We start from the raw sequence: 72,089 nt of genomic DNA, 5'->3' as shown, positions 1-72,089 counted from the left end.
TGGAGGGAAATACTCATGAAAGTTGAGTGCTAATGTAATGTTCTTACATCCATCAAATCATACGAATGTACTCAAGCCTGCTTTTGATAAAATGTCAAAATGAGGTGTTGTTTTTTTTTTCCCTAAAGTGAATTCTTCTACACCATGAATAACGCCTCACTTTTTGCACAGGCTTTCATATGCTGGTTGTATGGCAGTACATCTTTACTTATTTTTCATGTGGGAAGCATTGTCCTGGAATATTCGAAGGCACTGACATTACTTTGAGGGGTTATTTGGGTTTCTAGGTTCAGTATCAGGTCAGCACGGAGTGGTGCAAATGACTGGAAGGGTGATGTTGTTATAAGTAAGTGGAATCGGGACCAGTAAAAATGTCACAGGTCAAGAAAGCATCTTGCTCATTGACCGAAGCGCCTGCATTAAGTTCCAAAAATCAACTGCAGGTCACAATAGAGGATATGTGTTGACAATGGTTAGTGCCGACTAACGCCCCCACATTCTTTGGCAGTAAGGTCGGCAACGCTCCTCAGAAGTTGATGCCATCTTGGAATACAGTCGTAGATACATCGTTCCCGAGTCGTGAGAAAAGGTCATGCCCTCTGTTTCACTTAGGCCAATTCTGCAGTAAAGACTAATTAGAAAATCAAAGCGGGGAGAATTCTAGAAACCCGCCACTGGGGAAAGGTGGATGAAACGGGCTCCATTGTGAACTCAGGAGGAGAAGGCGATTGGGAATGGGGCTGTTGGCTTCAAGTTCAGACAGGGTTATTTCGGGATAAAATACTGGCGATGTGCTTCTGTGATGCTGCATCTCAAAAGTATATTGCCAGAAGATGGAAATTCCCAGGCGAAGGAACTTGTGGGTGGGAGGAGAGCCACGGGGGGCCCGAGCTCTATCTGAGCAGTCATGTTACAACCAACACTTTTCACTCCTACAACACTCCTGTGAGGATACACACACACACAGTAACAGAGCCGCCCCATAAGGAGGTGTCTGAGTTTTACAGATAGCAGCACCGGGAATCCTCTCAGTGTCTCTGTTTTGAGCTGTTCCTTGAAGATGCAACTCCATGGGACGCCTGGCGGGCTCGGTCAGTTAAGCATCGACTCTTGAATTTGGCTCAGTTCATGATCTCGCGGCTCGTAGGATCGAGGCCCACGCAGGGCTCTGTGCTGACAGCACGGAGCCTGCTTGGGATTCTCTCTCTCCCTCTCTCTCTCTCTCTGCTCCTCCCCCTGCTCACACTTGCTCTCTCTCTCTCTTTCAAAATAAATAAATAAATATTTAATTCAAAAAAAGGCGGAACCCAAGAGAAACACGGGGTCACCCCGCTGTTAAGAATTCTGAGGGCAGATTCAGCAAAGGCTGAACTCATAACCACTGGGCAAGGGAGACTAGCCAGGATTTAACTAAGGAAACATGCAGGCTGGCTCAAAAGCAAAGCTATTTCCTATGTATCCCATAACTTAGCTCTCAAACCTAGTTTTTGAGAAGATGAATGTTTTACCTTTAATAATGTGGTCTCAGCAAGATTTTAAGCCGACATCGAAAATATATGCAGACAAACTTGCACTGACAAGATTAACAGATTCTGAAGACCTGATGGACAGCAGGGTGATTCCAGCTGATAATACTGCATCATATGCTCTTATGTTGCTAAGAGAGTACATTTCAAAGGTCCTCACTGTGAAAAATAAATGATAATTATGTGACATGATGGAGGTGTTAGCTGCGCTGTGGTGATAATCATTTTGCAAAATATAAATGTATCAAATCAATGCCCTAAACTGTGCAATGTGATGAGTCAACTATAACTCAAAAAGGCTGGGGAAAATAAATAAAAATTTTAAAATTAAATATATAAATAAATATATAAAAACATATATTGGGGTGCCTGGCTGGCTCAGTCGGTTAGGCGTCTGACTTCGGCTCAGGTCATGATCTCGCGGTCTGCGGGTTCGAGCCCCACGTCGGGCTCTGTGCTGACAGCTCGGAGCTTGGAGCCCACTTCGGATTCTGTGTCTCCCTCTCTCTCTGCCCCTTTCCTGCTTATGCTCTGTCTCTCTCTGTCTCAAAAGTAAATAAAACATTTTTTAAAATTAAAAAAAAAACATGTATTAATTATATACATACATACATATGTATGCATATTCTCTCCCTCTCTCTCTGCTCCTCCCCCACTTGCTCTCTCTCTCTCTCTCTCAAAATAATTAAATAAATAAATAAATAAACATTAAAAAAAAATCAAGCTCCTTGGTTGTTTGGCAACATATTCTCTGGTCACAGCTGCATGCCCATATGTAAATTTTGTGCAGTGAGAACCCATGACAAAAAGCGGGCTTAAAAAACATACCTCATTGTTCTAGTTCTTCTGCACATTTTCCCCAGAAGAGGTCCATGCCAACAATTCGTAAGAATATTGGCTCCATTTTGCCTTTATCGTAGATCCAATTAGTTGCTATTAATTTTTAAAAAGAAAGAAATTAACCTCTCACTTTTTGAAATACAAGAAACGGGAAGGAACTTGAAGACTGAAAATGACCTCAGCGGAATTCATTAAATAGGCTACGGAAAGGCTGGGCTTTAACAAACGTAATTTACAGAAAACCCCTCACCAACGCGTGTCATTTCTCTCTGTCGATTTCTTCCTTTCTTGAGCCCTTGCTTAGGAAAAGGAGGGAACACTGGAAGAGGAGAAAACTGAGGAGAAACAGAAAGGGAGAGCTAACCTCAAGCCAGGTTAACTGATGGTTTGTTATGACCGCAGTCAACAGCGAGAGCCGCTCTGAAGGGACAGCCGGAGAAGCCCCCGTAGTTCTGGCGTCCAGAGCTGGCGACCTTGCTGCTGGAGCACAGTCCAGCCCACTGCGCTACCCATCACCGGAGAGGCTCCAGCCCTGCCTCCGGGGCCGGGAAGACCTGGGCGCAGGATCCCCTGTCCTGCGGTCAAGCGCTCGGCACCTCGAGTCCTGTTCCGTGACCTACTGTTGTTCCTCCCCGCATCGGTGAGGGTCCTGTCTGCATGTTTCTTCTGCAGCAGATCGAGCGCGGCGCCCAGCACAGCAGGAGCTTGGTGAACATTTGTGGAATGAGTTACGGAAAGTAAGATGTGTCTGTCATCTGTACTGTTTGCCTGGACACTTACCACTAAGGGTGGAGGAATAAAGTCATGACCGAGACCGAGTTTCTGCCCTTGCAGCCCATCAGTATCACCTCCTCCCCTCCTGGCCTTACTGCTACTCCAGCTCTGAGCCTTCGTGATCTTGGGAATGAGGACATGGGGGAGCTGCAGCTCTAGCAGGCACTGAGCCCGCGCCATGCTTGACAATTGCTTCAGGAATTTGTAGCTCCCTGATGATGTTTAAACATAATGAGAATGTATGTAGAGTATATGGAAAAAAAAAAAAAAAAAACAGAAGAAGAAGAGATATCCTGCCATTTCCTCCAGTTGGTTGTATGTCAAAGAGATAAAAACTAGGCTGGGGGCACATGGGTGGCCCAGGTGGTTGAGCGTCTGACTTCGGATCAGGTCACAAGCTCATGGTTCATGAGTTCAAGCCCAGCATCGGGCTAGGGCTCTGTCATCAGCGTAGAGCCTGCTTCGGATCCTTTGTCCCCACCCCCGCCCCCACCTCTCTCTTGGCTCTTCCCCCACTCATTCTCTCTCCCTCTCTCAAAAATAAGTAAAATGGTTTTTAAAAAAAAATTTTTTTTTAACGTTTATTTATTTTTGAGACAGAGAGAGACAGAGCATGAACAGGGGAGGGGCAGAGAGAGAGGGAGACACAGAATCTGAAACAGGCTCCAGGCTCTGAGCTGTCAGCACAGAGCCCGACACGGGGCTCGAACCCACGGACCATGAGATCATGACCTGAGCCGAAGTCGGACGCTTAACTGACCAAGCCACCCAGGCGCCCCTAAAATGGTTTTTTTTTTTAATTAGGCTAAAATCCTAATCTACCCTATGTCTCTCAGTTCCTTATCTATGGATCCATTATAAACCTAAGTAGACATCTTGGAGGAGTTTTTACTTACCTTGGAAAGGAGCTATCACAGAAAGAGCATGAAGAAAACACACAAAAATCAGGCACAAACAGATTCTGAGCTTTCTTTTTAAAGTCATTGCATTTTTTTTTCCTGAATCCCTTGGCATTAGAGGTACACTTGTGATTAACACGTTAGAATGTGCAATTAGCTGGAGAAGACTGGAAAACGGTGTTCCTAAACCCAGCGTATTAAGTTTCACATTTTCTATCTAGTTATTGCAGAAAGAGATATTAGTTCTAGCAACCTACATGGTATCAGATTAGTGGATCCCACCACAGCTCCAAGTAGGAGAAAAACCTCCTTTCGGGAGAAAGTGGAGGTCTAAAAGTGTGAAGGAGAAGCCACCATGACTAGGGGAAAAACGTTTCCAGGAGAAAACATTTCACTGTCTTCAGGTCGACAGAAGCAAGATTATGCATTTCTGGGAGTAATGAATCTCTTTTCCATCTGCCAGATGGCTCGCCTAAAAGGGTAAATCTTCTTTATTACCTTAAGCTCACAGTGACACGGCCGCATAATTAGGCCAGGAAAATGCCCCAGTGGTTGAGGCACCGCAGAGTCCCTGGCCCCCCAATGCTAGCCGGCTTGGCTGCTCTGCCTTGCCTTCACCCGAACTTTTACAATCTTATCTTTGCCCTGCCCACCGTTCCTATGTTAACCTTTATTTTCCAAGTTCGGTATTATTCCTTATCACCTTGGTCCTGAGCCCACGGCTGCCTTCTCCAGCATCCTTGAACATGGCTACAAGGGACCATTTGTACAGGACGTCTTTTAATTCCATAAGATTCCACAATACCAACATCATTCCTCGGCCTCCGCCATTCCCGGCTCCCTTTAAGAAAAGTTGGCAAGTCCTCTCTTTTGTTGAGGCAAAATTGATCTCCGTGAACTTGTAACATTCCGGCCGGGTCGCCACGTTGCCCAGGCAGCTTGCGGGGCATGAACTCCCTGTAACAGGAACTACTCAAGTTGAGGTCCAACTGCTGTCTTTCAGGGATGTCTCAGAAAGCTTCCAAGAATGGAAGGCACTTTCTCGTGCACACCTCCAGAGATGGTCTACTTCTCATGCTACGGTCCTAATTGTCTGTTAGGAATCCACGGTTTGATTTAAATTCTATGTGTATATCTACTGCATAGCTATGCTTAGGAAGTACGATATCCACAATATTCTGTGGTCTGAGACAAAAGTAATGACTCTTCAAGCTGAGCAAGGAATTATTCACCTCTCAGAGGATACCATGTGGAGAAGCGACCTCCTGACCTCCCCTACATTGCACAGACCACCCTCATCTCCGAGCTTAGAGCAGAGAAGTTGAAGGAAGCAACCAGCAAGATGTCTAGCTTCAAGCAAGCAGCCTCTCCTCCCTGGGTCTCAGAGATGTTTTTTGCATCGGATTATAGATCAGGAAATTAAGTCCCTCTCCAGCCCCCAGCACCTTGACCAGAGGATGGGGAGGTCTCCTGGCTGGGACTGTTCAAGTCCAAGATTTGAGTGGTCTTACTAAACGTGTATCTCTGGGAGACTCTTAGCATCATTATCTTGGGTCATTAATTCCTGCAACTGTTTTGGTGAATCAAGTTTCTCTTCATTAGCATTATCCTTCTTTAACCTATAATTTCAATTGACATGTGAATGGTAGCTCATTCCGATCTGTTTCTGGCTACTGATGCACAAACCTGCAGCAGAGAGATACGAGGACCCGCCGCCCCGGGGAACCTGTGCCCAGTCTTACATGCCCTCCCCTGTGCTCCATCCTGAGGGCGACATCTGTGGTGCCGTCACACAGAACGATGTGAGTGAGGCTTGGTCCCCACTTCCCAGGACCTCACAGCGTGTGAGGGAGGTGGGGAGGCAAGTCACTTAGAAAGAACAGGATAACACCATAAATATTAAACGCCGTGATTGTGGGATGTGAAAGAATTAACAACCTGGTCGCTCTTGCATGAAACCAAGAGCTGCTTGTTAGGATTGTAGAGCACGAGACGGAATTACTGTTTTACTTTCAAATGAGAATTTGAGTCCCAATCTACTGCCTAGCTTCATTTCCTGTGACGGGTTATTACCCTCAAACAATACACCTCACTTCGCTTACTCTGTTCCCTAGAAACCTGGCATCTCTCCCATCCCATCAAATAGACTCTAGTCTTCTTTGGAAGCCTCGTTCAATATATTCTATAAATAACTAGAAGTTTCGTCATTATTACTTCAGTGCGTAGTGTTTTTCCCTCCCTTCAAGCAAGGTACATAGCACTTAGTAAATGAAATATAATTACATTATATTGCACTTTGTATACATGTGAAATTTGGATTCAAGAGCCTGGGATAAGGTCCCTTTTGATTATGAAGCTAAATTGTTTAACATCTGAACTTGAGCTTTCCCATTTTTAACACAGGGAAGGCGAACAGCCATTTCAAATGTGTATTTAATTTATTTAATCAATCATTATTGAATCTTTCTAGTCAGCATCCTAGATCCTGAGGATGTAGTCTCTTCCTTCAATGAATATAAGTAAATGACAAGGAAAACATAGCGTGAAAAATTTCCAGACTCAGTTCCACCATGTAAAGAGCTTGGAAGTCACTGCGTTTGTCCTTACAACAAGGGAAAACTGAACCACTGAAAATCAGTGATTTTTACTGGACCCACTAGAGAACTGGAACGGCAGGGAAAACTCACCTCCCAGCAATTCTGGAGAGAAAGGTACACACGGACAGACACAGCTGAGGTCCACTGCCTGGAACAGAAGTCACTGGAGCCATAAACCAGCAGGAACAACCAAGGGGTAATTTTGATGAATTACTGAGGGCTGAGTATTATTAATCAGTGTAAGAAACTCCCCTGGGCTACAGTATGGAGGGAGATGCAGCCACATTTCCACTGGCTCTGCCTCCAGGAACATCACCAGGTTCTCATGGGGAAGATCTGAGAAAGTTGCTCTCATAGCTCTGACCGGGGAGATGGGGGTCAACGCTACAAAATATGTCTAGAGTAGTTTCCACAGCAAAAGCCTACTCTCCAGGGGAAAAGACTTTGTTAAAGCTCTACCCCAGTAGGTGGAGGGCAATTCTTCCCATTCCGACTCCCTCCTGACTTCTTCCTTACTTAATACAAAAAACAAAAACACAAATGTAATTGGAATACCAGAAGAGACAAGTGAGCAGAAGAAATACTTGATGTAATATGGCAGAACACTTTCCAAAATTAATGGTAGACACCAAAGCACAGTTCCTGGAAACTCATAAAACACAACCCAGGATAAACACATTCAAACTGGTACAAAGCTGATTCTAATATATAAGGCAAAGCCTAAAGCAGCCACTAAACACCTGTGCAAACAGATACATTCAAGAACATTACAGAGAAGTCAAAATGAAACTCTAAAAAGCACTCAAGTAACCGACAGGAAGACAGGAAAGTTAAAAAGATAAATGAAAAGCAAAGAGAACAGAGAACAAAAGGGCAAGCTTAAGCCTTAACATTAATAATTATTTAAATGTAAATAGTCTAACTACACCAATCAAAAGAAAGAAGTTAGGGAGATTTTTGAGGGCATTATGCTCAGTGAAGCAAGTCCAATTGAGAAAGACTAATATCTTATGATATCACTTATATGTGGGATTTAAAAGAAAAACAGGGGCACCTGGGTGGCTCAGTCAGTTAAGTGCCATCCAATTTTGGCTCAGGTCACAATCTAGTGGTTCTTGGGTTCAAGACCCGTGTCAGGCTCTGTGCTGACAGCTCAGAGCCTAAAGCCTGCTTCAGGTTCTCTCTCTCTCTCTCTCTCTCTCTCTCTCTCTCTCCCTCTCTCCCTCCCCCATTCACACTGTGTGTCTCTCTTTCAAAAATAAATAAACATTTTTTAAAAGTAAGTAAAAGATGGGGGGAAAATATACCACGCAAGCATTGATCAAAGGAAATCATGAGTGGCCATATTAATATCAGACATTGGTAGACTTAAGAGATAATAGAATTAACAGAGCAAGAGAAAGACATTATGCAAAGGGTCACTCCACCAAGAAGACATAGCAGTTCTAAATATGTATGCACCAAACAACAGAGCTGCAAAATATGTGAAGCAAAAACTGATAGAACTTAAAAGGAGAAAGAGACCAATCCACAAGGGCAGTTGAAGACTCCAAGACCCATGTCTCAACAATTGGCATAACTAGACAGAGTCAGGAAGGACATAGAACTAACACCGTCAACCAAAATCTAATCAACAATCCGTCCAATAACAGTAGAATACACATTCTTTTTCAAGTGTCCACGAGAAACAAACACCAAAACAGACCTTAACCTGAGCCATAAAACAAATCTCAACAAAATTAAAAGTGAAATAATAGAGTGCATATTCTGACCACGATGAAATCAACTAGAGGGAAGATAACGGGTAGATAAGAGGAAAACCTCCAAATACTTGGAAACTACACAACACACTTCTAAATAATCCATGGGTAGAAAGGAAGTCTCAAGAAAGTTCTCTAACGAAAATGGAACAAATCAAAATCTGTGGGCCGGAACCAAAGCACTGCCACAGGGGCCATTCCTGGCACAGACAGCTCCATCAGGAAAGGGTAAATAAAGTCTCAGGTCAATAACATAACCCCTCACTTCAAAAAGCTGGAAAAAGGAGAGTAAAATAGACCCAAAGCAAAGGAAGGAATATAATAACTATAAGAGCAAAACCCAATGCAACTTAAAACAGAAAGAAATACAGAAAACAAAAGAAACAAAAAGGCAGCAAGAATGCAAGCAACTTCTCCATTGCTGGTGAGAATACGAAGCTGTGCAGCCACTTTGGAAGATGATTTGGCAGCTGCAAATGCAGCTAAATATAGTCTTGCTGTGTGATTCGGCAGTGGCTCTCCAAGGCTTTTACCCAACTGGCTTGAAAACGTATGTCCACACAAAAACCCGTGCATGATGTTTGTAGTAGATGTTTAGCCATAATTACCAAACTGGAAGCAGCCAAGAGACCCTTCGATACACGAATTGATAAACAAACATTGGCACCTCCACACTATGGGACTTATTCGCTGACAAAATAACTGAGCTAGCAAGCTAGTGAAATACATGGATGAGATTTAAATGCATATGCTAAGCATTAGAAGCCAGTCTGAAAGGGCTAAATAGTATAAGGGCTCCATCTATATGACGTTTTGGAAAAGACAAAGACACTGACAATGTAGACGGGTGACTGTCAGGGGCTCAGAGGGGAGGCTTGAAAAAGTGAGGCACAGAGGGCTTTTTTTAATTTTTATTTAAAAAAATTTTTTTTAACGTTTATTTATTTTTGAGACAGAGAGAGAGCGAGCATGAACGGGGAGGGACAGCGAGAGAGGGAGACACAGAATCTGAAGCACATTCCAGGCTCTGAGCCGTCAGCACAGAGCCCGACGCGGGGCTCGAACTCACGGACCGCGAGATCATGACCTGAGCCGAAGTCGGCCGCCCAACCGACTGAGCCACCCAGGCGCCCCCAGAGGGCTTTTTAGGAAGGTGAAACTCTCCTGGATGATGCTGTAAGAGTGGGTTTAATATGCAATTGTCAAAACCTCCAGGCAAAACAGAGTTTTTAAGAAAATCTCTTAAGAGGTTTCCCTGGATGGAATGAAGAATATGACAAAGCAACATAACTGTATTACAAATGTCTGAATCAATCTCATGGAGGAACTGGGGGAAAACATAGCCTTGGGTAGCTCTGGAAATAAATGCCCGGAGTCTATAAGACTAAAGGCCACATGGCACAGACGTAAGCACTGATCGAGGCCCTTCCCATAGTGCTGCAGGCCAATTCCAATGTCACTACCCACCTGTGCTGGTACGGGGCCCTTAAGGAAACAGACGGTGGATGGTGTGAATCAGTTGGGAGAGGCAGGTACTGATCAGTTATAACGAGAAGACGGTAAATCTATCCACATGGCGAAGGATCAGAACTGGAGACATCAGTATGAACCCACGCTTAGTATGGATGCGGATGGTTACGTGGGGAAATGTCTGTAGATACGTGTACATTCAGAGGTTGGCACGAACACTGTTTTTTGTGGTTTTTTTGCTGCGTGAGGAGGGTCGCTGGTGATACGTGTGGCTGTATTCCGCGTGTGCAAGCCCAGCAAGCCGGCCATCCGTGACATGTGTACATGGACACACGCCTACATACAAATATATCTATGTTATTTCCAGAACAATTAAAGGAAAATATTTTAAAGCCTCTTGATTGCATTATTCAAAATATATTGTTATTCTTCAGTGAAAACCATAGAATCTACATGTTTAAGATGAAACTCTCTTAACCATGCAGAAATTCAAAAGCGTGGACACCAGCTTTAAAACCTTGAATGACTGACCACTGCCCTTATATAAAGTGTCTTGTAGATGCCCTTTCTGATCTGGCCCCTTGCTCCCCACACCCCAGACCCTCTGCTCCCCCACTGCAGCTCTACTGTGGGGAAACGATGCTTCCCCCAGCCCTGCTCAGCTTCCGGGGTACAGCTTAGTGACCCCCGCCCCGTACCTCCCTCTCCCCCGCCTCTGGATGTCCCCATCCATCTTCCACCCACACCTCTCTGTCCCCTTGGAGGGTCCGCCTCTCTCCGCCACCCCCCTACTCATCTGGTGAGCTCCCCCTGCCCCAGGTCTCCTTCCCGCATTTCCCCGTTCGGTACCTAATAGCTGTCCACCTCCTCGTTCTGTTTACATTTATTAGGAGGCATTCTGCCCCGACAACCGTCTTCTCTCCACATTTATTTATTCGTTTATTCACTTGTGTCTGTATGGATTTCTTCCCACTTTATATGTGGAGCTATATCTGTTACAGTGTATGTTTATTTTCCTCATTATATTGTCCCAGGTTTGGCCGGTGGGGCCCCTCCAGGCTGGCTTCTGTGTGGTTCACCAACTCATCACCACCCTCTCTGGGCAGGCTCTTGTATTCTGGCACAGTGACATGCTTGGGTCTCCTCTTCTGCCCCAGCCCCGGACTCTGCCACCTGCCCAAGGAGCCTGGTTCCTTCTAGCACTGGGCGGGCTCATTGCTGGCATGGCTTTATGGCTTCCCTGCCTTCTCAGGGGTCACACCAACACCTTCAGTGCCAGAAGTCCCCCTTCTAACTTCCTGACAGTGGGACATGGGGCTCCCGTGTCCTCCATGAACTTAGTTCTCCCATCCACATCTCCAAAGTGAGCCATCCGCCGGCTTCACCGTGAGCCTGAGCTGGGGACCACCTCGCCCCTGTGGGCTCCAGATGTGGTTAGGGGAGAACAGAATATAAAGGAGACAGAACTAGGAGATTTTGAAATTACACAGGAGAGCTCTCAGCTGGCCCAGAGACGAGGGAGTTGAAATTAAGACGGGGCCTGAGTTGGAAGAAGTGAGCCTCTAGGAAGGGCCCCCTGACCCCAGGCTCTGACGCGAGGGTGGGCTTTGGGGGGCTCTGCCCCATCAGGATGACCCTGCAGCTCAGCTCCGTGTTCTGGGCCGGCCACAGAGACAGGTGCAGCTGTGGGTTCCGTCCTCATCTAAAATAAATGTCCAATTATAAAAAAGACGCCACGGATCTGTGTCTGTGTCACCGAGGCTCATCCCTCTGATCTATCCCAGCAGCAACCTGGCTGCCCTTCGCAAATAAATCTCTGTCTTGAAAAAGCGGCAGAGCCCATCCTGCTCATGCGTTTACCTCTGTCTCCCAAAGCAAAGGACACTTTTGAGAGATCCCAGCTTCTTCCTTTCCTGAGCACATGAGCTGACGAGTCTTGTCAAATAGAGGACCGAGAGAGCGACCCATGTTAGAAACAGGACCAAGCGGGGGTCTAATCAACATACTTCTAACACTGGCCAGGAGGAGAAACTGCCTGCTGTCCAGATAGACTCCATCCAACTGGGCGGGGAGCTAACAAATACAAGGGAAATCATTGGAGAGCCAGTAGACCCTCAATACTGGGATGTGAAGCGTACGAGGGATGGGAGGGCAGATACCTCCGGTAATTGTGCAAGAGGTGCCAAGGATTTGTGTCGGAGCCAAGGAGCCGTGTTTTGTGCAAATACCCGGGTTCCAAAGTAGTAAGCAGTTCTTTTTGTCCCTGACGTAGACAAGCTCGTGGGGGTGCAGCAGCTTATTTGTAAAAGATATTCTGTGGCTGACGGCTCCGAGTGCTTCAGAGAGGCTGAAACAAGGAGCTGTGAGCTAATTATAATTCTTCTAACTTGTGGAGTTGCAGAACATGGACGTCTAGAAAGACGCAAGGTCTTCTTGGGGCGTGGGGCTCAATTATCAGTTAAGAGATCGTCAGTTACCAATTATCAGTTAAGAGAGATTTTCATCGTTAAGGACCCCCTTCTCGGTAACACGTTGAGCAGTTTGGTTCCACCTACAATCTCTCTCCCGACAGTCACTGCCACGCTCCAATTATTTGCAAAACACCAGTTGCCAGGAACTCTTGTTTCTGCCCAGGGACCTGCATTTACCTTAGCTAGGTTTGAGGAAGAGAGATGCACAGGAGCCCTGTGTGGCGAGGCCCCTTGCTGCTGTGCCTCCTTCTAACAAACAGCCATGCGTCACGGAGACTGGGGACAGCTGAGGACCGTCCAAGGCACAGAGCCGGACGGCAGGTTCGGGTAAGACGGTCAAGTTGCCTGTAGCGGGTGAGTCCTGCTGAAGGGAGGGGAGGGGAGCTTCTCATGATGAGCCTCCACCCCGTCTCTCCAGACATAGCCCACAGTCCCCAAGATGGACAACGAGTTTCCCGAATGAGAGCCTGTTGGCACACATTTCTCAGCAAAAGCATGTGCCAACTAAGGGCTCTTGGCGGAAGCCAGGGGCCCAGCGGCCGGGGTCAGACAGTGCCCTCGTGAACGTCCTTGGACAGCAGGGGACTGTTAGGAATATTTTCTCTGTAGAACACTGGCAGTTGAACTTCTGGCTCAGCCTACTGAGATATCATCACGGCGCTAAGTCAAGATGCGGTCATTCGGGTCTGGCTCCCACTGATGGCAACACGTAGTCACGGCACAAGTCTTTGAGGATGAGACGGCCACCTGCCACGCAGAGGAAGGACGCTTCATCTGCTGACACTAAGTGGGAAGTGAGGGGTGGGAGTGCAGTCAGTATTTGGCGTATTTCTGAGTTTTCACGGTGGGGAGTCTAGCCACAACCGGGGAGCAGGGTTGCCCCGCCCCTTCCGTGTTCGGTGTCGTGTATCTCGCAGATACTGTATTTGCACGCCCTCAGCACGGGTCTGAAGCCTGCCCCCTGTACTGGAGCTGTGTCACAGTGTCTTGTGACCAGGTCATGTTCTCCTTTGTTTCCAGGTGTTGTGAAGTCAGTTGTGTCCCCCTCCCCAAAATTCATAGGGTGAAGTCCTAACCCCAGAACCTCAGAACGTGACTGGGTTTGGAAAAGGTGCCGGGTTCAATGATGGTCCTTATCCAATCTGACGGGCGTCCGGAGAGAAGGGATTTGGACGCACAGAAGACACCCCAGGGATGGGTGCCCAGAGGGCAGACCAAGCAGGGACGGCCACGAGCAGGCCCAGGAGAGGGGCCCAGAAGGAACCAGCATGCTGACACCCTCTAGGACTGTGGCCTCCAGAAGTCCAGACAGTCCATTCTGTTGTCCAAGCCCCAGCAGACTAGTGATGGGGGTTCATTCCCGGAGAGAATAAGCCCCGATTTCCACTTTGACCTGCTCAGTAAACTCCTCCTGACTTGTCTCAACAAGGGGGAGCTTCCTTCCCTGGAGTCGTTTCAAGTGTCCAGTGCACTGAGGACACGACTTCCCCGTCAAGCACCTTCCCTCTCCCGGTGTCCTTTCCCTGCCTCCCCCACTCCTGTCTCCATCTCTAGGCTCTTCTGCCCCTTCCCACTTGCCTCTCTCATGGCCCTTCTGTTTGTGGCTGAGATGTTTAGTTCGGTTGTGATGGGACACTTCAAATCGTCACCATACTTGCCTAAAATAATTGGAGGGGCGCCTGGGTGGCTCAGTCGGTTATGCATCTGATTCTTCATTTCAGCTCAGGTCATGATCTCACCGTTGGGGAGATTGAGCCCCGTGTCAGGCTCTGTGCTGACAGCGTGGAGCCTGCTTGGGATCCCCTCTCTCCCTCCCTCCCTCTCTCTCTCTCTCTCTCTCTCTCTCTGCCCCTCCCCTGCTTATGGGCACACCCACTCTCTCTCTCTGTCTCTCTCTCAAAAATAGATAAATAAATATAAAATAGAATACAATTAAATTAAGGTAAACTAAACTAAACTAAGCTAATTGGAGGAGTTTCTCACACACTGTGTGTCTCTAGCCTTTCATAAGGGGCCCTTTCTCATGGGCTGGTGAACATTGTTAACTGGTTTTGTTCATTGCTGTCAGTAACCACTCTCAGGGTCGAAGTCACAGCCATGAATAACTTGCACTCTCCTCTCCCAGACTCAGGGGCTGACACTGGGCTGAGATGACAGCCTGTTCCCCCCTCCAGCTCTCTGCTGATGCCAGACCACCAGGCCCACCATCCCTTACCCCCCTAGCTGGCCACGTGGGTGCTCCCCCCAGCCCGGCTCCCCACCCAGTCTGCCTCCCCCCCACCTAGTCCGCCTCCCCCCATTCCAGCCCACCTCCTCACTTACAACCCTCTCCCCAACCCCCCAACCCCCGCTGCTCTCTCTCACAGAGGACCTTACATCAACCCTGCAACATAATCATGTGCATCCAGAACAAGCCCATTTCCTAGAATCTAGGCTGTGTGCACAGGGTTTTTCCTACTGATTTAAGAGAAACACTTGCCTTCACCCCAACATCAAATAAGATGACCCTTCATATCACTTCCCTCCCTTCTGTCACAAAATCACCGAGAAAGCTAAAAACAGCCCAAGCATCTGGTGGCTTTACTACTTGCCCATAACACAGGAGTCTTAGCAGGTGTGGTGAGATAAAAGTCATCTTTAAAGAATTATGTTTCTTGCTTTGCTTTTTACATTAAAGGGGAAAAAAGAACTCTCCTTGCTGAGATTTACGTGGGAAAGCAGCCTGGTTCTCTCTTCCCACAACTCTTTGAATAATTAAGACGTGGGAGATAAATACATTAACATTTCTTCAGGCCACTAGGCACCGATGAGTACAGAGAAATGATTGTTTTTTGAGACCCACAAAGGATCTTAAACGTTGGAAGAGAGTTATTCCTTAGAAGTAACTTTCAAGCCGATACATAGTTCAACCTTGATTTGATGTGGGTATTTCCAGACGGAGACATTCTATCTCATTTGGGATTTGCAACAGAGCCGGTGTCAGACCTGCCGCCTGCAAACTCTGACCGTGGGCAAGTTACTACCCTCTCTCGGTTTCTTCCTCTGTGAAATGGGCGTAACTGACTTCACCCACGCTCACAGAGGCTGCAGTGGTACCTTGCACAGATCTCAGGGCTGTGAGTATCTGTCCAACGAAACACACAAGAGCATGTGACACAGATGGGAATGAGCTGCAGACCATCCCTGGTCCTGGGAAACCGAGTAGCTTTACATCAGTCACTGGATCCCTGGGACCTCACTTTTCCCATCTGTAAAATGAGGAACCACGCTGGAAAATTCTCACACCTTTTTGTTGGTTTTCCCAAGAAGCGATGCCGAATGACTCTTACGGATGGTGTCCCGAGTGTCTCTAAGTAACGCGGCTACAAGATCGCTGGAGGTTAATCAACCCACAGATGCTGCGGCAAGATGGGATCCGGATGGACGGCTGAGGACCAATAAAACGCAGTGGATGTGGGGAAGAAAAGGCAGTAAACCATGGTGCAGTTCCTGACTTTTCATGGCCTCTTGGGGAATTCCACGAAGAAAGACAAAAATCCTTGTGGCAGAGGCCGCCGCACGCCTCACTGAGTCCGAGTGTCTCTCCATCAACCAGAGATGGGGTCTCCTGGTGCTGATCCCTGCTTTGGGGAAATGAGAACCTCCCTGTGTCTGCTTTTATCCTAGCTATTCACTTTGAAACCTCTAGCTTAGTTAAACAGACTAGAAGCTTCTAGTGGGGCAAAGGGAGGTTTAGAAGGACCCACCAGGTCACTCAGAAACTCCCCTCAGAGGAAAGAGAGGGGACCACGCAGCCAGCCTGGGTTATGAACATAAAGAAAGAGGTACGCAAGTCGCATTAATACAGACTTTCATCTTGGCACGCTCTCAGGGATTTGCGTTCAGAAGGTGCCAGATTATTAGCCCACTTGGGATGCCCGCATAAACCGATCCAGCCCTTACCTGCTTCGGTGGTTACGTAGATTTCTTGGGTTGTTTTGTTTTAAATCTCAAGTTTCCAAACAACTTAAAGCCCCAAGTCCAACCTTAATTAAACCTATTGAAGAACAAAAGAAAATAAGCTTTAAAGGTCCCCTGTTTGGCTCATAAAACCTCGGCACAACAAACCAGGAAATATTCAATTATTCCTAGGACGCCATAAACATTTTATGGCTCAATCTTGTTATTCCACTTCAGTCTCTCTACGGCTCGGATGTCTGGTCCACACCGCACCTCCCCCTTCTCCCCTCCCATTTGATCTTCTTTATGGACTAGAAAGACGAGTTTGCTTTTCAATTTACTCTCTCTCCCTTCACTCCAGTGCCTTCTGGAAGGGGAGGCGGGGAGGCGAGGAGAGACGCTCTGGCAAGTGGCTCTGAGTGGCCACATCTGTGCTGCTTTCACTCCTCTGCGGACAGAAAGCATCGGGCCCTTAAGCTGCACACGGTGGGGGCGAGGGGGTGGCCGACACCTGCCAGGCAGCTCGCACACCGCAGACCCCGTCACACCAGCAATGTTGCTCCTAAGAGAAGCCTTCGTCTAAAGCACACTCTGGACTCGAGATTTTCTCCCTGCGTCGACACCCCCTTCTGCTTGTTTCCTGCCAGCCTCTCCCCCACAACCTTGGGCTAACTTTATCCAAAGTCAGTGACAATTTCATGGAAAGCAAGTTGAATATTCAAGTAACAAGAGCAAGTCAAACTGGCCTCTAAATTGGCCTGACCTTGGGTCTCGAGTCTAACTACTGGGTTTGTGCTTTGTTCTTAAGTAAAAATAGCTAACATCTATGGGTCAGTTAATGCTTGTCTGTGCTCTAGACACTCTGCGTGTGTTATCTCCTATAATCCACCCAGTTGACCCTACGGGATGGTTGTTTCACAGCCCTGTTTTACAGAGGAGATAATCAAGGCACAAGAAGTCAAGCCATCTGCCCAAGGTCAGAGTGAGAGACCTTGGAGGTGGAGCCAGGATTCAAGGGAAGGAATCCAAAGCCCAGGCAGAACCTTGGTGTGCCTTTCTCACTAGCTCATCCCTCTACAGTATCCCACCTCTGGTAACTGGGCCCGGGCTGCATCCCATTCCCTAACTGAGTTCTTTTCTTAAGGATCCCAAGACCCCATGCCTTCCTGCGGTCTGCCTTCCTCCCACCGCTTCCCCTTGAGGAAGAAGTCCTTGCCTTGAGTCTCGCCAGCCATCTGGGGGCTGCTTCTCTTCCCGTCGCTAAATGCTTATGGTCCTGGGGTACTAACAAGTGTGTCCCAACCATCTTCCAGAACAATGGCACCTCCCACCATTAGGTGTCCTGATGCCCACACTCCACAGTTATCACAGTCCCCAGGTGACGTGTTCCACTTTCCTGAATGGTGTGAATGCCGTGCAGGCTAATTTGGGTTTCATGAGAAACAGCCCCAGTACAAGTACAGCTTTCTGTTCACTGTTCCTAAAGTTGCCCTTGGGTTTTTCTAAGCACCTAGATAGACCTCGAGAGACTTCCTCCACCTCCACCCCCAAGTAACCCGGGCCTCACTGTGGTCCTCGGAAGCTTGCATGGCTGTGCGGTGCCCAGAAGGATTGTGTCATTAGACAGGCGTCTGCTTCTCTACGAGCCGCCATCTTGAGACTTCATGGAGTCAACTGAGACGTGCTGGCGTCCCAAGGGATCAACACCATGAGAAGAGGCTGCTTCTTTCAAATCAAAGTCCAAAGGGAAAAATTAAAAGCTTCCCTCTTCGGCCTTTCCGGGTAAGAGTCCTCATGGCTGGTTATGACGTGTAAAATGCTACACTGCTGTGGAGGGGCTGCATACGTATTATAGGGATTATAGGATTGAAAATAGCCCGGGTTATATGATGTTCAAGTAGCTTGTGAGATTTAGTTGGGCTGACGCCCTGCATTCCTGCGAAACATGACGGTGGTCCTGAGAGAGATCTTCTCCTGTTTCTGAAGGCCACCAGACAGCAGCTCAGTCGGAACTTTAAAAAATTCTCCTCCTAAGGAGAGACACGAGACAAGCACTTTCTCCACTATGTGAGGACACAGCATGCCCGGGAGCAGGTCCTCACCAGGCACCGAGTCGGCCAGGACCTCCGTGTCGGACTTGCAGCCTCAGAACCATGAGGAGTACACGTCTGTGGTTCCAACTCCCCAACTGGGTTCTCTGTGACAGCAGCCAAGTGGACCGAGACATGGCCAAACCCCACTCTTCCTGCCTTTAGGATACTGTCACCACCCCCTTGCTCAAGCCCTGCCTGGTCTGCACTGAACTGTGTATATTTTGTATGCTACTTTGACCTGTGACCCAAGACCAGGCAAAGGCAGCCCAAGCCACATGGCCTGATGTACACGAAGACGGGGTCTCCGAGCATAGGCCTCTGTCCTGGTCAGTGAGGCAGCTGTCCCTTCTGATGGGGGCCCTCACTTGGCATTGTGTCATAATACCTGCATCATCAGGAATATGGTATTTGATGTAGGGAACTGACAGATAAAAAACGGAAACAGAAGTCATCAGAGCCAGCAAGAAAGGTGGTTATGAAGAGGGGTATTCACAACAGGGGCATGCACCAGTGTGAGGAAAAGGGGTGTCTGATGGGGGGACCCTGTGGGGGTCCTAGGAGGGGCACAGGATGACAAGGCTGGAGACCACGGTGCTGGCTTGGGCCCTGGGTGGGGTCAGGACACCCAGCACATACCTCCACTCAATAGCTAGTTATTTGTGTGGACCTTGTGCGAATCACAACTTATTTCAGACGTCTCTATTTGCTAAAATTCTGCAATTTTAAAATACTTTTCAAAAATTGTATTCCCTCCCATATATGTTTTATGTTTGTCTTTTTTAAAATCTCAAAATTCTGGGGTGTCTGGGTGGCTCAGTCAGTTAAATGTCTGACTTTGGCGCAGGTCATGATCTCACAGTTCGTGGGTTCGAGCCCCATGTCAGGCTCTGTGCTGACAGCTCTGAGCCTGGAGCCTGCTTTGGATTCTGTGTCTCCCTCTCTCTCTGTCCCTCCACCACTCACACTGTCTCTCTCTCTCTTTCAAAAATAAATAAACATTTAAAAAACAACACGTCTCTGGAGGCAAGGGAAACAAAAGCAAAAATGTACTGGACCTCATCAAAATAAAAAGCTTCTGCACAGCAAAGGAAACCATCAGCAAAACTAAAAGGCAACTGACAGAATGGGAAAAGATATTTGCAAATGGCATATCAGATAAAGGGTTAATATCCAAAATCTATAAAGAACTTATCAAACTCAACACCCAAAAAACAAATAATCCAGTGAAAAAACGAGCGAAAGACATGAATAGACACCTCTCCAAGGAAGACATCCAGATGGCCAAACGACACATGAAAAAATGCTCCACATCACTCACCATCAGGGAAAGACAAATCAAAACCACGATGAGATACTGCCTCACACCTGTCAGAATGGCTAACATTAACAACTCGGGCAACAACTGATGTTGGCAAGGATACAGAGAAAGAGAATCTCTTTTGCACTGTTGGTGGCAATGCAAGCTGGTGCAACCACTCTGGAAAACAGTAGGGAGGTTCCTCAAAAAATTAAAAGTAGAACTACCCTACGACCCAGCAATTGCACTACTAGGCATATATCCACGGGATACAGGTGTGCTGTTTCGAAGGGACACATGCACCCCCATGTTTATAGCAGCACTATCGACAATAGCCAAAGTATGGAAAGAGCCCAAATGTCCATCGATGGATGAATGGATAAAGAAAATGTGGTATATATATACAATGGAATATTACTTGGCAATCAAAAAGAATTAAATCTTGCCATTTGCAACTACGTGGATAGAACTGGAGGGTATTACGCTAAGTGAAATTAGTCAGTCAGAGAAAGACAAACATCATATGACTTCACTCACATGAGGACTTTAAGAGACAAAACAGATGAACATAAGGGAAGGGAAACAAAAATAATACAAAAACAGGGAGGGGGACAAAACAGAAGAGACTCATAAATATGGAGAACAGAGGGTTACTGGAGGGGGGATGGGAGGGGGGATGGGCTAAATGGGTAAGGGGCACTAAGGAATCTACTCCTGAAATCATTGTTTCACTATATGCTAACTAATTTGGATGTAAATTTTAAAAAATAAAAGAAAAAAAAAGAAAAGAAAAAGAACAACATCACAGTGGAGAAACCTGGCATTAAGTACCATCTTAAATGATCAGAGTGGACATAATTCACAAAAGTACAAGTTGGAATTCTGCATCACCTGCTGGAATACAATGAAAGGAACATATGGCATTTCTGAGATACGATTACATTCAGGGCATGCATCTTTGACAGGAATTAGGAAATATTGGACAGACCCAAAGTCAGGAGTATTCTATGAGATAACTGGCCTAAAATCTTCACAAGTACCAAAGATATAAAAGTCAAGGAAAGAATGAAGAACTCTTCCAAATTAAAGGAATATGACAACTTAAGTAACATGTGATTCTGAATTGGATCCTTTTGCTATAAAGGACATCACTGGAACATTGAGTGAAATCAGAATGAGGTCTTTGCATCGGACGGCAGCAATGCAGGAATAGTGCCTTCGAGATTTTCATGACTGTATTGCCATCATGGAGAGGCTGTCTTTGTAGGAAACACACATTAAGTATTAGACAGTGATGTTGCCACAGTGTTTTTTCTACTGTAACTGCCACTTTTCAGAAAGTGTGAGATTAAGAAAATGTTTTAATTAAACATTAAGCTTAACCACTACAAAGGATAGGAATAAACCTAACGTCTAAACCAGTGGGTGGGGAGGACGGGACTTGGGTGGCTCAGCCCGTTGAGCATCAGACTCTTGATTTCAGCTCAGATCATGATTTCGTGGTTTGTGAGATCGAGCCCCACGTCAGGCTTTGTGCTGAGTGAGAAGTCTGCTTAAGATTCTCTCTCTCTTCTTCCCCTCTGCCCTTCTTCCACTTGGGCACATGAGCGCACACATACCCACGTGTACTCTCTCTCTCTCAAAAAACAAAATGAGGGGCGCCTGGGTGGCGCAGTCGGTTAAGCGTCCGACTTCAGCCAGGTCACGATCTCGCGGTCCATGAGTTCGAGCCCCGCGTTGGGCTCTGGGCTGATGGCTCAGAGCCTGGAGCCTGTTTCCGATTCTGTGTCTCCCTCTCTCTCTGCCCCTCCCCCGTTCATGCTCTGTCTCTCTCTGTCCCAAAAATAAATAAAAACGTTGAAAAAAAAAACGAAAACATAAACAAAAGCAAAAACAAAACAAAACAAAAACCAGTAGAGGGAAAATAGGACCTACAAAAACCCAATTGATTTTCAAGATAGTAAAGAGGCACAGGGAACAAAACAAGCGAAAGTCGAGTAAACAGAAGGCACAAAATACGGTTATAGATTCAGGCCCATATAAACAATTGGATTAAAACTCCCAGGCAAAAGATACGTTTTCATCTGATATGAAACAAATAACACTGAGCTATGTGAAGCTGCCAAGAGACATTTCTAAAATGTGAGATCGAAAAAAAATAGTGTAAGACAAACACTAACCAATAGAAAGTTGAGGGCTCCTGACTAGTACCAGGCAGTGTCCTTGACATAGCGCATACAAACTACAGAGCAGAAACAGAGACCGATCCCCAGGACACCAGAACAACTGGGAACTGGTAGGAACCGAATCTAGCTTCAAGCTGAATACATTACAAATGGAATGAGTAACATGGAAAATGTGATGCATCTAAAATAATAGTGATTTTCATACCTCTTTCAATGACTAAGCAGCCAAGAAAGTTTAACATATTGAGGACACAGACAACCTGAACGACAAAACTGCCAGCTTGTTCTAAAGGCCATGCAGAGAATGCAGCATCCTAAAATTTCTTTCTGGGCACCCATTGAACAGTTATAAAATTGACCACGTACTGAGGGGTGCCAGGGGGCCTCAGTCAGTTAAGCATCTGACTTTGGCTCAGGCCATGATCTCGCGGTCCATGGGTTCGAGCCCCACGTTGGGCTCTGTGCTGACAGCTTGGAGCCTGGAGCCTGCTTCGGATTCTGTGTCTCCCTCTCTCTCTGCCCCTCCCCTGCTCACGCTCTGTCTGCCTCTCTCTCTCTCTGTCTCAAAAATAAATAAATATTAAACAATGTTTAATTGATCATGTACTAAAATACAAAGAAGCAAACCTTAGTAAACACCAAAGAATCAGTATTATACAGAGCCACAAGTCTGAATCCAGTGGTATCCTGCTCTTCCCTCCAATCCAGGACTAATAGCACGCAGAGTGGAAGCCTTGGAATTCAGCGAGACAGACCCCTCTGATGCCAGGCATACCCCATCAAAGTATCTGTCCTGCACGCTCTTAAAATAACTTCTGTCTTCGGGCTTCTAAGAGCCCCCAGATCTTTCTGCCATGGTACACTTTGCAGTGAGGTTGATGCCTTGTGATCCCAATTCAGTCCGGAAATAACACAAACCCTGAGAACACAGCCACACCCACCCCACTGTGGGTCTCTAAGTCTTGCCAGAGACCTGGGACTTCTCAGACCACCAGCGTCCCACCTGCTGCCCCTCAAATTTGCATTTATCAATCACTTAAGCTTATAAATATCCTTGTAAAACATAGGAATAGCCTTAAGTGAGGACATTTGATGGACTGCTTTCTACTTCACTCCCAAGTTGTGCTTTTGAAAGAGAAGGAAGTAATTAGAGTCTGGAACACAGCAAGAGAGGTGGTGTGTGTGTGTGTGTGTGTGTGTGTGTGTGACCCACACAGTCACAGAGCAGCCTGGGGCTGTGAGTACTGGGTGGAAAGATGGTTTCCAGCAAGGGTGAAAGAAACATGAAAATGGAAACAGGGGCCCTGGCACCAAACTTGCCCTGCTTCACAATTTCCCTAAAGAAACAGGGCGATGAATAGAATAGAACTTGTCCCAGTTTTATCTTCAATTCTGTGGCCGTGATCTGATTTACAGAAGTCCACGAGGCAGAGATTTGGAGGAGCGAGCCAGTTGGGTGGTCTCCCATATCCGCTGCACCTGAACGGCCTGGGACAAAGCAGGTGCTCAGAGACCCTTTGTTACGATGCCTTCCGAGCCCCACTCGGCTCTCAGGAAACTGGGCTTGCAACCCCGTTTCTACCTGCTGAACTTGAAGACCAGCCATTCCCTTTTCCTCCTCTTGGGTTCCTGGTGGCGGTGCTGGTGTTAGACGATGAACTCTGAAGGTGTCTCCTGCTCTAACTGCTCTGAGGCTAAAAATCTCCTGCGGACCCATGTTGAACATTAAAGACAGCAATTTCTCAAAGCCCAGAGACCAGAGAAGAAAATATGATGGATTGCAAGTTAAGGAAACGGTCCATAGGTATGAGTTTGCAGGTTTCCGTGAGACTTCTGCACACTGTGCACTATGGAAGCCTCTAGCCTGGCACTGTCCCCACCTTGATCCCTTTCCGGGCTACGGGAGAGGCACTTTTTAGTTTGAGATGCATATATCATAAACTCCTGGCAATACGTGAGTTGGCTGCCAAGATAGGACGTAAGTGGATATTTAGAAGATGGCACCAATTTGTTGACGCTATTTTTAGAAGAAGAAAAACACAGCAGAATTGTTAATTAGATATTTTGTGAATGCAGAGATGCCTTTGATAAATGCGGCGACGCTCTACAAAGGCCATGATTTCCCCCCAAACAACTGTTTGACACATTAAACTGAACACCAAAAGAATAGTTTCCAATTAATCTTCCAAGTACACAGAAGATAACAGTTTGATTTTTATCTGTATTGCATTTTCAAGGTAACACAAGCCAATGCTCACTTAATTTGCTCTTGGCTTTGGAGAGTAGATCAATATGATAAATAAATCACATTGAACAAGGACTTTATTGGTATCTGGCTGAATATTAACAGGCTCATTTGGTCCACCTCATCCTGCCTGCCGGGAGACAGCAGGCAGCACTCACTGGCCGTGAGCAGTCAGGTGACGACAGGAACTCATTTCACGAGGGGGCACGGAGTCAACGCTTCCCAAAGTGACAAGGGACAGACCACGCTGGGCAGAGTGTAGTGCTTACGGATAAATGGCAGTACAAATTTCCAATACGTGACTATAACTTAAATAGGACCTCTTCCAGTTTAATTATCTAACCTTTCCTTTTCCATACACACCAGTCATTCTCAGCCTGTTAATCTGGCTGTGTGCCCTCGGCTACGGTGGCTCACTGTGGCTCCACTGGGAGGGGCCATCTCTGGACAAGAACCATCAGTGAACTCTGACCCCACCTAGCAATTACGGTTCCCAAATTCCTCTATAAATCAGAAGAATTCTACACATCAGAGGAAGTAGAGCAGATAAGGATGCTTATAATAATGACAACAGACATCCCTATATCATTTTTTTAAATGTTTATTTATTTTTGAGAGAGAGAGAGAGAGAGAGAGCAGAGGAGGGCAGAGAGAGAGGGAGATACAGAATCTGAAGCAGGCTCCGGGCTCTGAGCCGTCAGCACAGAACTTGACGTGAGGCTTGAACCCACGAACTGTGAGATCATGACCTAAGCTGAAGTCGGATGCTTCACCAACTGAACCACCCAGGCGCCCCTCCCTTTATCATTTTTAAAGAATATTATTCTTCTTTAAATCATGACTACCTTTTTTTCCCCCCTCTCTTTGACCCTCAGCATAATCCTATCAGAGGAAATAAGACCTGTATTATCTATGCATCTTATGGCTAAGGAAGCTGAAGTTTGGGGAAGTTACCGGTAATAACGTATAGTACATGGGAGCAGCACCTGACACACTCAAGCACTATGCGTAGACTTGTTATTCGATTTTCAGTTCCTCTGAGCCTCATAATAAGCCTGTGGGTTGGGAATTGCTGGAATCCCTATTTTAAAGGTGGGGAAACTGAGGCACTAGTTGATTAAGCAGCATGATGGAGGTCACATCCTGAGCAGCCGAGCCAGGATTTACACAAGGCATTCTATTTCCACAAACTGGGCTCCTAACCACTATTTATCCTGCCTGTCAATTCAAGTGGCCCTACCAAAGGCTCATCAACTCACCAGCATGACAGGGGCCAGCACTCAGGCCTCCAGATACAAAGTCCAGGAGTTTTCTCACCAAATTCTATCTTGTTGTCCTACAAAGGGCATGAGTTGGGCGTTAGTACCATCACCAAGTATTTTGGTTGTTGCCCAAACAAAATACTTAGAGGCAAAAAAATTAAAGGAGTATCTAAGGTTATCTTTGAATAGGTTGTGGGGAGGAGATGGGCTGAGGATATCTGAATTTTTATTCTGTCTTTGTTTCTCCTCAATAAATCCCCTGACGATGGGTCCCGCTGAGCCCTGCACATGCCTCTGTGACCATGGCTCGGGCACCCGATTGCATTTTCCTAGCTGTGTGCATTCTGGTAGGGGGGCTGTTTTGATCGCCTTCCTGCTCTTCAGCATCGTCCGCCCCCATAAAATGCCCACTCAGGTTTATGGAATGAATTGGCGAGGATGGAGCGAAAATTTAAAGTTCCTGAAATTTGTAAAGACCCAAGCCTGGATCCTGCACACATGCCTAAGTATTCCTCCTATTCACTGCCTACGAATGTGCGCATCGATCCTCCTGGGGTAAAGAGGTTGCCCCTCCTGACCCAGAAAATAAGTCTCAGTTTATTTGCCATATTTTCTAAACAATCAACTCTATTTAAATATGGTGGCAGACTGTGGTACTAACACCCAACTCATGCAATAAATGTGTGTAATCAGTCTTCTGCTACGTATGACTTTAAGTTTCTAAGAGACGTAGTCATTACATAGCACATGAATTCAGTGTTATAATTTGAATTCTGCTTATCATCCAGGCAACAGGGACATCATCATGTGACAGGAACACAAACTTGGGTCAAAATGCCTGGCTCCCAGAGACCACTGGAGTCAACCTGGACGAGCCATTGGCACCTTTAAACCTCAATTTCCTCATCTGGAAAATGGAAACAACTAAACAAATGCAGGGGAGAAGCTTCACTGAAGTGTAAGCACTAAAAATTGGCTCTCACTGATGACTCAAAAAAAAAAAAAAGCACATTCGACTCTGACTCTGAATGAGTTGGACTGCTGTTAAGTGTGATGGTTTCTCCAGTCACCCACTTTTTCTGGCTTTCAGAACTTGATGACCAGAGTCTAGAAAAATCAGCATATGACAGAACTGGGTCATGTCTTCTGAAAAGCAGCAAGGGAAGCAGGTCCATGCTGGCTCCTGAGACGTGACTCAACTCTGTTACTGCTTACCTTGAATAAAGTCACTGCTCCCCAAGTCCAAGTTTGAGATTTATTTACTCACACTTGCTTCCTATTCTATCACTTAACCAGGATGTCTGTCTACAGTAAGTCACCTCATTTCTGTTACTGTTTTCAGTAAGTCACCTCATTCCCCCCAGCTGTGGAGTGAGGAAATGCCTCCTCTTCCCATTTGGGGGATCAAATGCAAAATACTCTAATAGGAAAATGCTTTCAAAAGTGTCATTGTAAGGAAAGGCTTGACCGGCCCTGGAACAGCAGGTGCAGCAGATCTGCAGATGTGGGGAGTCTTCTAGAAGGAGTTCGTACATGTCTCGTGGAAACACGTCACTCCCTGTGCGGGAGCTCCCATGGGCTAGGGTGGAAGGCTTCCCAAAGAACTCATCTCCCCACTTGCCTTGCAGGTGCTCAAGGCACCTGATTTGGGACGTTCTAATTGCGTGAAGGCACGATATTCCCAGGAACTGATAATTTGTTAATAGTTTATTAATTATTTTATAGTATTATTTTCATCCTATTATCACCTAGCAGACAGGGGCCCTGAAATAATGGGACAAAAGGAGGTGTTTTCCTGGGAGAACTGGAAAGAGAGACAGAGGGGCCATGTGGTGAAGGACCCAGGGCCAGGGGAAGTTCACGGAACCCTAAAGATGGAAACAGAACCTTCTGCAGAGTTTGAGACACTCCAGAAGTTGGCTAGGGATGCGCCTGAATTTTGATAGGGATGGTTCTTGTCAAACAGAAGGGACTGAGACACAGATCTCTACCTGGATGAGCCCTTCAGGGTCCAATTCATGTTCTCTGGGCCCCAGCAGGACTTCTCGGACACGGCTGGTCCTGTATCACCGTTAGTGATCATCAAGTTCATGTGTGTATGAGTCTTGCCCCCATCTGGATTGTACACTAATGGAAATGGAATTGATTTATGTTTGTTTTCTGGACAACACCCTCCTTCCAGTGCTGTGAGATGTGGCCTGCAGGACATGAGCAGATATCCTGTGACTGTCACCGCACATGGCCCAATCAGACTTCCTCTCCCCAGAAACCAAAGCAGAGGGATCAATGCCATCTTGCTAAACATCAAGTCTCCTTTTTTTCTGGCATCTAATGTTCATTGATGGACTTGTTATCTTTTCATTTCCTTTCCCACTTGGTCTTAAAGAGTGAGAGAGAAAGAGAAAGACAGGGAAAGAAACAGAGAGTGTGCACACATTAATCTCCCATTTTCCAAAGCTGCCCTAATATGTCAGGGGAAGGAGAGTCAATCTCTACTGTATGAAACACAGAAAAACAGGATTTATTGACTCATAATTGCATTCCTATTATATCACTTACCCAATATGTTTGTCTTGCTAAACTATAACACATCTAGGGAGTAAAAAAAACCACAGGATATATAGCAAAGTGCCAGGCATGACAATTGAATTAAGTAAGCATAATTTACCAGTTCTAATAAAATCACTTTTATCTGTGTGAGTCTTAACGTGTTCTGACATGTTCCTAATTTCTATTTTGTGATTTATGAAACAGAAACTTGACAATTCACTAAATCATCATGAGCGATTCCTTTTAAAATCTGTTCCATTTGCCGGACACAAATGATTTCTTATTTAAGAACTGCACTGGGCTTCAATGATTCAAAGTTTGCAATAAGGAGTAAATAAATCAGATGATTGCCTAATGACATAAATGACGGGGTCCTCACCAAAATATGACTCCACTATGGCTGCCCCAGGGTACCTAAAATTCCAGCATCTGTGTTAGTTCTGAGCTCAAGAGTTTAACAGGGTCAGCCTGGGTTCTGGTCAAAACCAGCACACTGAATCTTGGGGAAATTTGGGGAGTTTCTTTGGAGGGACTGATGACAAAGACGTGGACAAGCACTGGGTGTTGTATGGAAATCAATTTGCTAAGAAATTATATTTAGTATATAAAAAAACAAAATAAATAAAAATAAAGTAAATATAAAAAAAGATGTGGACAGAGTTCAGGGAAACCAGATTGGAAAGTGCAGGAACCCAGGTCTAGCATCTGCAGAGCTGCCTCCACCCTGAGCTGCTTAGAACAGGATGAAGAAGAGGTTCTGAGGCTCAGAAGCCAGGGAATCCTGCTGGGCAACCCTCCTCAAGAGGAGCAGGCTCCTTGTTCAACATAGTACTGGAAGTCCTACCCACAGCAATCAGACAACACGAAGGAATAAAAGGTATCCAAATTGGTAAGGAGGAAGTCAAACCCTCACTCTTCGCACATGACATGATACCCTATATGGAAAACCCAAAGGATTCCACCAAAGAAACCCACTAGAACTGATCCATGAATTCAGCAAAGTTGCAGGATATAAAATCAATGTACACAAATCGGTTGTGTACAACCGGTTGTGTACAAATCGGTTGTATACACCAATAATGAAGCAGCAGAAAGAGAAAATCAGGAATTGATCCCATTTACAATTGCACCAAAAACCATAAAATGCCTAGAAATAAACCTAACCAAAGAAGTGAAAAATCTATACACTGAAAACTATAGAAAGTTTATGAAAGAAATTGAAGAAGACACAAAGAAAATGGAAAAACATTCCATGCTCACAGATTGAAAGAACAAATATTGTTAAAATGTCGATACTACCCAAAGCAATCTACATATTCAATGCAATCCCTATCAAAATGACACCAGCATTCTTTACAGAGCTAGAACAAATAATCCTAAAATTTGTATGGAACCAGAAAAGACCCTGAATAGCCAAAGCAATCCTGAAGAAGAAAACCAAAGCTGGAGGCATCACAATCCTGGACTTCAAGCTGTATTACAAAGCTGTAATCATCAAGACGGTATATTACTGGCACAAAAACAGACACTCAGATCAATGGAACAGAATAGAGAACCCAGAAATGGACCCACAATCGTATGGCCAACTCATCTTTGACAAAGCAGGAAAGAATATCCAATGGAATAAAGACAATCTCTTCAGCAAGTGGTGCTAGGAAAACTAGACAGCAACATGCAGAAGAATGAACCTGGACCACTTTTCTTACACCATACACAAAAACGAACTCAAAATGGATGAAAGACCTCAATATAAGACAGGAAGCCATCAGAATCCTTGAGGAGAAAGCAGGCAAAAACCTCTTTGATCTTGCCCTCAGCAACTTCTTACTCAACACGTGTCCGGAGGCAAGGGAAACAAAAGCAAAAATGAACTATTGGGACCTCATCAAAATAAAAAGCTTCTGCACAGCAAAGGAAACAACCAGCAAAACTGAAAGGCAACCAGTGGAATAGGAGAAGATATTTGCAAATGACATATCAGATAAAGGGTTAGTACCCAAAATCTATAAAGAACTTATTAAACTCAACACCCAAAAAACAAATAATCCAGTGAAAAAACGAGCGAAAGACATGAATAGACACTTTTTCAAATAAGACATCCAGAGAGCTAACAGACACATGAAAAAATGCTCCACATCACTCATCATCAGGGAAAGACAAATCAAAACCACGATGAGATACTGCCTCACACCTGTCAGAATGGCTAATGTTAACAACTCAGGCAACAACTGATGTTGGCGAGGATGCAGAGAAAGAGGATCTCTTTTGCTTTGTTGGTGGCAATGCAAACTGGTGCAGCCACTCTGGAAAACAGTAGGGAGGTTCCTCAAAAAATTAAAAGTAGAACTACCCTACGACCCAGCAATTGTACTACTAGGCATTTATCCACGGGATACAGGTGTGCTGTTTCGAAGGGACACATGCACCCCCATGTTTATAGCAGCACTATTGACAAGAGCCAAAGTATGGAAAGAGCCCAAATGTCCATCAATGGATGAATGAATAAAGAAGATGTGGTATATATATACAATGGAGTATCACTCGGCAATCAAAAAGAATGAAATCTTGCCATTTGCAACTATGTGGATGGAACTAGGGTATATTATGCTAAGCAAAATTAGCCAGAGAAAGACAAATATCGTATGACTTCACTCATATGTGGAATTTAACATACAAAACAGAGAACATAAGGGAAGGGAAACAAAAATAATATAAAAACAGGGAGGGGGACAAGCCATAAGAGACTCTTAAATACAGAGAACGACCTGAGGATTACTGGAGGGGTTTGGGGTGGAGAGATTGGCTAATTGGGCAAGGGTCATTAAGGAAGACACTTGTTGGGATGAGCACTGGGTGTCATACATAGGGGATGAATCACTGGAATCTACTCCTGAAATCATTATTCTACTATATGCTAATGAACTTGGATGTAAATAAATAAATAAATAAATAAATAAATAAATAAAAAGATTCTCTGGGTCAAGGACACAGCTAGACCCCACAGAGAGAAATAAATACCCTGGAATTCTCAGAGTGGAACAAATACCCTGAGTGCCCGCTTCCCCACGTCTGATCTCTGTCAAGGGCTCTTCATTCTTAGACTGATTAGCAGAGAGTAGCAGGTACCACAGAGAGCTGGAAACAGGCAAGAGGTAAGGGCTGGGAACGGCCAGGTGCATGGGCCCTGCCAGAGAGGGCAGGTGTGGGTGGAGGGCTGCAGGCCGGGCCCACCGAGGGGCAGCCAAAGATCAACCTCACAGAACCCAGGGGTCGGGGCTCCCTGAGCTGGGAACCCAGGGGGCTGGTCTGCACACACAGCGTTCACTCTTCGGGCCTGTGAACATGGGGCAGGACTGTGGGAAGCCAACAAAGCCACGGGATTCAAACTTTCTTTTAGTAGCTGGACAACGAGGAAATTAACTGTTATTAAGGAGGGGAGAAACCAAGGGCACAGTTTAACTTTTACCGTCCCGGATTGACAGCCACATTTTCACATGTAAGCAAGTGTGAGTTTGGTTTCCTCAACCAAACTTTAATCTCCTTTGTATTGCCGTAAGAGTGCAATTCATGCAGAGTTTCATCTCACTAAATGTTGGCCCATTGATCAAGGGGTGAAGAACAAGTCTCGTTCGAAGTGACAAAACAGTTATAAACTATTTTAAAGGAGGAGTATCATTGCTTTTTACCACGGAGAATAATGTAACCCAATATTAACAGAAGTTACAACTCAGATGGTTTTTTTGACCCACCTTTGGAAGAGAAGAGCTTTGTTGTATGTTGTTGTTGTTTTGAAATAGTATGTGGACAGTTTTTGCTATGCCAAAGGGAGTGCTTAAGAGATTTAATGCGAACTTCTTAATTTAGTTTACTGAAGAGACTGAGCATTCCCTTTGTGGTCCCACTTTGAGTATTAACTGATATTTGAGTATAACTGGAGTATTTTTTATACCTCCTTTTCCAGAAGGAACAAAGATAGCTCTCGGTCTATCTCCTAGTCTACCGATCACAAATTAGAGGGTATCGGAATAAGAAGAGGCAACTTGCTCCCAGGATTTAAAGCAGCAGGTCTGAACCGGTGAGATTTTACTGCAATCTTTAACCCAAGGGATAAAGCCAAACGGTAAAGAATAAAGTTTTTATAATCAGCTCTCCTCCATAAAAATACAAGGAGGATGAGTTCCGGGAAATAAATGCAAGTTAGAATTTAGCCAAATAAAGATTTCACCAGAGATACTGAATATAGCCAAAATGTGCCAAACTCAGGAGTCCAGCCCTGAGGACCTCCCAGGTCTGCGGCTCTCTCTGGGCGCTCCCCTCTCCCTTCCCACACATATTCTCTTAGCCACACAAAGGCAGCTTCTGCTAATTAATTCAGCTCAATCATCATTTTTTTTTTCCCACAGAGCAAGAAAATTTTCCACCCTCTCTCCCAATTTTATGCCACTTTCTTTCTTCTTCGATTGATGGAGTAGATAGAACTCGGGCTGATTTATTTCCATCTCCTCTGGATATTCAGGATATAAAGCAAGCCCATTAAATAGCAGACATGTGGCAGCTGCATTAGGAAAGCAACTGAAAGTTTCCATTAAATGTCTAGATGGAATCATAGAAAGTTAGAGGTACAAGGATCCTTAGAAACCATCTCATTAAACTATGTACCAGAAGCATAAAACAGAGTAATTCAAAGCATTAAAAGTCCCTGCCAATGTCATTCTTCTCTCGTTCATTTTACAGCTTCATCTTCTAGGGCTGTTCCTGAGGTCACTGTCCTGCCACGATCCGTGGCCCTGCTTCCATTCTAGGTCCCAGTGGTCAGAGTTTTGCAAAACTTGGGTCCTTTTGGTATTGACCTTCACTCACAGAACCATCCAAACCCATAAAATATCCCCTACGTCCATGGGCTTCGAAGCAGGGATATCCTGCCAAGGAGGTGTCCTTTGTTCCCTAACCCAGCTCAGAATATACAAGACTGTCTCCTATTTCTCCCTCAGCCCTTCTGTCTCTTTTTTGCTTTAATATTAATTACCCCAGGCCATCGAATCTCCATCCACTTACCCTAATTTCACCCTTCATTACAGAAAAACAAGAGGTTTGGGAGTCCCCGTGTGGCTGTGACCCCAGCATAGGACTGGGACTCTGGTGGCCCTGGGCATGACTGGAGGAGCCAGCCTTCCAAAGGTGTTCTCCCAGAAGTACTAAGGAGATTCCTAGCAAATAACTCACTCAAGACAAAAATAAAAATTCTCAAGTTGGGTCCCCCCAAAGCAGACACTGCCAGAGACTGAGAAAGAAAAAGACTCCAACCACAATGCAATCCCTCTCTCTCTCTCTCTGTCTCTCTCTCTCTCTCTCTCTTCAGCCTTGACTGACATGAACAAATCCTACATCTAGATGGCTGCCATGAATATTGGAGTAAGAATTGTTGGCAATGGCAATGGCCCTCAGTGTAGACATGAGCCCCTTGACATCTGGCATTGGCAATAGCTCCAGTGAGTGCTGGAAACACAGATGCTGATTTGGCAACGGGAGGTCTGACCCCAGTGAACCAGAAAGGGAGACGGGGTGATGGCTGCCGGCAGCTGGGGAAACCACCTTGTAAAACATGTGAGAATTCCAAGGACAGCCAACTGATTCCTGTCATGTTTCTTAGACAGGGGGGATGTGCCTCGTTGGAGAAGTTTCCTTTTTTGTCCCTCTATGACTTTTTTTCAGCTAGCAAAGCCTTTCAAATCATTTCCAAACTAAAGTTATTGTCTGTTAAGACCAATATAGTGTAGCATCTATATGCTGGTCCCAAAATTTTATCTTTCTTATATTATGTCCATCATTTGATTAATTTCTATTTAATTTTAAAGGTCGTATTAGCTGCACCAAAGCAGCGTAACAAGTCAGTGCAAAACTCAGTTGCTTACAACTTTTTTTTTACCTCGTGAGACTACTGGTCACCTGAAGCAGCCCTCCTATCAGGTGTGAGTCAGCTGGCATTGGCTCCAGGCGTTTATTGAGTTCAGTTCTGTTGCATTTGTGTCTCCATTCTCTTTGGACCACAGCCTTCCAGGGCATGTTCTTGTCATGATGGATGCCAGGGGCGCAAGAGGCCAAGCCAACCACTCAAGCACATCAAGTTTATTCCAATTCCATGGGCCAAAGCTAGTGGCCAAGCCCAAGTACTACTGGGCAGGAAATAGACCCCCGGTAGCACACCGGGAGATCACTGGCCAGAGGGAAGGGGTAAAGAAATGAGAACAAGTCAATCTACTACAAAGGATTTAATTAACAGTTACCACTTCAGTGGAAGCAAGAACAATCTTTTTCATTACCCCTTTTATGGAAAGCACTGTTTTCTAAAACTTGGCCACCAATTTGTTCATTTATGGTGACTGGTTTGGCATAAATCCAAGTGTCAGAGGGAAATGCTGTCATTGATTTTATTTCCTCCAATATTTCTTTTTTTCCTCATTTGGTCCCCTTATTTCATAAATTTCCTCTTGCATTTTCAAACTTCAACCTAACTTTGATCATATTACTTTGGGGAAAGAATAGTTCACTTACAAATATTATTTCCACCTGACGCGTGAGGTCACCTAACACATTCAAGGTCAGATTCCAGTTGATCGTGCTCCTGCTTTTCAAGTCCATAATACCTTTTTATTTTTTATTTTTATTAATATTTTACTTATTTTTGAGATAGCACGAGCAGGGGAGGGGCAGAGAGAGAGGAAGACAGAGGATCCAAAGCAGGCTCCACGCCGATAGCACCGAGCCCAACATGGGGCTCAAACTCACGAACTGTGAGATCGTGTCCTGAGCTGAAGTTGGACACTCAACCGACTGATCCACCCAGGTGCCCCCCTTTTACTTTTTAATAAGCCTCCCAAAAGGCTTCCTTTATCTTGGCTGACTCTCAGCTCTCGTCTTGCAGAAACCAAGCCGTGTAGGTGAACATTGCTAAACCCGCTCTCAGGAGCAGGAATACTACAAAATGTATGTGGAATGAATAGGTCCAATAATGGCTCGACTCTCACCATCTCCACGGGGAAAAGACACAAGTAGCCGGGAAGCTGAGTCCATAAAGCGAGTGCGGGAAACCTCTCCTGACACCTGCCTTCTGCAATGTGGAAAAGAAAATGGATCTAGCCAAAGACAGAAAATCCATAGCCACTCTTTTTCTAAAAAGGCTTATTATATCCAAAATGTACATCTGTCTGATGTTAGTGGCCTTCACTCCTTGTTGGATTAGCATCACACCGTGACAGTGTTTGCGTTTGCTCCTTGGGCACGGATGAGACAATGGCTTCTGACATCTTGGAGCGCACAGAGGAACCAATTTCATTAGCCAGGAAGCTGGAGCTGCCACCACCACTGAGGGAAGGAAACGTCACCATTAGCTCTTTCATCATCAAGTGTATCAATGGTTTCCGGAAAAAAAGTGCCCAGCAACGCAGGCAACGTTGTGAGACGTCTTGGTCTTGAATACAACTCAACACAATTAAGCAAGGATTATGATGTTTTGTTTTGTTACTCATTTTCCCCATACATATTATTCACTTACTCCAGAACCCCACAAAGCTAAAAGAAAGGGGTGGGGGGAGATACAGAGGGGGAGGCGCGGTAAAAGAGAGACTACTTAGACGCGAGTTAATCATACATGAGACAAAAATGGGCAGGGTCCCACCTTTGCCAAGTTGTGAAGCCATGGATGACACTGGTCATTGGGTCACATTTTAATGCCCTTCTCCTTCTGGAGCCAGATCTCCCCCTTCTCTTCACGAGGCTCCCCATTCATTCTCTTCTTCTCTGTCCTGCCTCAGGAAGGTGTCCAAACCATTGGCCTGAAAAGATCTATGGTCAGAGGCATTAATGCACGTGAGCGCATACACACACACACACACACACACACACACACACACACACACAGACTCACAGCCAGAGGCGGGGGCGGGAGGGTTGTTTTAGCTGGTAGAGGAGCAGGTGAGGAAAATAGATGGTGGTTCCAAACACATGGAACAAAGAGAGGCTTACTCTGGAAAATAAGATGGCATGGAACCTTTGCTTCTTGATTTCCGTGAGCGTTTACACCCGAGACCTGTTCTAGCACCAATGCGCAACACGCTCTAGCCTGGGGGGCTTTGGTCATCTTTCCCAACCGTGTCTCTGGAATCGTCTTTCCTAGCGTAACAGTCAGTGACTGACTCTTCCCGCCCCTCGATGATGGCCCATGGTTCCTGAGCAGCAGGCCTCACCGGCCCTTAATGTGATCCCAGAGAAGATGCATTTTCCCTGCAGAAGAGGAATCTTCTGGATGGCATTTTCCACTTGTGCAGGAATTCTAAAGCGTGACTAAAAAACATCCCACTGGGAAATTATGGAATACTTGTGGCCTAACAAAATGTAATTAAGACCTCTGAACCCTCTGCCTGTAGTGTGAGAGGAGAAATAAGTCCAGACTCATGAAACATCAGTAAGAGTGAAGGAAAGACTGAGGGACACGGCCACGTGCGTCAGCAGCACTGGAACAGTGATATCTCTGGTGCTGTGAACTCTTGTCCAAGAAGTACCAAGCTTCTTTATTTTCTACACTTACATTTGTTTCGGTGATGAGCTCCTGTCTTTCTGACATAGCATGAAATACAATTCAGCTTCAGCCTCTCATCCAGAATGGCCATTTGCTTTGACTTCTTCCCAGAGCCACACTCTCCGTGTACAGTCCATGACGGAGAAAAGGTCTCCGACTCCGGAGTCCCACTGTGTGAGTGGGGCAACCAGGCACCGTGTCCTCTTGATCTCTGTCTTTGTCCTGTCATTTCTCCAGTCTCAGAGAACAAAACACTTCTTTTTTTAACTGCTGTGCGAGTTAGTTCTTGCAAGATGAAGTGGGTTCTCTCCGCTCCCAAATGCCCAGTATCAGGGAAGACAGATCTCTGCGATACCTACAATCTTCTAGACTGATGTCCTTAAGACCCAAAGAAATAGTTGATGTTGTAATAATAATAACACTACATGGACATGATAAAAACTCAAATCCCAGACAAACATTATAGTAAAGGACCAGCGTCTTCTGTCCCCAGTCCCCACTTCCTCACTCACTGCCACCTGACTTTCGCCTTTCCCAAGATAATTGCTCTAGTAATTTCCACCTGGCATTATAAAGATGATCCCCAGGTCACCCCTCTTTATAACATTACTTGAGAATGGTGCACATGTATCACACAGACCCCAGGTTACACGCAGCACAGGTGTGTGTATACAGCAGCTGGTCAGTCCTGGCTGCGACCCTGTGAGGCAGTCCCATGATGAGTGGCTGGAGCAGGACCGGAGCTCTTTCCACAGCCTCTCAGTGTGTGTTTGTCATACGTTTCTCATTTATGCATTTTTAACTACACCCACTGCCTCCCCACTGGGATGGTAGCTGGTCTTCCTTCCCCTGGTCCTTTCTCCAAACATCATCTGTGCATCCCTTCTGTGACCGATTACTTGATAACATACTTCTGAGTCCCGCAACTTTGCCATCTCCCGAATCACCATTATAAGAAATAAGGAACCTGACGCCTCTACAGATTCTTCTAGCTCCTTCCTTCACCTAACTTCCCAACACCTCAGAGAAGTACAATTACCATTATAGAGATTAATAACTGGAAATACAAAATAATATGTCAATGCTGTCTTCCATGCTTTCTCTGCAAATTGTTTAAAAATTACAGCAGCACTGTCAACAACAGCCAAACTTTGGAAACAACCCAAATGTCCATCGACAGACGAATGGATAAAGAAGATGTGGTATATATACATAATGGAATACTACTCGGCGATGAAAAAGAATGAAATCTTGCCATTCGCAACAACATGGATGGAACTAGAATTTATTATGCTAAGCAAAATAAGTCAGCCAGAGAAACACAAATATCACACGATTTCACTCAACACAACAGATGAATATAGGGGAAGGGAAGGAAAAATAAGACACAGAGAGAGGGGCAAACCATTAGAGACTCTTAAATACAGAGAACAAACTGAGGGTTGTTGGTGGGTGGAGGGTAGGTTAAATCAGTGACGGGCACTAAGGAGGGCACTTGTTGGGATGAGCACTGGGTGTCATGTGTAAGTGATGAACCACTGGGTTCTACTCCTGAAGCCAAGACTACACTGTATGTTAAGTAAATTGAATTTAAATTGAAAAAATAAAAAATAAATAAAAATTAAAAATCAAAACAACATTCTTTACAACACTGATAGTACAAAGACTAATTTCTGTAGCACCAAGTATGGCTGACCCTGGAACAATGACTCCCGCATACTCGAAAATCCAAGTATAACTTGTGACCCCGCAAACCTCAAGTACTAAGTCTATTGTTGACAGAAGTCCCACTGATAACATGAACGGTCGATTCACACCTATTTTGTACGTTATAAATATAGTGCGTTCTTACAATAAAGTAAGCTACAGAAAAGAAAATGTTATTAAGAAAGTCTTGAGGGAAGAGAAAAGATATTTGCAGAACGGTAGTGTATTTACTGGAAAAACCCTGCATGCAAGTGAACCCACACAGTTCAAACCCACCCATGCTGTTCAAGGGTCAGCTGTGGCTCCATGGGTCCTACAGAATGAGGGCCAATATACACCATTAAAACAGTGCTGCCCATGGGGCGCCTGGGTGGCGCAGTCGGTTAAGCGTCCGACTTCAGCCAGGTCACGATCTCGCGGTCCGTGTGTTCGAGCCCCGCGTCAGGCTCTGGGCTAATGGCTCAGAGCCTGGAGCCTGTTTCCGATTCTGTGTCTCCCTCTCTCTCTGCCCCTCCCCCGTTCATGCTCTGTCTCTCTCTGTCCCAAAAATAAATAAACGTTGAAAAAAAATTAAAAACAAAACAAAACAAAACAGTGCTGCCCAAAATAAACTGTTCTAAGAATCTAGGTTAAACAAATTTTCTTGGGGCGCCTGGGTGGCTCAGTCGGTCGAGCATCCGACTTCAGCTCAGGTCATGATCTCAAGGCTCAGCATCTTCTGGGCCCCTGTGCCCTGACCCCAGGAGTGCTCCTGTGTGCATTTAAGTGGCAGTCACTGCTATTAAATCACTTTCACGTCCCTGAAACACATCCTTATGTCATTTTTTGTTCCAAAAGACTCCACGAGAAAAATTTTTCTGAGGTTTTTACATGACGGGAAAGGACACTATTTTACCTTATCAATGGTTATTTTCACCAGTAAAGACTTACAGGTTTTAAATCATCACCCTTGGGCTGGTAGCATCTGTCTCGTTTTCTCCCAACACGGCTGATGAGAAGCTTCAGACTAACACCTTCATTCTCCTTTGTGGAAAAACTGTTTGCACTCGGTTTTCTTCTCTCTGAAGTTTTTAGAAGCTTCTTTATGCCTGGTTTCTCACACTTTAACGAGGCTACGTCCAGTATCAGATTCTTCTCCATTCGTGTTGGTTGGTATTCATGGACGCTTTCAGCCCAAGTGTCCATCTTTTCTTCAGTTGAGGGAAATTTCCTTCTGTTATTTCTTACTTCCTCTCCTCCATTTTCTTCTCTCTTTCTTGAATTCCCCTGATGTAACCGATCCCTCAGATCGCTCCTTCTGGCCGTCTGCTTCTCAGTCATACCTTCCATCCCATTGGCTTTCTGCTCCGTGCCCCAGAACACCGTCACAGCGTTTTCTCTCATCCCTGGCTCTGACGTACTTATTTCAGCAATCGTGTTCTCGAAATAGAAGAACTTCACCCTTGTTCATAGCATGCTCTTTGTACTGGATGCAGTATTTCCTCAAAATAAACTCAGATATCAGAAGACGTTGAAAGATATTTTTTAAATAGTGTTCTCCCAGAGTTCCATTTCTTCCTCAGCTAAGTGGTCTCTGAGTGAAATAAGCATCACAAAAGACACCAAGGTGAACAAATGTACAGTGACCCTTGGTTATCCGTTCATAGGCATTAACAAATGATTTGGTTAGCGTAGGTAACAGCGGTGGGTTCCAGCTGCTGCTGTTTCCTGCCTTATAAAGAGACCAGTGATGAGCTTGTGTGTTGGAAGTGAGGTGTGTCATGAAAGACGCTTAACAGGCTCCACTGGCAGGGTGCCAGGCAATCAAGTGTAGCCTTATTTCAATGGCAAAGAGGAGACTTTGCACTGAGATACCAACACCCATTCCAGGAGCCTCAAGGACCAGACCCAACTCCATGAGGATGCTCAGGGTTTTTAGGGACTTGTGACTGGCTTGCACCTGGGTCCGAGTGCTAGCTCAAGGTCTCAGCGGGTCCACACAGCTGCTCTGCAGGTAGAAGGTCAACTCTTCAGTGTAAATGGAGCCTCCTCCCACTCACCTGGGCACACCTGTTGGCACCATGCTTCTAACTTGCCTGGATCCCTCCATGTCTGTAATTTCTCCCCAGCTCATCCACATTGAAGATTCTTCTGCTTTGTTCACCTGCCAGCCTCTTCCCATCTTTCAAAAAAATCCCCCAAATCTCTCATCTTGGAGCGCTCACAAGAAAGTCTTTTTGTATTTCTTTGTAACAACTTTAATGCGATTCATATGGGGAAGAAAGATAAACATCTGAACTCAGGTGACCATCTTTAATGAGAAACACTAAAGAATATTTTTATCTTCAAGAAATTCTGACAAAAACTGTGTATGCATCCTAGAGACACAACCACCTGTGGCCTTTTCCTGCTGGCACCTCAGTTAAGCCCTGAGCAGGTAATGAATGGGACACAGGACACAACCCCTTCTAGGGGGTGGACAGGGAGAAGGCAAAGGAAGACAGTGGCGTCTGGAGAAAAAGAAAGTCAAAGAAACCCTAAGACCAGAAAAGGAGAAGTGCATTGGTTTGGAGCACGCGAGAATTTATAAACAGATACCCAACTCATAGAACTGACCTCTGTGACACCTGCTTTTTAGATTTCTCATCTATAAAATGGATGGGATGTGAGATGACGGATGTCAGATGTTTTTAAAGGTCAGAAGAGGGGCGTGTGGATGGCTCGGTCAGTTAAGCATCCAACTCTTGACTTGGGCTCAGGTCATGATCTCACACTTCATGAGATCGAACCCCACATCAAGCTCTGTACTGACAGCACGGAGCCTGCTTGGGATTCTCTCTCTCCCTCTCTCTGCCCCTCCCCATCTCGCATGAGCACATGTGCACACTCTCTCTCAAAATAAATAAACAATTAACAAAATAAAGGTCAGAATAACTTTATATTTGTAGGTGTTTCACAATGTCCATTTTGCTAAGTATGTCCCTTGAATTAAAACTATAAAGTTTCTGTCACACTGAAATACTACAGAGTGTCACTTAGATAAAATCTTAGTCCTTTCAAAAGATTTAGAATTAAGATTAGAATAATTGTGTTAACCAAACAGCTTAAATGGATGAGCTGCTCTGTGCTCTAGTTCTGATTAAAAAAAAAATTTTTTTTAATGTTTATTTATTCTTGAGAAAGAGAGAGAGAGAGAGGTATAGTGGCAGCAGGGGAGGGGGCAGAGAGAGAAGGAGATACAGAATCCAAAGCAGGCTCCAGGTTCTGAGCTGTCAGCACAGAGCCCGATGTGAGGCTCGAACCTACGTAGTTCAGATTCTTTAAGAGAATTGTTTTGTATGTGGTAAGACTGAATGAAAATCACTGCCCTCGAGATCTCATGGCATTTGGGAAGAAAAAGCAAACAGAAGCTACTAGATGTGTGGAAACGAATTTTATTCTCTATTCCCGTTCTCTTTCTCCAGTAGGCTGAGATTCAAACCTTTGTTGTAGAAAGTCATTTTGAGTCCTGTACTCAGTTTGTTTCTACGGGCCCTTCTCCACTGCTTATTCTTTAATTTGGACTTTCAATTCCTTTAGATAAAGATTCAAAGTGGTTTCTCATTTCAAAATTTGAGAGTATTTCTTTTTGTCTCTTGATTATGTCATATTATACTTTTGATTAAACAGTGAGAGATCCATGACTCTTACCTGGTGCCCATGAAAGCAACACTAATTTCAGTGGGTTTTCTTCTGCTTAGGTCTCCTGATATCATTAACTTGAAAGTTCTCCTTTAATAGTTAATTCTTATATAAATGTTAAATTATTTGCTTTAATTTATTTTGAAGCCTCTTGGCTATTTTATCAGTGACAAGTTGTTCACTGCACCTGATTCCACTTACCAAACACCTCCTACAGATACGACAGGGTGCCAGGGAATTTGCCTATATTATTATTCATCCGCACACCAAATCCAGCACGTGTAATTACCCTTGCCTAACAGACGAAGAAAGAGTACGGCCCAAGAGGTTAAGTAACTCCGCTGGGATCCTACAGCTGTCAAAGGCAGAGCCAGCCTTCGAATCCAAGTGTGTCTGATGTGAGACTTCTTCTCATTGCCATATTGGATTGCCACTACATCAAACAGCTCTATCATTCTAATGGGTGCTTCAGTATCTTGGGACTCCCCTCCCACAAGAATATCGTTTCATTCAAAAGGGTCTTTATCATTTAAAAATCATTGATTAGTCATTGACATCCATTTTAGCTCTAAAATTTTATATGCCTTCTTCCAGGTTTAGTGTCATTTTAGAAACGTTTCACAAGGAAATGATCTCCAATAACTATTCTGTCTTAGGATTAGAAAATAGCATTTTTCATTTGCAACTTCCTTCCCTCTCAAACTCATATCTCTTTCAGATGTCAAAAAGGCATTACCAGATCTCAGATTTTAAAAAATTCTTGACAGTTATATGGAACTATTCTTTAAAAAGGGCAAAACTCTAAATGTATTCATCTTGCATAACTGAAATTCTGTACCTGTTGATTAGCAAGTCTCTGTTTCCTCCCTCCCTCAGCCTCTGGCAACTACCATTTGGTTCTTTGATTCTGTGAGTCTGACTAGTTTACCTATGTCATATAAGCGAGACTGTGTAGTATTTGTTCTTCTGCGATGGACTTATTTTACTTAGCATAACCTCCTCAAGGTTCATCTATGTTATCACATGTTGAAGAATTTTCTTCTCGTAAGGCTGAATGTGTGTGTGTGTGTGTGTGTGTGTGTGTGTGTGTGTGTACCACATTTTTTTAATGCACTTAAGTGTCAGCAGACAGTTTGGCTATTTCCTTAACTCAGTTATTGCGAAAATAGTGTTGCAGTAAGGCTGGGAGTTCAACCTGATACACAAGAAACAAAAAAGCAGATCACAGAAACATATTTGAGCTTGTACATTTTGATACAAAGTAGGATACATCTCATGTAAGCCAATTAAAGAAACTTTAACTCACATTTAGTATTCCAAGAATTTAAACACAATAAAGCTAAGTTATTATCTTCCAACTGATCAGAGTAGAATAGTGTCTCCAAGGGTAAACAACAGAAACATATAGAAAAGAGGGACAGAGATATCACAAAGTATCCACCAACAATCTATAAATTAGAAGAATGTATTTTTTAATCCCTCTATATTCTACCGGCGGCTTGTTTGCTGATGGCAAGCGTCCTCCCCTTTAAGGAGGGAGTTTGCCATATTGAGTTTCGTCAAGTGAAATGTTGCCTGCACCTGCATCCTCAATTTCCAACCTCTCTGGTACAGAAGGACGCTACAACGAATCTAGCTCTATACGTAAAATATTAGGTCGAGGTTACAAGTGTGGAAAAACACACTTTCCTGTTGAGCAATGCCCTGGACACAGTGTCATCTTTCCTCCAGTTGACAAACGGGCCCTTTTGATCTGACTGGATGTTTTACATACAAACTATGGAAGAGGCAGAGTCCCCGAGAAACCACTGAAATCTGGAGGTGACAGAGTGAGAAAGGCGAGGGGTGCATCTGTCCCCCCCCCGCCGCCACCGGTCCTGCCAAATGAGAAAGCACCCCTGCTGGTGGACAGCTCCCAGCAATGAGCCAGGCAGGAAGGCCCCAGGACAGGAGGGAAGGAGTGAGGGAGGCCCTTCTTCCCTCTCAAGGCTGCCGTCCCCTCCGGCTCTCCCTACTGGAGACACACCCCCAGGCTCTGGGGGCTCATGGACAGCACGCCAGCAGAGACACGGCTGCAGAATCCCGGACCCGGCGTTAGCAATGAGGCATGGAAGGGCGGCCTGGAGCTGGGAGGATACACTGTGATCGCATCCCAGGGAGTTGTCACAGCTGCGAGAAAACAACGTGAAAACCATACATGTCCTTGGTAAGGACCAGCCACCAGGTAAGGGGCAGTGAAGAAACCTACATCCCCTAGAGGCAGAGTCCCGACTTCCTCGTGTACTGGGTTTGGTGTCTGCATCACTGACGGCAGAGGTGACAGCAAGAACCACCTTGGACTTTCACAGGCGAGACCACCGCCCAACAGGACCCTCACATCCTTTAGACAGGTTTCTTCCTGACCTCGCTTTCCTTGGAGTATTTACTTCAGAAAACTTGTGAACAGATTCCGACCAGTTTTACAACCCAGGAGTGTCTTTCTCCGCGACCCAGGGGCCATCCCTTTGAAATGTCATCATCTGGGAGGAGGGGCACCCAAACCTTTGGTCTCCGTGGGAGGCAGGAGGCACCTTGCTCAAGCTGTGAAGTTGCTCCCCAGGAAGATGGGAGGAAGTTCACTTGTCCTTGGGGGAAAGTGATCAGCAAACACAGAAGGCCTACCCCCACCTACCCTCTGTTTCAGTGGGCCTCCAAACCCAGACTGTGCCCCCCTATTGTTCTCAGTTGTAAGGGAATAAAACCAACTTTCATCTGTGCCTCTCGTCTGGCACAATTTTCCTTGAACACCATGTTGAAAGTCTCTTAGAACTAGCAGTGAAGCTATAAACAATGAAATATTTTATGGAATGTCATTTTAATCTGATTCTCAAAGTGTTCATTAAAACAGAGGCAGAAGGATTAAAACTTATTTGCACTAGGGGCCCCTGGGGGGGGGGGGGGCTCAGTCAGTTAAGTATCTGACTCTTGATTTCGGCTCAGGTCAGTATCTCACGGTTCATGAGTTCAAGCCCCATGTTGGGCTCTGCACTGACAGTACGGAGTCTGCTTGGGATCCTCTCTCTCTCCCTCTCTCTCTGCTCCTCCCCCACTCTCTCTCAAAGTAAATAAGTAAACTTTAAAAAAAAAACTTAATTTGCCCTAAATGCTTATATTTTAAAAGATTTCTCTAGTGCCAAAACTTACAAACTTGACAGGGAAAATGTTTGCCACTATTGAATTATAAAATCCTTCCATTGTTGTCAAATCTTTGTTTGTTTCCTTAAGTGTATTTACTTATTTTGAGAGAGAGTGGGGGAGGGGCAGAGAGTGAGGGAGAGACAGAGAATCCCAGGCAGGCTGCACACTGTCAGCACAGAGCCCAATGTAGGGCTCAAACTCACGAACCGTGAGATCATGACCTGAGCTGAGGTCAAGAGTGGACGCTCAACTGACCAAGCCACCCGGAGCCCCAACCCTTCACTCTTAACTTTAATTACCTGCTTTGCCTTTAGTGAAGAAATGGCCAGAATCTGGTGCAAGAATGGAAAAGATGTGTACTGCTTGGTCAAAATGAAACTCCGTCCCGCTAGCGATGGGGAGCTGTGCCCCAGGATCTGGATTTGGAACTTATTCAGTATATGTGTAACATGTGATGGTCTCAAACTTAATAGATCTGTTAAATAACATCATATATAGTTTTAAACTTACTGCTACCTTTACCATCATATTAAGACATGTATAAAGACATAATGAAAATCCTGTAAGATAAATAAGCAACAGCAACATTCACCTAGCGGCTCAGGTGGCACTAAGAATACAATGAGTTTAGAAAGGACAAGCCCTTGTAAGAAAGCAAGGTGTTCTGCATTCACACAGAGGTCGATAATACAGGTTCTTACAGGACATTTATCAAGCTCTTCTCTTTTTCTTTTTTTTTTTTTTTTAAATTTTTTTTTCAACGTTTATTTATTTTTGGGACAGAGAGAGACAGAGCATGAACGGGGGAGGGGCAGAGAGAGAGGGAGACACAGAATCGGAAACAGGCTCCAGGCTCCGAGCCATCAGCCCAGAGCCCGATGCAGGGCTCGAACTCCCGGACCGCGAGATCGTGACCTGGCTGAAGTCGGACGCTTAACCGACTGCGCCACCCAGGCGCCCCGCTCTTCTCTTTTTCTAGTGCCCAAGTGGATTTTCTATTTGGACAAAACAAATGCAGTAGTCCTAGCGTAATAATAACCAGCAGTGCTACTCAAAATCTTACGTGTAAGCATTTTTTTAAATTTAGCACAGAATATATTCAAAGTAAAATATGTAACAGTCCAAGGGGATTCAAATCCCTTAATGCAAAGCAGGGAAGCGGGCCATCTCAGAGCACTTCCTCCAGAGAGAATGGGTTCTTTTTTAAATTACGGTTTTATTTAAATTCCTGTTGGTTAACATACAGTGTAACATTCATTTCAGGCATACAACACACTGATTCAACACTTCCATACATCACCCGGTGCACCTGTTTCACCCATTCTCCCCCCGCCCCTTCTGGTAACCACCCGTGTGTTCTCTAGAGTTAAGAGTCTGTTTCTTGGTTTTCCTCTCTTTTTCTTCCCCCATGTTCATTCGTTTTGTTTCTTAAACTCCACATATGAGCAAAATCATATGGTATTTGTCTTTCTCTAACTGATTTCTTTCCCTTAGCATTATACCCTCTAGATTCATCCATGTTGTTGCAAATGGCAAGTTTTCATTCTTTTTTGTGACTAATATTACACACACACACACACACACACACACACACACGTACCACATCTGCTTTATCCATTCATCAGTCAATGGACATTTGGGCTTTTTCCCTAGTTTGGCTATTGTTGATAGTGCTGCTATAAACGCTGGGGAGCATGTATCCTTTCGAATTAGTATTTTTACATCCGTTGGGTAAATACCTAGTAGTGCAATTTCTGGGCCATAGGGTAGTTCTATTGTTCACTGAAAGTCAAAAACTTCCATTCTGGGGGCGCCTGGGTGGCGCAGTCAGTTAAGCGTCCGACTTCAGCCAGGTCACGATCTCGCGGTCCGGGAGTTCGAGCCCCGCGTCGGGCTCTGGGCTGATGGCTCAGAGCCTGGAGCCTGTTTCCGATTCTGTGTCTCCCTCTCTCTCTGCCCCTCCCCCGTTCATGCTCTCTCTCTCTGTCCCAAAAATAAATAAAACGTTGAAAAAAAAATTTAAAAAATAAATAAATAAATAAAAATAAAAAAAAAACTTCCATTCTGTTTTCCAGAGTGGCTGCACCAGCTTGCTTTCCCACCAGCAATGCAAGAGGGTTCCCCTTAAGAGAATGGGCTCTGATATCATTTGAAAAACCTAAATGTATAATAAGATATGGTTCCAAAGAAAAACAAACAAGGAAAATAACTCAGGACAGTTAAAATTTTAAGTCATGTATCTCTTTAAGCTTTTCCCCAGCTTTACTGAGACGCAGCTGACATACAACATGGTGTGTAAGTTCAAGGTATACAGTGTGCTGATCTGATACGTTTACGTATTGCAATCCGATTCCCAGGACAGCATCAGCCGACACCTCCACACCTGCATATGATTACCATTTCCCTTTTTGTGGTGAGAACATTTAAGAGCTACTCTCTTAGCAACTTCAACTTAGCTACTCAGCTACCATCACCATCCTGTACCCTCTGACCACCATCTCCCCATTTCCCCCACCTCCTGGTTACTACTGCTCTGTTTCTTACAGCTCGGCTTTGTAGAATCCACAATCACATGAGACCATGCGTTGTCTGTGTTTGTGTTGCTTACCTCACTTAGCTTAATGCCTTTGTGGTTGGGATGATGAAAATATTTTATAACTTGAGTGCACTGGCAATTACACACCGTGTACATCTGTCACAATTCATAGAACTGTACACCTAAAAAAAGATGAATTTTGCTGTATATAACTGGCATCTTAGTACATCTGAAGTATAAAAATATATACTGGTAGGGGCGCCTAGGTGGCTCAGTCCATTAAGCGTTCGACTCTTGGGGCATCTGGATGGCTCAGTTGGTTAAGCATCCAACATCAGCTCAGGTCATGATCTCGTGATTTGTGAGTTCAAGCCCCATGTCGGGCTCTGTGCTGATAACTCAGAGCCTGGAACCTGCTTTGGATTCTGTATCTCCCTCTCTCTCTCTGCCCCTGCCCCACTGGAGCACTCTCTCTCTCTTAAAAATAAATAGATATTTTAAAAATACTCTTTAAAAAAAGGGATCAACTCTTGATTTTGGCTCAGGTCATGATCTCACAGTTCATGGGATTGAGCCCCAAGTTGGGCTTTGCGCTGACAGTCTGGAGCCTGCTTAGTCTCCTCCCTCTCTCTCTCTCTTTCTCTCTCTGCCTCCCCCCTGCTCATGCTTGCTCTCTCTCTCTCTCAAAAATAAATACACTTAAAAAAATTAAATACACACACTCACACACACACACACACATACACACACACACACACACACACACACACACACACACACACACCATCCTGGTAATTGTTATCAGGATATACATTGTTCCAGAAATGTATGTGCAGCCACATGTGGAGAATACAATGTTTTCTCTCAGAATAATGTTTAATCTCTGTGTTTCCTGAGTTACCCAGAACAATATTTCAAAGAATCTACCTCCAAAAGAAAGACCTAGAGAAAACAGAAAAGACAGTGGTTGAAAAAAAAAAGAGACAAAGGTGCAGCATGGCTAGTCCTTCTGATGGAGAATATTTGATGTTTGGATGTTTAAGCAACAGTGATTTACTATCTTACTGATTGACCTTCAGATTATCACTTGGATTCCTTGGGCCTTGGGCTCATCACCTCCAAATACTACAAACCCCCAACTCTTTCTTCCTCAGAAAGCTGTTATGGGCATCACATTAAGGGATACCTGCAAAGGCACCTCAAAACAGTGAAGGGGCCACGCAAATGTACATTGGTAATTGTTGTGCTGTAACCGTATTATCATCATCATTAGTTAATTATTGTCACTTTGTGTCCTACAGAAAATTCTGAGCTGAAATGTAAAGTTTTAATAATAAAGTGGAAAACAGAAATACAGCAACTTGAGGAAATATTTTCTTTTCCACCCTAATCCAACTCTCACACTCTTCAAAGAAGCATTGTCCTGAAACATGAAATCTGTGGTAACGCCCAACAACAGAGCTCCCTGTCATATGTGATCCAAATGGTAACGTTTTCCAGAAGAGATTCTATTTCTGCAAAGGCATTAATACTGTTATGGGAAGTGCACACCATCTGACAACCTGGAAAAGGTGACAGGAGCTTAAGAACACAGCTAAGGAGGCTCCGTTTCACCAGAGAAAGAAAGGCTCCCTCATCTGAATAAAACTGGATGAAAAGTAGATGAGAAGCAGCCACACACAGCAGATGGGACAACACAGAGCAGTCTCAGCCAGGTGCCCACCCCACTCACACGGCCCTGACAAGTGACACGGCTCGTGATAGAAGGACACAGCCGAGGGACCACCTCGCACAAACAAGGCCAAGTCTGAACTGGCGACAGGCCAGCAGGTGGTGGCAAGAATCCCCTGGAGACTCAGCCCACAGGGACGCGGGGCGACCCAGCGGAATAATACAAGGTATGCATGAGAATTGTGGAAACGTCACGTTACAAAATGTCTCCTGCAGACATAACATGCAAGGCTTTCCCTGAGCGAGGCACGGGGCAGCGCTCAGGATGGGGACTCACATCCTCGCAGCAGCACACAGACAGAGAACGAGACCAGAGACGACAAATCAGTTCCCTGAAAATCACATGACAGTCTTAGCATGTAGTAAGGATGCCGACACCGTCCAATGGGACTCGGAGGACTCATGACGTAGAGATAGGAGTTTGGATATTTTTATAATTACCGGTGATGAGCCATGCGTATTTGGAGCTTTCATTGAACAAAATCTCACAAAGCATAACACGCTTTGGAAAAAAGATTTCATTTCTCTATGAGGGACTTGGAGATCGGTTATCAAAAAATAAGTTAAAAATCTTGATCTGTTCCTTAAATGTCTATATTCCAGAAAAGGAATTTGACCTTTTCAAATATTTTAGGGAGAGTAAAAGGACTCCCTAAACTTCTGAGAACTTGCTTGATGAATTAGGGGTCCAGCTACACATTAACTTGGGAAGACTAAGCGGAAGAGAAGCTATACAATAACACGGTGGTCTATGGCTAAGGAAATTAATATCCAGGAGAAATTAATATCCTGGGTCAACAACCTCCAATCAAAGCATACCTGAAGCCTTCTTTTTTTCTTTTTACCATAAAACTTTCTCACTCTCCTGTCCACCTTTTGAGTCTTAAGCAAACAGATGGTAATGGTTGCTCCCTTGCTGTAGAAAGCTCTGAGTACGTGGCCTCTGTAGGTTCTCATTTGGGTCTCCTTTATTTCCACAATGTGGAAGTTCATCTTCTCTCAGTTTGATTCATAAAACACTGTTATCAGTCTCAGCAAATGATTACAATCTAAGCAATTCTGGGAAAAGGCATGTGTTTCCATTCTACCCGAAGCAATACTTGGATGAGGCAAAAATAACTCATCTTCCAGAAGCAAGTATGTTTTTGTAAAATAGCTAAGACATGGAACCAATTAGATAGCTTACCTGTTAAAACTAACGAGTTAGAACTAACTAGCTCACTAGTCAATATTCACTTCCGGAATCCTATCTTACTGTGCCCACCTACCCAAAGTTACCAGAGACTCTGTCCAAAATCAGTTGTCCTCCTTGCAAGATCCTCCTTAAATCACTCACCCGGGCTCCCACCCTCCCCTGCTTCTCTCTTCTGAACCATTTATTACTAAGATTATGTCAAGATAGTGTTCTCCCTTGCTACATAAGTTTAACAAATTTCATTTTGCTTGTTCCACACATATTATGGTGGTCTTTTGGGGAAGTTGATGGATGATAGTCCTGGAGATTCTGTGAAGATGCAACCAAGACTTTCTTGCTGCTGTGGCTCTACAACCTCTACTCAGAACAGCATGGCACAGGACAGCAACGTTCTCTAAGGCTCCTGGAGCTGCACACACAGGGGTCTGAGCTGATTTCTTTCTGTCAAGCTCCCAAAAGCCAAGTTTGCTTCATTCCCCCAGGGATGAGTAGCCCTTTTTTAGGAATTTTTTGATTTGACCAAATTTAAAAACTCTTACCTTTGGTAGACACATGTTTTCTTTTTCTCTTCTTACCTATATTGTCACTTTCTACTTTAAGTCTTAGGAGGAAATTCATAGAGAAGAAAATAGGCATGGAGCTGTGAAGTCTACTTTGCTATTGGCTCCAAGGCTGGTACAGTCTTACAGAGAAACTTCTACAGGTGATTTGGATCACTTCCATTGGCCTATATTCATAAGAGGTACCTGTCTGTGATTTTCCTTTTTTGTGTTACCTTTGTCTGGTTTTCACATCAGGGTAATCCTGGCCCCATGAAATGAGTTGGGGAGTGTTCCTTGCTCTTCTGTTTTTTGGAAGAGTTTGTAAAAAATTGGCATTAATTTTGCAAGTGTCCAGTAGAATTCTAGGACTGTACTTTTCTTGGTGGCAAGTTTTTAATTAATCATTTATTATTTTTACTTGTATAAGTGTTTTCAGATTTTTTAAAATTCTTCTGAGTCAGTTTTGACAGTTTGCATCTTTCCAGAATCTTTGCTGTTCCACCTAACTCATCTAGCTCATCGGCATACGATTAATTGTTCATAGTATTCCGTCATTTTAAAAAACTTCTGTAAGGTCTATAGTAATGTTCCCTCCTTACTCCTGATTTTACTAATTTGAATCCTCTTTCTTTTTTTTTCTTATTTAACTAAAGATTTGTCAATTTTGTTGGTCTTTTCAAAAAACTAATGTCACTTTGGTTGATGTTCTTCGTTTTTCTCTTTTCCCTTTTATTCATTTCCACTTTGTTATTTTTTCCTTCCTCCTGCTGGCTTAGGTTCAGTCTGCTTCTTTTATAACTGCCATAAGTTGGGAACTTAGATGATTAACTTGAGATCTTTCTAATTTTTTTTAATATGAAATTTATTGTCAAATTTGTTTCCCCATACAACACCCAGTGCTCATCCCAACAGGTGCCCTCTTCAATGCCCATCACCTACCCTCTCCTCCCTCCCACTCCCCACCAACCCTCAGTTTACTCTCAGTTTTTAAGAGTCTCTTATGGTTTGGCTCCCTCCTTCTCTAACTTTTTTTTCCCCTTCCCCACCCCCCATGGTCTTCTGTTAAGTTTCTCAGGATCCACATAAGAGTGAAAACATATGGTATCTGTCTTTCTCTGTATGACTTACTTCACTTAGCATAACACTCTCCAGTTCCATCCACGTTGCTACAAAAGGCCATATTTCATTCTTTCTCATTGCCAAGTACTATTCCATTGTATGTATAAACCACAATTTCTTTATCCATTCATCAGTTGATAGACCTAGCCAAAGATGTAAAAGATCTGTATGCTGAACTATAGAAAGCTTATGAAGAAAATTGAAGAAGATACAAAAAAATGGAAAAACATTCTGTGCTCATGGATCGGAAGAATAAATATTGTTAAAATGTCAATACTACCCAAAGAAATCTACACATAATGCAATCCCGATCAAAATTGCACCAGCATTCTTCTCGAAGCTAGAACAAGCAATCCTAAAATGTGTATAGAGCCACAAAAGACCCCGAATAGCCAAAGTAATACTGAAGAAGACCAAAGTGGGAGGCATCACAATTCCAGACTTTAGCCTCTACCACAAAGCTGTAATCATCAAGAGAGCATGGTATTGGCACAAAAACAGACATATAGACCAATGGAATAGAATAGAGACTCCAGAACTGGACCCACAAAAGTAGGGCCAACTAATCTTTGACAAAGCAGGAAAGAGTATCCAATGGAAAAAACACAGTCTCTAACAAATGGTGCTGGGAGGACTGGACAGCAACATGCAGAAGAATGAAACTAGACCACTTTCTTACACCATTCACAATAATAAACTCAAAATGGATAAAGAGATCTTTCTTATTTTTAATATAGGAATTTACAACTGTAGATCTCTAAGTGCTGCTTTAGCCATGTACCTTGAGTTCAGATGTGTTGTGTCTCATTTTCACTCCAAAGTATTTTCTACCTTCCCCTGTGATGGTTTCTTGACTCATTGGTTCTTTAGGACTGTGGTTTTCAGTTTCTATATGTTAATTTTCCAGATTTCTTTCTGTTATTGATTCCTAACTTTATTTCACTGTGTTTGGGACATACTTTGTACAATTTCTATCCTTTTAATGTATTGGGTTTTATATTATGGTAGAGCACATGGCACACCATGCATAGGAAAGAGAACATTTCATGTGCACTTGAAGGGAATGTCTATTTTTAAATTGCTTGGTCAGCAGGCACCTGGGTGACTCAGTCAGTTGAGTGTCTGACTTCAGCTCAGGTCATGGTCTTGCAGTTTGTGAGTTCAAGCCCCCCATCAGGCTCACTGCTGTCAGCCTGTCAGCACAAGATCCTCTGTCCCCCTCTATCTGCGTCTCCCCTGTGCTCTCTCTCTTTCTGTCACTCGTTCCCTGTCTCAAAAATAAATAAGCATTTGAAAAATAAATTGCTTTGTCAGGTATTTTATAGATACCTGCTAGGTCTTATTGGTTTACAATGTTGTTCGAGCCTTTTTTCCCCTTTTTGATCTTCTGCCAAATTGTTCTATCTGTTATTGAAAGGTAGGTATTGAAGTCTCCGACTATTAGTGTTGAAATGTCTGCTTCTCTCTTTGATTCTGTCAGTTTTTGCTTTTCATATTTTGGGTCTCTGGTGTTACATGTGTTTATAATTTTTATATCTTCTTAATGCATTGATCCATTTATCATTATTAAATGTCCCTCTTACCATATTTTTTTCTTTCCCTCAGTTTGTATCATCACTGTCAAACTGTCTTTGAGTTTAGTAATTCTTTCTTCTGCCAGTTCAAACCTATTGCCAAGCACATCTAGTGAATTCTTCATCCCAGTTATTGTATCTTCAACTCTCAAAATTCCTTGTGGTTCTCTTTTATGAGTTCTATCTATTGATTGTGCCGATTTTTTTTAGACCATGTCATAATATCTTCCCTTACTTCTTTAAGCATGATTTCCTTTAGTCTTTGAATGTGTCTATAATGGCTACTTGAAAATCCTGATCTGTTAAATCTGACATCTGGTTCCTCTCACAGGTACTTTCTGTTTCTTGTTGGTTTTTTTCTTCTGTGTAGGTGTCATACATTCCTTTTTATTTGTTTTATTTATTTATTTACTTACTTACTTATTTACTTATGGGTTTGTGTTTTTTTTTTTTTTTGAGAGAGAGAGACAAAGAGAAAGAGAGATAGTGCACGTGCACAAGCGAGGAGCATCAGAGAAAGGGACAGAAGGTCTGAAGCGGGCTCTGTGCTGACAACAGAGAGCCTGATGTGGGGCTCAAACTCATGAACTGGGAGATCATGACCTGAGTTGAAGCCAGACACTTAACCAACTGAGCCATCCAGGCGCCCCATTCCTTTTTCTCTGTATGTCTAATCATTTTTTGTTGGTAATTGGACATTGTAGAAAACATGATAGCAGCTCTAGAGCCCTGTCCTTTTCTCTCTCTCTAGTGCTTATTGTTGTTATTTGATTTTGTTTATTTGTTAAGTTACTGGCTTGAATTCTGTGAAATCACAGCCAGGACAAATTGGCCCCTGCACTCAATCAAGATTGGTGGTACCCATGGTGCACATTTCACTTATCACCAGCCTTATCCTGGTGAACCTATAAAAAGTGGGACAAAGGGGCGCCTGGGTGGTGCAGTCGGTTAAGCGTCCGACTTCAGCCAGGTCACGATCTCGCGGTCTGTGAGTTCGAGCCCCGCGTCGGGCTCTGGGCTGATGGCTCAGAGCCTGGAGCCTGCTTCCGATTCTGTGTCTCCTTCTCTCTCTGCCCCTCCCCCATTCATGCTCTGTCTCTCTCTGTCTCAAAAAATAAATAAATGTTAAAAAAAAAATTTTTTTTTAAATAAAAAAAAAAAAAAAGTGGGACAAGGATAAGAGCCCAAGCCTCAGGCTCTCTTTGGACATGTGTGAATGCCTTTCATCAACTACCTTTCACAGTGAGTTTTGAACATTTCCTGACCATTATTTGCTTATTCTTGGGATGGTCTGAAGCTTTTTTCTTGCCAAAGAGCTATAGCTCTTATAATGGTAAAAATATAATTTGAGTCTGTGTTTTCAGTTTGGAGAATTCCAACGCCTAGCTAATGAAATCACATTAAAATGTATGTCCCACCTCCGGGGCGCCTCAGTCAATTGAGCGTCTGACTTAGGCTCAGGTCATGATCTCATGGTCTGTGAGTTCGAGCCCTGCATCAGGCTCTGTGCTAACAGCTCAGAGCCTGGAGCCTGCTTTGGATTCTGTGTCTCCCTCTCTCTCCGCCCCTCCCCTGCTCATGCTCTGTCTCTGTCTCTCTCTCTCTCTCTCTCTCTCTCTCTCTCTGTCAAAAATAAATAAACATTTTAAAAAATTAAATAAATAAATAAATAAATAAATAAATAAATAAATAAAATGTGTGCCCCCATCACTAGAAAAGCTTTGCAAAGCCTTACCACTTACACAAAAATTTCACTGCCTGTATTGCCCTCAATCTTAAGAAAATGTAGAAATAACAGTAATATTCTTGGGTTAAAATTAGTATCATTTTTGGAGACACATGGACTTCTATAACCTAAGGTGTTACCTTTGACTTCAATGACAATTCTTTCTGGGACCCATTAGCTCTTCTGAATGAGTTAGTAGCAGGTCAGCCCATTCCTGTAGTAATTTTATCTCTGATTCTAGATTGTTCTCTTTGGCAAGGAAACTTGGACCAATACAGCAAGAGATTCACATAATAAATCCTGTTTTATCCACACACATGAGCACCCTTTGCCCAATACCATCTGAAACAAGACCTGCATAACATAAACCCTGGAAAATTGATTTTCTTAAGAGACATCTGAAAGAGATGGCCCTCAAAACCTTATGGACATGATCTTATCAGATACTGTTAAGTAGCACAGCAGGAAAATCTCAAGGGTTTGATCCCTGAATATACACTAGCCTCCCCTAACCTTTGGGGGAAAAAAACAAAAAACAAAAACAGAAACGCGACATACATTTTCCAATCATTAAAAATTTGTCCTGTATAGAGACCTCAACCTGAAGGCTATTAGAAATTCTCCAAAAGTAGATTACCATTAGAAGAAAACAGCTTCTATCAAAGACTCTCAGATCAAGTAGACATCTGCATGAAGTAGACAGACTCAACCCAAGATCCACAGAACAAGATTCAGATAATTGGAGCCATAGATTCTCAAGCTTTAATCCGCATGCTTTTTTTTTTTTAATTTATTTTCTTTAGTCTTTACTTGCTGTAAGGTTCTGGATGGCTAAGTGACATTTTTTGTCTATTAACTATGGTGCTTGTAAGAGCTTGATCATTAATATATAATTTTGCATTCTCAGCCACTCTTTGGTAGGAGTCCAATACTGAAATATAATTTATTAATGACATAGCCAAAATATATAAGCAAATGAGCCATTTGGTTTATAGTCACTTTTTTTTCTGTGCTACCATCTTCCTTTGACACACTTTCTTTTAATAAGGCAGCTGGATTCCTTGGTAATTGGACTCAACTACTAAGCATTTTTAAGATTGCAAAGCAACACAACAGGACAGCCAGACAGAAATCTAAAATCCTCTGTAATACGGTACATTAAAAGGAGAGTTTTCTGTCTCCCCAGAAACAGCAGTCAAGTGCCTTTCATAGGTGATGCCTTTGTAATGAAACTTTTACAAAAAGAGAGTCTGTAAAAAGAGTAACAACAGTTGCTATGTATTTTGAAGCTGTCTCACTTTTACAGACCTTATAAGAAAGGGATACTCCTCAGGCTCAAACCTATGCTTTTCTGCTTGAAATCTATTTTGCTTGATCTTTATTCTAAAATGCCCATCACCTGGCACAGGACCACACTTGACCAGTGGGTTCAAATTTTATCATGCTGTAAGATGGTAACATATCGCCAATTATGTTTTGGCTTGAACTTATCATCAGATTGTCTCAAATGCCTGGTCTGGGATTTGTAGCACAAAAATCTATTGGCGATGACCCATAAATTGTATAGGAATCTGTTTTCTCTGTACGCTGATCTATGCCTTCAGGAAGAGTCCTCACTTGAGAGGAGGCCTATGAAAGTGAGCCGGTAGTGGTTCAAAATAGAGCTGTTTAGACATGACTGGCCTCTCAGGGTAGAACATGTACTTATTTACAAGAAGAGTTGGGGCACCTGGGTGGCTCAGTCCGTTAAGTGTCCAATTTCAGCTCAGGTCATGATGTCGTGGCTCATGAGTTTGAGCCCCGCATTGGGCTCTGTGTTGACAGCTCAGAGCTGGAGCCTGCTTCCAATTCTGGGCCTCCCTCTCTCTGCCCTTTCCCTGCTCACTCTCTCTCTCTCTCTCTCTATCAAAAACAAATAAACATTAAAAAAAATTTTTAGAGGAAGAATATTTCACTTACATATATCTACAGATCTCTCTTGAACGTTTTAATATGACCAAAAGGTCTGGAAAAGAAAGATAACATGAAATGAAGTAATTTAGTGAATATTCTCATGTAGTTCTTCAGACATGGGAGGAGATCTTCTTTTTGTTTAACTTGGGTATCCTGTTTAACTTGGCTTTGATGTGGACAACACACTCTCACTAGAATCCTGCTCATGGTGTTTGTTTGCACTGTAGTGCTCAAGTGTGTGGTCTCCAGTTTCTAGTGCTGCTCTACAGACACTACCCAATCAAAGAATCCAATAATGATCTTCTAATGGAAAACACAAGAACTTCTGACCCTTATAAAGGTTGGAACACCTCCCATGAGATACTCTACCGGGGGTCATGACACAGCATACAATGGTACAGAACAGGATTGTCATGTCCCCAGAGGATAATGGTCTATCTTCTAGCTAGGCTGAAGAATTATCAAAGGGGGGAGAGAGAACAGGGATGCCTGAGTGGCTCAGTTGGTTAGGCGTCCAACTCTTGATTTCAGCTCAGGTCACGATCTCATGGTTCATGGGTTCAAGCCCCATGCCGGGCTCTGCACTAACAGTACAGGAGCCTGCTTGGGATTCTCTCTCTCTCCCTCTCTCTATTTCTCCCCCACTCATGCTCGCTCTCTCTCTCTCTCAAAATAAACAAACTTAAAAAAATGTTTTTAAAAGGGGGGGAAGAGAAAAAACTGAAACCAACTTACTTTATTGCTGTACCAAACAATTCTGAGATTAAACATGTTTCACTCTCTCCGGGCTCAACATTCTGGGACAAACATGTTTTCCCGTTCCTTGCTAAACAATATGTTAGCATCAATTAAAAATCTCTCAGATGCCTGCTCCAAGGAATCACCACCCTAGGAAAACAGCTCTGTAAATCAACTATAAAAATTTACTTCTCAAGACTTACAGTCTGCCTATTAATACTCTCTTCAAGACCTTCGCCTCTTTGTGCCCACCAATCTAAAGCTATTATAATATAAACTTGTCCCCTTATTGGTCAGTATCCTGTACAGTAGGATGTATTAGTCAAAGTTCTCCAGAGGAACAGCCCCAGTAGGAGACGATAGATAGAAAATGATGACAGATCGATAAATAGATGGGCAGATAGATATAACATTTCTTATGAGAAACTGGATCACATGATTATGGAGGCTGAGAAGTCCCATGATTTGCTGTCTACGAGCTGGGGACCCAGGAGACCAGTGGTGTAGTTCAGTCCCAATCCAAAGACCAAAGAATCAGAGGAGCTTATGGTATAAATCCTGGTCCAAAGGCTGGAAAAGATGAGACAAGATCAGCTCAATCAGTGAGGCAAATAAAAAAAGGATCAATTTGGGGCGCCTGGGTGGCGCAGTCGGTTGGGCGTCCGACTTCAGCCAGGTCACGATCTCGCGGTCCGGGAGTTCACGATCTCGCGAGATCTCGAGTGATCTCGCGTGAGTTTGAGCCCCGCGTCGGGCTCTGGGCTGATGGCTCAGAGCCTGGAGCCTGTTTCCGATTCTGTGTCGCCCTCTCTCTCTGCCCCTCCCCCGTTCATGCTCTGTCTCTCTCTGTCCCAAAAATAAATAGACGTTGAAAAAAAAAATTAAAAAAAAAAAAAGGATCAATGCCTCCTTCTTCTACCTTTTGTTACATTCAGGCCCTCAGTGGAATAGACTGAGGAGAAGGCAAATCTACTTTCCTGAGCTCACGGTTTCACATGCTAATCGCACCTGGAAACGCCCTCAAAGACACACATAGAAATCATGTTGAATCTGGCTACCCTGCGGCCAGTCAAGGTGACACATAAAATTAACCATCACATAGACCTACCTTAAAGTCTGCCAGCCTGAGTGCTAAAATCCTATGAATGTCCTCCCTTGACTTTCTCCTTCTGAGACAACACTAAGACGGTCAAGGGGATGCACTCCCCGACTGCCGTAAATGTAATACACTTCACTCTTCGGGTTCAACACATTCTACTGACGGTGTTTTTGAGGCATTGACAGCTGACAGCCCATGCATCCTTCCAATACATGGCAGACTGCACCCACACCCAGCACAGACCCTCGTTCTAAAGCCATCCCTTGCGGAATGAATTCGCTCTCTTATGGTCACCCTGTAACCCGTTCTTTTGTCAGTGGGAATTCATTGGGAATTTGGATTGCAGCCAGCTTCTTCACAGTAGGAATGGTGCTGTTGTAGACATTATTGTACATTTCTCCCGGTGCACACGTCAAAGAATTTTTCCTGAGTACGTATATAGGAAGAGGATGGCTCTGACCACAGAGTATGTTCAAATTACAAGAAAACTGGGGCGCCTGGGTGGCTCAGTCGGTTGAGCGGCCGACATCAGCTCAGGTCATGATCTCGCCGTCCGTGGGTTCGGGCCCCGCGTCGGGCTCTGTGCTGACAGCTCTGGAGCCTGTTTCGGATTCTGTGTCTCCCTCTCTCTCTGCCCCTCCCCGACTCCTGCTGTCTCTCTGTCTCTCAAGAATGAATAAACGTTAAAAAAAAAAAGGATGCCATATATTTTCTTCTCAAAAATGTCAAACGGTGCCCTATTTGTGCTTTATGGGTGGAGACAATGGACCAGAAAGAAACCATGAACCCCACTGCCCACTTGGAACTCTCAGGAGAGCCTCAATATTGCCTCTTTCAGAGGCGAAATGGGAGTGGGACTGGCCTTAAGCCACACACTGGTGGGGATGATGTCTCTGCCTGACCCTTCTCGGTAAGAGGAGCTCGGCTCTTATCAAACACAGCATGATCTGCGGTGCCCCAAGGAATCTCATCGCCCCATATCGTCTCCCCTCTGACCTGCACCTGGAATTGGAAATTCCTAGGTCATGGGCAAACCTATTAAAGCACTGAGAGGAAGCTGTGTGTGGTACTGCCACCTGGTGGCCGTATCTTGATCCAGGATCAGTCCCAAAGCCCATCACACCTCCTACACATGGCAAAGGATGGGAAGCGGTGGGGATGTCGCTTCCGAACACAGGCCCCCAGGTCGCTCACTTCCGTCTGAGACCCACATGCTCAAAAGCCTGCCAGCAACTAGACTCAGAAGTTTACATATCCAGTTGTCTTAAATGTAGACCAGATGGGCATGTTCTCAGCCATACACAGTCTCCCCGTTCTGTGCCCCCCACAGAACTGTGCCCGACGTCTGCCGGCCGCAGATGAGATAAACCCCAGGCCTATCAAGACCCCCAGCTGCTGCTGCTCTTTGGAACCACAGACCCAGGGGCTCCCCACCGAGCTGCTGAACCGCATCACCCCTGCCCCACTTCTGGAAGGTCTCACTCCCTGAGGGACCTCCACTGCATGCAAACCTGTCAAAGCATGGCCCCGGGGAAGCTGTGTGTGACCCTGCCACCTTGTGGTGATATCTCGCTCCAGGCTCACAGGTGCCACCTTACTTCTCTGGACAGTTTCCCGAGTCCCAACGTGACACAGCAGCTTGCTTGATACGAGATGTCATGCTTCTGGGACAGGTGGCACAGAGAGGCCAGCCGTCAGAGCAGGACAGAAGGGGGGCAAATCCTTCCCACCCTCCCACCTGCTGTTTCCAGTTGGTCAAAACCCACCTAGCGAGGAGCTGGGACCCCTGCAGATACTCGTTGTGCTATGCAGCCCCCTCCCCAGCCACCCAAGACACCAGACGTGACGGGAGGAGCCAGAAATTCTGGGCGTGCAACTGGCAGGCGGCAGCTAAGGGAAGCCCGAGGCAGCAGAGTCTGCTGGCCGCTGACATGTGGTGAGCAGCCTTGGGTCCAGGAAGCAGACAAGGGGAATCTAAGAAGTTAAACATTTCAGACACATTTATTTAGGACACAGCGTTGAAAGAGAAAAAAAGAGACAAATTGCAAAAAATAAATTATAAAATGATAATCTCAACAGTGGCATGTCCCTCTTTCCATGCTCTTTCCAAGCACATGAAAACTGCTTGCAGCGATTGGCCAGAGGACGTGGCATGTTACATGGGCAGGCTTTTCAATCTAAAAAGTGATGTGTTGGGGCGCCTGGGTGGCTCAGTCGATTGAGCGTCCAACTTCAGCTCAGGTCATGATCTCACGGTTCGTGGGTTCGAGCTCTGCGTCGGGCTCTGTGCTGACAGCTCAGAGCCTGGAGCCTGCTTCGGATTCTGTGCCTCCCTCTGTCTCTGCCCCTCCCCTGCCTGTGCTCTATTTCTCTCTCTCTCTTAAAAATAAACATTAAAAAAGTTTTTTTTAACAAAATAAAAAATGATGTGCCCTTACCCAACTTTGAGAAACTGAGTGTCTATAAAGCAAAAGTAAAGACTGCAATCTAGTTTTTAGGTGTGGATATCGAGTGCTATCAAATACAGGGCATGCCTTGATTTTTTTCCCAAGGAAACATTTAGGCCTCCCAGAATGACCAACTCTGCAGTGAAAAATCAAAGAATATGATGCGAATCGCTTCCTACAGCCACAGCGGGGCCGCGCTGGCCACCCGCAGTTATGCAGTGCCCCGTCGCAAGCGGACCTCCCCCAAAAAGTCAGAGGCTCCACCAGGAACCCTCCACTGTGTGACACCACTCGTGATCTCATCTGCAGAGTGAGCCAGGCCTGGATACTGGGCAGAAGAAAAACATACACAACTCATCAGGAAACAGCTCGTAACAACCTCCCAGAAAGTCAGGGACCAAGTAGAGAACTTTGTGTTTTTTCAGGAATGTATCTGGAGAACACGACCTAAGTCAGGAGGTGATCTGGGAAGGAAAGAATCCTGGAGGCAGTGAAGTGAAGGGCGGGCTCACGCAGGGGCATGCTCTGGGCACCTGGGTCCACAGAAGGACCCAGGAATCCAGGCACCCTGAGAAAGGATTTTGTCCATGAACTTTGGCTGAGGACACACAGACTCTGTGCGGGGGTGGGGCTGGGACAAGAAAGATGTACCATTTCACAGTGGTACCCAGTGCTTCCTCCCATCTGAGTGTCTTGGGGACCCTTGGGCCTGGGTCAGAGTGTGGTGGCCGTAAACCAAGGCACCTGGGTGCTCCTCCCACTGCCCCGCCCACGTTCACACGCAAAGAAACCGAGATCCAAAAGGGTGACGCTTGTCCCCTGAGGTCACCCAACTACCAAGTGGAAGACTGGGGTGAAGACCCAACGTTTACTGCCTAGGTGCCGCCAGTGACTGTCACCAAAATGTCCAGAGGGATGCCAGTGGGGTGGGTGGCCGGAGACCGGGCCGGGCTGGCCGGGCGTGGAGACAAGGGGCGGGATCCCCGTGAGAGAAGAGGTGAGGGGGGCTGAGCAGGGCCAGCGGAGCCGCCCAGAGCCAGCGGGGGGAAACGATGCACCCAGACAGTCGGCTGTGTCGACGCAGCATCGTTTTCGTGCAGAGGAGCCGGAGGTAAGGCGGGAAGACGCGCGGCCCAGAGCGTCGCAGCTGCTGAATGCCAGCTTGAGTTTTATATTTTGAAGACGTTCCCATGCACGTTAGCCATATTTTCTGCTTTTTCTTAGACTGTGCGGAAAAACGCAGAGAGCGCGGCTGCGTTGTTGACATGCTGCTCGGGCCCCCTAACTTGGATTGCCTGGAACATCCCTCTGATTCCGTCTCAAGGCTCCAGGATCCCAGACGGCTGCATTCTCTTATCCTCATGGTCGAGGAGGCTTAATTAAATGCCCTCCGATTGCAGCGCGCGGCATTCCAAGACGGCGCCAGCGTGCCTGCTTCCGGGCGGCCCTCGGTACCAGGGCGCCCTGAGTCTAGCGCTGGGGTGAAGAAGAAACCAGGGGCCCTGGCTCCGTCACTGTCACGCAGAGCGGGGCGCAGGGGAAAGACTGCTCTGCTGGAGAGCCGCTTAGACATTCAGGACTTCAGGCGCGGATGTTTTGGAGACAGCTCTGTAAGTGCCTTTTCAGACAGCGTTCCATTTTGATGTTTTCAAAGCTCTCCTTGAAGCTGGTCAAGACACAGAGCCATTTGCATGCTGCACGTAAGACGACGGTGTGCCCTCGCGCTCCGTGAATATACAATTACCGGAGAGTGACCTCCACTCCCTCCGGGTTGTCCTGCTGGCTGCATGCGTCCTCCCCCCCACCTCCCCCCGCCCGCCCCCCCCCCCGAAGGTCACTGCAGGGACGTGCTCTGAGGGAGGAGCCACCAGGAAGGATAATGGACAGTTGAGTCACAGGAAACACCAAGCCTCCGGCCCCTGGGGTCGTGCAGAGTTTGGATCTTCTGCAAACTCAGGGTGATGTGTCCTCAACAAGTGGTCTGGGGAAGAGACACAAAAGGCAGTCTGCCAAAACCAGGTTTCCTTCACTGGCCTCCGCCACGCCCGTGGAAAGCCACCTGCTGCAGGTAAAGCCACCTGCTGCAGAAAACCCGGCTCTCCCGCCCCACCCCTTCAGCCCCTCCTCTGCTGGGTCTCCCCAGCTGAACCCTCCCCGCAGGCCCCTTTCCTGCCAGGAGCCTAAGGAGGAAGGCACACAGTGTGCAATCAGCATGCTGAAAACAATGTGAGTTCGGGCCCTCTGGAAGGAAGGCGGAACCGAAATGAACCGTGGCTCCCACTGGTCTCCGGAGGACGGTCCCACGTTCATCACCGGTGACCACCGTAGACAGCAGCCCCTGTCTCTCTTGGGGGTGTCCCAGTTTGGATGGGGGGGGGGGGGGTTCAGCGATGAGAAGAGCTGAGCAGACCCACCAAGAGCCGGCCTGGACCCCCAGAGCATGGCCGTGGCCGGGGCCGGGGCATCAACAACACAGACGGCCCTGCGTAGGCGGCCTGAGACACAGAGACAGTAAGGGCAGTCGGTGCACCTGTCCACACACGGACAAGACGTGGACCAAACACCCCTCCACGCCGGCTTTTGGAGTTGCTGCGGCTTCGTGACAGGTGAAGACTGGGCCGGGGCCGGTCTTCTCTCTTCTGGATGCCACGTATGAAGCCTCCCACTCGGGGAACCACTCCTCTTCCTCTGAGGACATTCACAGCGAAGCCTCACCTCACGAACCATGCGCAGCACCAGCTGGCGTTCCCTGCTGCTTACGAGGCCTGGACCTGACTCCTGGGGCTCCCGGCGCTCTGCCTGCGGGGCCCGGGCAGCAGGAGGACCCACAGAGGCAGGACGTTCCAGCCACAGCAAACACAGGCCAGTCCTGAGAACTCCAACATCACGCTTGCTCAGACGGGCCACTGTGGGCCTGAGGCTGCTCCCCCGCCCAGGCCCTCCTCCCCCCACAGACACAACGGGGCCTCGAGTTCCCAGTCTCACTGCAGCTCTTGAAGGAACCACCTGGAGCAGACTGTCCTGTCCCACGGAAGCCCCGGAGGAGCTCTGGGCCGACTCCATCTACGTGAGGGTCAAGTGCACTCAGTCCATGATGCAGAGCGAACCATCTGCAAATTAGATCTGCGCCGCCCACCAGACGCTGGTGGCTTCTGAGGGCCGTGGAGTCCCTGCCGCCGAACCATTTTCCAAACACGTCACACAATCAAGTTTTGTCCACAGAGCAGCTCGGTTATCCACTTGGGATCATTTATGGCTCATTGTAAAGTGAGAAAGCTAAGGTTTGTATTTTTGTTTTCCACACCACCTTGGATCCATAGCGGTAGGTCAACATAACTGAATAACCTGGCCTTTGTTTTCCCAGCCCTGGGGACTGAAGTGGTTCGTCCCTCTGCACGTTTGAGGATGGCCGGGACTCCCCGAGGATGTCTGGCTCGTCAGTGATGCCGGCCTGGAGAGAAGGGCTCCCACAGGGACAGGAGGACGTGAAGGTGCCACTGTCCTGGCCGTGTGTTGCTGCGTCCCCCGTGCGGGGGCGTCTGTCTCCACCCCGGCCTGCGGGGGCTCTCCCTGCCCGGGGTCCTCTCCGCGGCCCTCCAGGGACGCCCTCTGCCCTGCGTGCCTGCCGCATCCACAGCCTCCCCGTCCGCCCGCCCCCGGAGGCCTGAGCACCACTGCTGGGTGGGGTCGGCTGCTGGTCTCGCTCGCCCCGGACAACCCACCCACGTGGATTCGGATCCACTCTTCCCATTCACGGGCCCCAGCCCACACGTGTGGCCTCGGGCACCGTCACCAACTTGGAGCAGAAGGTGTGGAGGTGATTACAGGCATGGCACTGAGAAGAAGGAAGAGCTTTTAATGAGGAGATAGAGAAGAAAAGAGAAAAGGAGGTGGGAAAAGAAAAGGCAGAAAAGCAGATGAGAGACAGAGGGCGCCCCGGGGGCCTGCGGATGAAACCCTCAAGACCGTCCCATGGGGGCTGAGGGCACCTGCGTCCCTGGAACCCCGTCAGAGCTAGACAGCCTCCCAGGGAGAGGTGAGGGAATGGGAACCGGATGCCAGCAAGTTCCCACCAGCAAGGCCTGGGGCCCGAGCCGGAGGCCAGGGGACCAAACGCTGTCCACCCTGGACGGGCGCCCACAGGTGCCGAGTGCACAGGCTCCAGAAGCGCTCAGATGCCACCGTAGGTACACTAGGCCTCCCCGCAGCCCCTTTGACATGTGCGTCAAAGACACAGGAAGAGGAGAAGAGACAGCGGATTGCATACGTGTTACTCAGACCATCAGTGATGTCATGTGGTTATGTTGTCCCATAACCACAGACAGAACGTCGGGAGCCTTCTTAATCATCTGGTAGGCCCTTCTTATTTAATAAACAAATAAAAACATAAAGAAGGTCCAAGTCCTCCAAAGTCATCCATTAGAGAGGCACCTGGGTGGCTCAGTCAGTTAAGCATCTGACCCTTGGTTTCTGCTCAGGTCACGATCTCACGGTTTGTGAGTTTGAGCTCCATGTCGGGCTCTGCGCTGACAGTGTGGAGCCTGTTTGGGATTCTCTCTCTTTCCCTCTCTTTCTGCCCCCCCCCCCGCTCTCTCTCTCTCTCAAAAAAAATAAATAAACTTAAAAATAAAAGTCATCCATTTGAAAGATGTAAGTAGGAACACGGATGTCTTGATACCCGGCTCAGGTCAGGCCTTCCTGAGAACCTGATTCCATTTTTTGTACATGCTATATTTTGGATACTTTAAGTCAATGAAGACACTAAAAGTTATTACCGTTAGGAAAAATCCCTACGCAGTTCCCTACCCTATCCAATGAGGCCTCATTCCCCAAATTAAAATGTATTTGCTTCCAAACATAAAACCACAACAAGTAAACAAACAGAAATAAATTGTTTAAAGTTAGCTTGCATTCTGGTTCTTCGGTTAACCTGTGTCATCTCAGCCCCATGGTGGTTTTATATTGTGTCATTTTTACTTATTAAAACGATCATTTTCTCTCCAATAAGTGAAAAGATGCACATGGGGCATGTCTTACGTGCCAGCCATTGAGGTAGGCATTTATGGATATTCCCATCAGGCTGCAAGGATCTGGAAGGATAAACAGTAATTTTCATAGACATTAATCAACAAATGCATATTGAATGCCTGCAAGTCTGTGAAGACAGAGCTGGCTCTCAAGGTCATGAGGTCACGAGGGCAATGGTGAGCCATGGTCGAGGTGGCCATGTACCCGACCTCTGTGCACACAGACGGTGCCTCTTCTCTCCTTAAAGAAACGTGCAGCGTCAGAGTAACACATTTCACACAAAGTGCTGGCCAACCAACAGCCAGCAGACCAAGGGAAGGCCTTCTCAGGTCCTTCCGGAAGCCCACTCCCTCCCATTATTGGGGGGTGGGGGGAGCTCTACCCTCCGGTCCCCTCCCAACCCTCTGGCGACCTGGGGACCTGGCCGCTCGCAAGGCCAGGGGAAGGTATCAGAAGCAATCAGAAGCTCGCTGCTGAACGTCTATCATGAGACCAGGTGAACTGGGGTACCAGCTTCTTGCAGGGCCCTGTCTATACACTCCAACAGGGTAATCCAATTAAGGAGAGCTAAGTGAGGGTGTCCACTGTGCTGAAATGCAACATAATCATGATAAAAGCACCCTGAGCAAGGATCTCACGGCGTAAAAACCATGGCGATGCTAAGATAAGACGGATTAACCGAGGAATCAGAGTGCAGGGTATCTTGATTTGATTTTTTTTTCCCATTTATTTTACATTTGTGTTTGAGAGTGCATGAATTTGAGACTGGTGGGTGAGGTGATCTGGCCCTGAGGCAACAGGGGTCACCTAGGATTCGGGTGGAAAGAAACCAGTAGGAGGCGGTGAAGTAGCCAGAGGCCCCGCAGCAGGTCTGGGGCTGGGGGGACGGGGCAGGGGGAGGAGTGGGAGCAGGGGAGGGGGGGCAGGGGCGAAGTTGCCAGAACTTAGAGCTGGAGCTGCAGGAGAGGAGGACCCTCCCACCCCCAAGAGGAGCTGCGGTCCCTAGCAGGGGAACAAAGTCACTGCTAATCAGCCCCCGGCAGAGAAAGACAGAGACAGAGAGAGACGGGGAGAGAGGGCCCAGCCTGTCCAGTTCCCGGGCTGCCCTCTGTCCACACCTGATCAGAACCCAGAAAGCCAGGGAGCCTGTTGCCTGCAAACCATAGAGGTCAACGTGCCAGACCCAAAGCAGTGAGGGCAAGAAGGGTCCAGCACAGGGCTTCCCAGGAACCCCAACTGGAGGGCTGGCCTAGACTGGGAAGAGAGGACATCCGTCCTGCCTGGAGTCAGTCTGGCAGAGCAAAAACTGTGTGGGCTTTGAAGCAGACACACCCAAGTTCTAATCCTGCGAAGGCGTGCTAACAGGCTCAGGAAGGCTGAGGATGTCCGTCGATTCGGGGGAGTAGTGACACTGACCTTAAAACACCTCTGAGATGATTAGGTCGGAGAAACAAAGCTTTTGGGGATGTGCTGTTATGAGGCAGATGCTCGACAAATAGTAGTGTTCACTCTACTGTTCTTTTCCTAGGGACAATACGAACTCAGATGGAGGTACTGGGTTACCTTGTCCTGCTTCATGACAAACATCCATGGGGCGGGGGGGGCGGGGGGGTAACACAGTTTCGATAGTCCGCTGGGTCAGTGCCTGCCAGCAGCGATTCAGAGCATTTGCACAAGACTTAGGGGGACTGGGTCCTGCTCCCGAGAACCCCATGTGTCTTCATTCTTCGGTCAGTTCAGAATAGAGATCCTGAGTGAGTGAATTCGGCATGCTAACGGGTAAATCGGAATCTCCAGAGAGAGAATATTGGAGGTCAGTCGTTTTTCTAAATTATACCCCCACCGCTCCCCGTAGAGCAGATGTTCTCGACAGGGACTGGGGGCTAGTGACTCCAACCCTCAGGGGACATGTGGCCATGTCTGTAAGTGGTTTGGGTTGTCACACTCTGGGAAGAGGAGAGGGTGCTCCCGGTATCACACAGGTGGGGGCCAAGGATGCCGCTCAACCTGTGCCGGGTGAGGACAGCCCTACGACAGAGTTATCTAGCCAGAAATGTCAGCACTCCTGGGCTGAGCCGTGTGGGACCAGAGATGGTGAGGATGTATATCGGCTCGTGAAGAGAAAGACGAGGAAACTTTGCCAGGAGGGGCGGAAGGAATTCCTTGGCCGGAGTCGAGCCATGGGGCAGTGGAGCCGTGAACAGAAGAGACTGGGAAAAGTGGAGTCATTCCTTCCTTGACTGCTACTCCTCCATTTTCCTCAAAAGTTCCAAGAAACCTTCTGTGAAGGGAGGTAAGTACAGAAGTGGGGTGTTCGCTTTCTGTTTCCTCTCCTGAATCCACGGCTTTCCCTCCAGGTTGCAGGAATGTTGGGATACTCTCCTTCTGTTTGTAACTGGATATTAGTGTTAAGATGAGAAGAAACTATCCAAATAGGATTCTTAAAAAAAAAAAAAAAGGTTTATTTATTTTGAGAGAGAGAAAGACAGAGCAAGCACGTGTACGTGAGTGGAGAAGGGGCAGAAGGAGAGAGAGAGAATCCCAAGCAGGCTTTACCCTCAGCACAGAGCCCCACATGGGGCTCGATCCCAAGACCACAAGATCATGACCTAAGCCAATATCAAGAGGCAGACACTTAACCAACTGAGCCCCAAATAGGATTCTTTCTGAAGATGTCTGATCTCTGGGGAGACACAAAGTTCACGCGAACAGACATGGCCATGAGCTGGATGGATCTCCTGTGTCCATTTGGTGACTCTTAACAAAAGCATAGTTCAAACTCGCTTAAAGCATAAAGATAATTTTACTGGTTACTCAAACTGAGGAGTGCACAGGCATGGCTTGAGCCAGTGGTTCAATGGTGGCCTCGAACCTCTTTCTCTCTACTCTGCCTTCATGCAATGCCGGCTCACCTCCTGGTCACAAGATGACTTCTTGTAGTTCTCAAGGGTGGGAGCTGAAAGGGACCCTACCTTGCATCCCTGAAAAGTCTCTAAGGCTCACTCTGATTGTGTTGCCTTAGGTCATCTGCCCATCCTGGACCAATCACTGTGGCCAGAATGCGATTAGCTGACTGAGGAATGGGTCAATCCCACAGCAAGCACACAGTCATGGTCGATAATGGAGGAAGGAGTGGTTTCTCAAACCATCTAGGATATTATTCCATATGATTGTTCCCAGGAAGGAAGAGAACAGCCCCTAAGCAGCAAAAATCAGATGTGTGCTCCTCCTGCCAGGTTTAACCAATCGGCAGTTACGGACAATTCTCTGTTGTTTCCTCAGCATGGCGCTCTGTGGCGGGGGAGTACGGCGTTGTGTAAGGCATGATCAACAGCCTTGAGAGGTTCAGTGTGACAATTCTGCAAGAGCTAAGAAGTTAACAAGTGCCAAATGGTGTGGCCGCAAATGGTAGGAAGTCAGAAAAGGATGCTCTGATCTCCAAGAGAAGATTGTGCAGTTGGCCTCAAAAAATGTGTAGGGTTTGTATGGAAAGCAGAAGGGTAAGAAGTGAACGGGATCAGAGACTTGCCAGCCTGGAGCAGAGAGAGAGAGAGAGAGAGAGAGAGAGAGAGAGAGAAACACCCCATTTCCAGATTGATTTCCTCTACTGAGCACCTGGCTTCCACCATCCACAGTGCCCATGCCTTCTTATTTATTTGGACAAGCTCATTTAATTTGAGCAGAAAGAACATCTCATTGAAATGGAAAAGATCTGGGGAGTCAATCCCTTTATCAGTTTTTCCTTCTAGGAGAAGCATTCTACCTATCACTTCCCCTCCTCAAAGCCATTAGTCAATCAGCGAGAAAGGGCACCAGAGTCTGCTGTGCAGGCTGGTGACAAACGAGGGCATTAATTTCCCGGAGCAGGCACTTGGGCTTGCCATTTGCCTAACCAGCAGCAGACAAACACCGTGTCGCGGATGATGTCTGAGATTACAGTGGCCCTTTATGAGTGAGAATGCAGAGAGATTGGAAATGTTAAGCCTGCACATCCCAAGAATGCAGCTCAGCCCCGCAGGACTGCTGCTCTGTGAACCCACAGACTGACCGCAGGCATGCGCCAGCAGACCCTTCCTTGTTACTCTGCTTACTATGAAGGACACCCAAAGTTATGTCCTATACGGACCTCCTGATCTTCCTCCCCCCACTCAAGGGCACGCAGTGGCTCCCTGCCCTGTTGGAGTGCAGGCAAAAGGTTTCAGATGAGATTCAAGATCTCTGCAAGGCTATGAATTTCACTTATCACTTAACCTCCACTTATCAACCAGTGCTCCTCGTGCTCCTTACTCAGGTCACTGCCACCAGTCAGGTCATGACGGCCATCTGCAAATCCAAATAATACAATACCTAAAACACTGACCCACGGCGAGTGAGAATGGGTGTAGACATAGCAAAAGCAGCACCAACACGACTGCTTCTTTTGGAATTCGCAGGTGAACATGCAGCGGATAAATATGAATAGCTTCCGGGGCGCCTGGGTGGCGCAATCGGTTAAGCGTCCGACTTCAGCCAGGTCACGATCTCGCGGTCCGTGAGTTCGAGCCCCGCGTTGGGCTCTGGGCTGATGGCTCAGAGCCTGGAGCCTGTTTCCGATTCTGTGTCTCCCTCTCTCTCTGCCCCTCCTCCGTTCATGCTCTGTCTCTCTCTGTCCCAAAAATAAATAAAAAACATTGAAAAAAAATTTAAAAAAATATGAATAGCTTCCTAAACCCAGAATTTCAACAGTTTATAAAGATTTCACACAGAAGTGACTGGTTAGCTTCACTTCATCTGTGGGAGACATATTCATAAAGCCACCAACTGAGTTAGGTAAGGCCAAGAAGCTCAGTCTGTTTTTCATCGGCTCTCCTATGGGGCGGCGGAAGGTGCTTCATCTCATCACATTTAATGAAGCTTTAGGCCATAGCCTGCAGACCTCAGGAGACTTCTTAATTATGGCTGATCTTGGTAACACTACCAAAAGTCACAGGGCCTAGAGAAAATACATAACACCTCCCCATTGTGGTTGGGAAACTATCCCCAGACAAGATATTATTAATCCTTGTGCAGGCAAGACATTTTGGAAGTGTAGAAAAATGCATGAGAATTTCTTACTCAACACATCTCCAAAGGCAAGGGAATTAAAAGCAAAAATGAACTATTGGGACCTCATGAAGATAAAAAGCTTCTGTACTGCAAAGGAAACAATCAACAAAACTAAAAGGCAACCAACGGAATGGGAAAAGATATTTGCAAGTATCTTCTATCAGATAAAGGTCTAGTATCCAAAATCTATAAAGAACTCACCAAACTCCACACCCAAAAAAGAAATAATCCAGAAAGAATTGGGCAGAAGACATGAATAGACATTTTTCCAAGGAAGACATCCAGATG

The sequence above is a fragment of the Prionailurus bengalensis genome, chromosome A2, assembly GCF_016509475.1.
Source record: "Prionailurus bengalensis isolate Pbe53 chromosome A2, Fcat_Pben_1.1_paternal_pri, whole genome shotgun sequence".
Lineage (NCBI taxonomy): Eukaryota > Metazoa > Chordata > Mammalia > Carnivora > Felidae > Prionailurus > Prionailurus bengalensis.
Note: the sequence above shows the minus strand (reverse complement) of the source record.